The sequence below is a fragment of the Benincasa hispida genome, chromosome 7, assembly GCF_027475165.1.
Source record: "Benincasa hispida cultivar pf3 chromosome 7, pf3_genome.v1.1, whole genome shotgun sequence".
NCBI classification, from domain to species: domain Eukaryota; kingdom Viridiplantae; phylum Streptophyta; class Magnoliopsida; order Cucurbitales; family Cucurbitaceae; genus Benincasa; species Benincasa hispida.
In genome coordinates this window covers 32,485,568-32,557,656 of record NC_143484.1, presented here as the reverse complement: position 1 = coordinate 32,557,656, position 72,089 = coordinate 32,485,568, and the positions used below count along the sequence as shown (strand labels likewise).

The 72,089-nt window shown below is 31.1% G+C and overlaps 3 protein-coding genes, 1 long non-coding RNA gene and 2 other non-coding genes across 7 annotated transcripts; all 6 read right to left on the bottom strand.

Moving 5' to 3' along the window:
• Nucleotides 1-24,011: 24,011 nt before the first annotated feature.
• LOC120082287 (small nucleolar RNA SNORD14) lies at nucleotides 24,012-24,133 on the bottom strand. The gene has a single exon (XR_005483119.1). It is a non-coding gene; the product is annotated as a small nucleolar RNA SNORD14 (small nucleolar RNA).
• Nucleotides 24,134-24,589: 456 nt separating this feature from the next.
• On the bottom strand, nucleotides 24,590-24,712 carry LOC120082286 (small nucleolar RNA SNORD14). Its single transcript, XR_005483118.1, has one exon. It is a non-coding gene; the product is annotated as a small nucleolar RNA SNORD14 (small nucleolar RNA).
• Nucleotides 24,713-45,898: 21,186 nt separating this feature from the next.
• Nucleotides 45,899-47,663, bottom strand: LOC150035108 (uncharacterized). Its single transcript, XR_016530513.1, has 2 exons — nucleotides 47,266-47,663; nucleotides 45,899-47,191 (listed from the first exon to the last, which is right to left on the bottom strand). It is a non-coding gene; the product is annotated as an uncharacterized LOC150035108 (long non-coding RNA).
• Nucleotides 47,664-49,999: 2,336 nt separating this feature from the next.
• LOC150035107 (uncharacterized) lies at nucleotides 50,000-50,580 on the bottom strand. Its single transcript, XM_090315229.1, has 2 exons — nucleotides 50,296-50,580; nucleotides 50,000-50,230 (listed from the first exon to the last, which is right to left on the bottom strand). The coding sequence occupies exons 1-2, from the start codon at nucleotides 50,578-50,580 to the stop codon at nucleotides 50,000-50,002; spliced, it is 516 nt and encodes a 171-aa protein (XP_090171355.1).
• Nucleotides 50,581-56,341: 5,761 nt separating this feature from the next.
• LOC120080931 (Microsomal signal peptidase 25 kDa subunit (SPC25)) lies at nucleotides 56,342-58,840 on the bottom strand. Its single transcript, XM_039035617.2, has 5 exons — nucleotides 58,662-58,840; nucleotides 58,426-58,577; nucleotides 58,117-58,198; nucleotides 56,720-56,862; nucleotides 56,342-56,631 (listed from the first exon to the last, which is right to left on the bottom strand). The coding sequence occupies exons 1-5, from the start codon at nucleotides 58,740-58,742 to the stop codon at nucleotides 56,535-56,537; spliced, it is 555 nt and encodes a 184-aa protein (XP_038891545.1). The 5' UTR covers nucleotides 58,743-58,840; the 3' UTR covers nucleotides 56,342-56,534.
• Nucleotides 58,841-60,893: 2,053 nt separating this feature from the next.
• On the bottom strand, nucleotides 60,894-67,407 carry PXN (Mitochondrial substrate carrier family protein). 2 transcript variants are annotated; one of them, XM_039036820.2, is made up of 11 exons: nucleotides 66,959-67,407; nucleotides 66,795-66,872; nucleotides 66,617-66,691; nucleotides 65,089-65,219; nucleotides 64,585-64,639; nucleotides 63,887-64,003; nucleotides 63,202-63,270; nucleotides 63,025-63,129; nucleotides 62,712-62,780; nucleotides 62,202-62,256; nucleotides 60,894-61,435 (listed from the first exon to the last, which is right to left on the bottom strand). In XM_039036820.2, the coding sequence occupies exons 1-11, from the start codon at nucleotides 67,037-67,039 to the stop codon at nucleotides 61,242-61,244; spliced, it is 1,029 nt and encodes a 342-aa protein (XP_038892748.1). In that variant the 5' UTR covers nucleotides 67,040-67,407; the 3' UTR covers nucleotides 60,894-61,241. The 2 variants fall into 2 exon arrangements, with proteins under 2 accessions (XP_038892748.1, XP_090171442.1); XM_090315316.1 differs by having other exon boundaries at nucleotides 65,089-65,187; nucleotides 66,959-67,305.
• Nucleotides 67,408-72,089: the final 4,682 nt, after the last annotated feature.

Sequence of the window (72,089 nt, the reverse complement as noted above, 5' to 3'; positions counted from 1 at the left end):
AGTCAAAACACTTAGGATTGAGATCATGCTTTAGAATTCGTGCGGTGAAAGCCATGCGTTGAATGATGGAGAGGATTCTCCCGCTGTGACTGCGCATCGGGGAGAATTATTATCGCACCTACAAGAAGCAAACACACACCACATCCAAGAAAGCAGCCGCAAATCCAAATCAACAATAATCAAAATAAATTAAACTAGGAAAGCAAGGTAAAAATAGAGTAGAAGACGTCCCTGGAGAAATTAGAGTGAAGCCATCGCAACAAGTCTTCCATGCAGGAGATTGATCTCAACTACTTAGGTCAAGAGGCTCGTCCTGACCATTGGAACTTTCGGCAATTGTTGAGAGCATGTTGGTCAACGCATGCTTATAACTACTTTCAACTCATGCGACAGATAGCCTTTCTATCTCGGGTTCAATACTGGCTTTCGGCGCATCATCTATACTTCAAATATTGTTTCCAACTTGGTCGTACAAGCTACAATACGCCCAAGGTAAAAAGGAGTGCCTGCGAAAACACAAAACTCAACAAACTATTAGCTACCAAGTCTTTAGCAACAATACCAAAAACTTGGTGCGTGGAAAATGGAGAGTAAATATGCGTGCGTCTTATGATGTGCGTTGATCTCCATGGGTCGATGGTCATGCGTTGGACTAAGAAATATGCAAGATGCATTTAAGAGTGTATGCAATGACCATGTGTTCTTGCCACAAGTTTTCTTGCTTTCTTGCCAAGTATAATGAGAACTCAGGGGTGATCCGAGGTCGAACTCAGGGACTTGTAACTAAATGTTGCGAAGTAATGTGTTTACGGCGAAGAATAAAAGAATAATGAAGTTAAAGGACTATGTGCTACTCCTATTCCTAATTAAACAGATTAAGCAATGAAAGTAGGACTATGAAAGTTGGTAGAGACACAGCAACTGTTAACGCGTAATAAGATGCATGGACAAATAGATAAAATGGTGGAGGAGATGACTTCACCGCATCATCAAGCTTGATCGCAAGGGTAGTCCCAGCCAGCACAAGTTATGCGATCATGCTATACACAAATGCATGCATGCGATGCATATGCGAAAATGTTGATAGAACTTATGTCTAAGTCTCTATTCTTGCTTATGCAATCTAACGCACATAAGACAAGGTGACCGCATACCACCATATCATATTTCTAGGGCGCATGCGATGTGTAAATAGCAGATAGAACTTATTCCTAAGTTTCTACTCTTGCTTATGTGATCCAATCTGACTCTCCCAAGCCTAGATTTGATCTTTAGACTACTCTCCCAAGTATGTCCAAATGATGAATGATGCACTCATAAGACAAGATGAATACATAAAGCATCGTTGACATAAGATTATTCCTATCTCTAGGAACACTGCTTACTTTGCTCAGTGTGTTCCACTACTTACCCTCTCGAGCAGTTAGTCAATGCTGATCAACTCATAGACAAGCGTTGCTTCAGCCTCGCACTAAGCAAAGAGGATTTACTCACTATACTCGCGCAACGCACACCTCTCAATGGTTTGCTACATGCTTCATATGTCTATGCCACATGATTAAGTATGCGATACTCTAGCAATCTTACTTAGTTTGTTGCAATGAAAGTAAGGGATGATAAAGAAGAAGTTAACGAGGATGGAGTTGACATAAGATTATTCCTATCTCTAGGCCCCTGTGTTTTTTGGGCATTAATTCTTGCAATTAAGTATGTATTCATTTTTGTTTTAAATTGTTTGTGAAGCTTCATACTGAAGGTTGCAGTGCGTTTCGATGGAGACGACGAAACGGTGGTCGTATCATGTAGCTAAAGCTAAATGATCATTTAGATTTGGCTATGCATTCGTGTAGAATTTTCTGTAGGATCATGTAGAATGTGCTAAACGATCGTATAGCTAATGCTATGTGATCGTGTTGAGTTGTCTACACGATCGTGTTGCGTTAGTTGCATGATCACATAGGCGCTCGAAGGGTAAACGATTGTGTGGTATTTGATACTCGACGTAAGGCATTCATGTTAAACGATCGTGTGGATTATCATGCTCATTGCATAGTCAGTAGCTACATAATTGCATAGTATACGATACTTGATGCAGGCTACACGATCGTGTAGACTATCATGCTCATCGCATAGTCTTTAACTACACGATCGGATGGTATGCGCTACTCGATGCTCGCTACACGATCCTTTAGTCTTTCATGCTCATCGCATAGTCCAAAGCTACATGATCGTTTATACTCGGCGCTCGTTGCTCGACGATCAGGAGATTTGCTACACGATCAATCTGCAAGGCTTCAAGGTGAGCAGTTCAAGACCCTGTTCACCTGTTCTGAACCGGTAGACTCAAGCTTTTGTAATAGTTTGTTTTTTCGGTTTTGAGATTTACTATCCCAGTCCATCAACTTTATTTAAATATGCATTTGATGTATGTTTATTATATATGTCATAATGTATGTCATAGAGTTTTAAAACCTACCATAGGTTATGCATTTTTTACATATATCATTTTATATTATAAGTGTTATAATATATTAGTATGCATGATTTGAATTATATAAAGCATGCTCATTCATCATAAAATATAAGAGTTATAATATATGCATACATTATAGCATATTTATGCATCATTTATATTATAATATAAGGTTGTATGTATGTATGGAATGTATTCTATAGCTTAGTTCATTACTTATTTGTATAAATGTTCTATATTAGTAATGAATGAACATTGCAAGAAGCATGACACAACCTTAGGTTAATTTATAATTGTTATAAATAACTTATGTATGTCTAGCTTGCAATGTTGTTTGATTTTAATTGTTTCATTTTTTATAAAAAAATTATAACTAATAAAATTAGAGTTAAAATCAATAATAAAGAGTTGCATGCACACCTTAGGCTTTAATCATCTTTTAAAAGTGTTTTAAAATTTTATTGAGATAGACCTAAGATCACGTTTCTACTGAGATTAGAAATCTAAGTTTAATCTTTTAAATCGGTTTAATAGGATTAAATTGATTCCTAATAAAAGATTATATATAAAACAAATATATCTATAAGGGACCTTTTGGCTAAACTGGTTTTAGCTAGGCTGTGGTACTTAAATCGATGAAAACGTTGCACCCCTACCTGGGAACCTACCTGGAAAGGTGAATTAGATAGATTTGTTACATGCATGCAAATTTGATGAAAGTCTGTTAAAGAGTTTAATAAGACTTGAATCAAAGTTGTTTAATCATCAAAAGCAAATGTTGTTTTTTAGCAAATTAAATAAACATCTTAGTTAAAATCAGTAGCCGGATTTTCTAAGTTAATGAATCCTAAGTAGAACATTCAGTGGGAGGTAAATAGGGTATACGATACTTCACTTTAACCTCTACACGTTTCTCCCTAAAAGTTCACACGGTGAGATATATCCTCGGCCTCGAGACACCATGGGAGTGTCCCCCTACGGGTGGCATTTGGGTAGGTTAATACCAAGGTGAATGGAGAGAATGTTCATAGTAAGTGGGAGCGGGACGTATGATAACATATCCCTTGGTCTTTCTCATTAGGTTGGATAAAGTTTTTGTGCATTGCCTCGTGGCATTGTGAGTGTCCTCTTAAAGGATGGCAGTTTTGCACAACTCTTTATTTGGTCTCCAGAAATAGATAGGATTGCTTTAGTCTCTTGTCCTAATCGGCTTTTTCCTAAGGTTGACTCATTAGAGCGGGACTCTAGAAATACTTATCGAAATTGACATTTTATCAATATTTATAATTATGTTTTCGTAAAATTAAAACGTCAACATCAACATCAATATTTTTATCCTTGACTTCTAAGTTTCAAAATATAATGTTACACTCATACACCCGAATTTTAAGTTTAATTTACCATTTGGCCCCTATGTTTCAAAATGTTTAATTTTTATTGTTAAATTTTGAATTTTGTTTCTATTTGGTCCATAAATTTTCAGATTTACACTTCTACCCTATATTATTTTTTTTTTACAAATACTCACTTTTTTTAGAACAAACTAAATACTCACTAAACTCTGGTGTTAATGTCAATTAATTAATTTAAAAGAATTAAATTAATTATAATTAAATTAGTTGATTTTTACTAATTTTCTATCACTATTAAAATTAATTACAAATTCTCACATCATAACTTATTTAAATTAATTAACTGAAAATTAACACTAAAGACCAAAAGTGAGCAAACTCATAAACTAAGGACCAAAATGAAATTAATATAAAGAAAATTGAAAAAGTATCAATGTAAAGTATAGATAAATGGAGGGACTAAAATAAAAATTAAAGTCAAAACTCAAGATTGATAATGTAACCTTTTGAAACAATAAGAACCAAGGATAATAAATTAGAGTCAAAACTTAAGAATAAAAGTATATTTTGAAACTTAAGAACCAAGTGAAATCTACATTCCAAACCTAAGGGGACCACAAAGTTTTTTTTTTTTCCTTGGTTCTTTTATTATATGTAATATTGTTATAATATATGTAATATTTAAGTTCAACTAGTAATTATTCTTTATTTATTTGTTAAAATAAAATATTTTTATTAAATAGCATACACAAATGAAATTGATTCATATTTTTTTAATTAAAAATTTATTTTTATTTTTTTTTTGTTGCTATAGTATTATTTAATTAGTAATCATTTATTGATATTCTTGATGTCAAAATTTGGATTTGAAAAACGCATCTAATCTTCACATGACACCAGTAGTGAATTTGTTTGAAGAGAAAAAGAACATGGCCTGCAAAATAGAAAACCTGCACACTGGTGTGGTACTTATCACACGCACTGCAATGCTTAAGTCAGAAAATAAACGAGTATGAAAGCTAAAGAGTTTGAAAGAATTCAAGTTATCTTAAATGAAACTATAATAATGGATTTATAGAGGTAATTGTCCTAGATTGTTCCATGAGGATTTTGGAGTCACTTTACGATAATTATATAACTTATCGAACCGAGGGGTGTGCCTGATTTCATGTTTGACTAGGGTCGACCATCTCTCCCTAGGCCCATTTTGGTCCTTCGTTGACACTTTGGATCGAGGCATGTGTGAGATATGCCTCATTAGTTATTTTGCTAAGATTAGCGTCAGCCTCTACCTTGACCTTGGTTGAGGCCGAGCACATAAATTTTAGCTTTGGCACAAACTAATCCTCTCCTCTAGCACTACTACAAATTGGACATTACTTAACACTTGAGATTTTAATTACTTGACGTTTCTTTGGAAAAAAATGTCAAGTAATATGATTTTGGGCAAGAAAATGTCAAGTAAAAGGGTTAAACAAGCGGAGATTGACGGAATATTTCGAATATTTTCATGGGAACCTTTACTTGACACGATTTTTGTGTCAAGTAATATAAGGTCTTACTTGACACGTTTCACGTGTCAAGTATACGAAGCTCTTACTTGACATTTTTGTTGTGTCAAGTAAAATTTTTGAAAAAATGTCTAATAATATTTTTCAAATAAAATATCATACATTTTTGAAACCCTAGCCGTTCGTGAAGTAGTCCATTCCACTGTCGAAGTTTTTTTTCGCTCGCCTCGTGTCACTACAAGAATTTTGGGCTTTAATGTCGGTTGGAAAAAGTGAAACCGGATGTATAATGTCGATTTTTTTTAAAAAAGCAGATCTTTAATGTCGATTTTTAACCGACATTGTAGGTATAGATTTAATTTCGGTTTAAAACCGACATTAAAGATCCAGTTTTCTTTTTTTTTCCTTTTAAAAAAAAAAAAACAAAACTCATTTCCCCCTATTTTTTTTCATTTCCCGCTTCTATCTCTATCTATCCTATCTATCCCTTTTCTAAACTCTATTTTCCCCATCAGCCACCTCCTTCCCAGTCCCCCCCATTTTTATTTCTTACGAAAATGATATTAGGTTACATTTTGTTTCTCTCCTTTCTCTCTCAGATTTCAGACAAACCTTCGTAGACGGCGAAGAGAACTGAAACCAAAAGCTATCAAAAATGGCGACCAAAAATGTCAAAAAAGCCAATCTCTTGGATTATCACTCCCTCAAACACCTACTCGATGAATCTATTTCTGAGGTAGAGAAGTAAGACATATGTGGAACCAACGAGAAATGGCAGAACCCGTAGATAGGTCGGCAATGTCGGTCCATGTAGTACCGATTTGAAATCGATTTTGCATCTTTTCGTACTCCCGATGCCATTGATAAACAAGCAGCGAGAGTCATAGTCGATGCTTTGAGAAGATTCCAACGATGATTAAAAAATAAATTGAAGAAACAACAAAGAGATTGGTAGAGATATGAAGGATTTGAATCTGTTTCTGAGGTAATTCAATCTGCAATTTCATTCCCCCTTTTTTAGATCTTTTTCGCGTCAATTTTAATCTAGGTTTGAGCTTTTTCCTTGCAGATTGTAACCAGTCATAATGAAGGATTTGAATCTGTTTTTAAGATAATATGAAGGATTTGAAATTGTTTCTGAGGTAATGCTATTTGGCTACATTTTAGTGTTTCTGAATATAAACCAGCTAAAAAAACCACAAAGTTCTAAGAGTTTTGGTAATGTGATACATTTTTTCTTTTATCATTCATTTGTACTTCTTAGGGGAGAGAGGAATACTAGAGCATTAGAGATTTGTAGAAAGACTTTATTGATGTTTGATTCGTTGTTAGTTCATGTCTCTCTGGAAAGTGTCAAGCTGAAGAAAAAGAAGAAACACAAGAGAACAGAAAGGCCCAAGTTGGTACTTCTTTTGACATTTTTTTCCAACACCATTTGTTACATAAGTATGCCATATTTAGATATTCCAATCCTGCAGATGGTAGCAAAACTGCATGGAATACTGAGACCATTTCTATTTCAGAGAATGAAATCTAATGTCAAGCTAATGCTCCCTCGGAAGAAAGAAATCATAATATATTGGTTATGAAGGTAGCACTGTTTTTAATCTAATTGTTATAGATAGATTCTAAAACCTGTGCATCAACTTCTCTTGTTTTCATAAATATTATTTATATATTTAGATATATATATCTCCGCCTAAATCCCTCCCCTCTCGCCCAAATCCCTCTCACTCTCGCTCATAAAGGCCAAATCCCTCTCCTCTCGGCTTTCGCCCAAATCCCTAGCTCTCTCGCTCATAAAGTTCATCCACTCTCACTCTCGCTCTCGCTCTCACTCATACTGGTTATCTTGATTGTGGTATTGTTACATATGAGTTGGCACTTCTGTTTTCTGTATTCTGATCACATTATAGCACGTTTCAATGTGCGTGACAGATTGAAATTTCATTAACATTTGGCCTTTCATATGATTATATACATGTGGTTATGGTTATGATATTAATTTTTCTCCTTGAATCAAAGTATGCCTGAGGTTAAATTCTTAATCTCAGGCACATTACTTGTTAAGTTGAAGTTAAATTCTAAATCTTTCCAATTCTTCTGTAGTTGCTGGATGAGCTGAAGAAGAAAAATTATGATAATGAAGTCCATCTCAACAACGTATATTACATCTCTTAATCTCTCAAACCTCCCAAATTTGTAGACAAATAAAATTGTGTTGCCCTTACACAGAAGATTCTGTTGCCCTTGTAAAATCATAATCTTTGTATTACTTGTAATTTGTGTTTTCAAGGCTTGAATTATTGTACGCCTTTTAAATTATAATTCAATATCAGAATTTTTGGATTAAATGTAATAGATTTACAATCCATACATGAATAATGTCATAGCCATAGTGTTCGATGATGATGTGTCATGTTATACTTTTTTACTGAAAAAATGGATTTGGCAAGGAAACTTTAAAAACGGACAATAATTGATAAAACGGACAGATTCGTACTTCAATGTCGGTTAAAAATCCAAAAAAAAAAAAGGCTTTAATGTCGGTTGCAATCGACAAGCTTTAATCACTATAGACCTTTAATGTCAGTTACAACCGACATTAAAGACCTTCAATGTCGTTTGCAACTGTGTTATTGGTGTTATTGAAGCCCTTTAATGTCGGTTTAAAACCGACATTAAAGGCAACCGACATTAAAGGGCTTTAATAACACTATCTTTAATGTCGGTTTAAAATCGACATTAAAGCCCGAATTTCTTCTAGTGTGTCTTCTCTTCCATTGCTTTTCATCTAGCCATCACTTTTCATCCGTCGATCAATTTTCTCTCCCATCACTTTTCGTCCGTCGATCAATTTTCATCTAACCATCGCTCTTCTCTCCCATCGATTTTCGTCTAGCCATCGTTTTTCGTCTCGTCCGTCGATCTTTTTGTGCAGCGTTGCTCGTTGATCGATCGATTTGTGAAATGACGCTCAATCATTTCTCATGGTTTGTTTGACCGGTCGACCCACCCTGACAGTTTTTCGATATAGCCATCAACCGTCTGTAGCATCGATCGATCGTTTCTCGTTCTTTGTTCGACCGGTCGACCCACCCTAACGGTTTCTCGGTCTAGCCATCGACCTCTACAGTGTTGCTGGTCCGTCGATCGGTTTAGCCACTCTTTGCTTCGTGCTTCAATCGTTTCTCATGCTCTGTTCGATCCGTCTAGTCATTCTTTGCTTTTCTGCTTCGATCGTGCAGTCTGGTAAGTTTATTTCATTTTGATTGCATCTGCAATTTATTTTCATGTGCCCTGTTTCAAGTTTATCTATTCATTTTTGTAATTATTACCGTTCTTTGATTACAAATTAGACATCATGAAGAATTCAAACACACGCATCCAAGAAGTATCTTATTGTCTTCTGACATGTTTGGCCGTCATATTGAAAACAATGTATAAAGAAAAGTGTCCTTCAACCATAAATTAGCAAATCATTTAGAATTTGAAAGCATTTTATTCAATTTGAAATCGCCAGTCTCTACTTTAGTATAATACAAAAGTGGTTGTAGTTGCTCTTTACACCATTTAATTTTTAAGATTTTGAATTTAGTAAACCATCTATTCATTACAACATTAGCACATATTTGAAGTTTTTGAGAGTTCAAGTTCTTAGGTTCTCTATAAATATCAATTCCATACAAATTTTATAAGTTGTATGAGTTATCTAATTTGAATTATTGTAATATTTTTTTTGTAGTTCCAAGATTAGCTTATTATAAGTATGGATAAATCATGGATAAAAAAGAGTAGATTATCTAAAGAGTTTGAGTTAGGTGTGAAAAAATTCATCAAATTTGAATTTTCCAATACAAATAATACTACTATACGTTGTCCTTGTTTGAAATGTGGAAATTGTCAAAGACATAATAGCAATAATATTAGAGATCATTTATATTTTAATGGGATTGATGAAAGTTATAAGATTTGGTTTTGGCATGGTGAGGGACTTCCTAGTTCATCCTTGCATGGAAAATCCTTTGAGTGTAGGTATGAAGAGAATGATGTTGGAAATATAAAAGAAATGGTTGAAATTGATCATGAGCAATATTCAAAAGATCCCAATGGATTTGAAAAGTTGCTTAATGATGTTGAGAAGCCATTGTATGAAGGATACAAAAAGTTCACCAAGTTGTCTACATTAGTGAAGTTGTATAACTTAAAAGTTGGACATGAATGGAGTGACATTAGTTTCTCAGAACTACTAAAAGCATTAAAGGATATCTTACCTTCTAGTATTGACCTCCCTACATCAATGTATGAAGCAAAGAAAACATTAGGTGCACTAGGAATGGAATATGAAAAGATTCATGCATGCCCTAATGATTGTTGTTTGTATCGAAAGGAATATGCCAATGCAATTGTATGTCCTGAATGCGGTGAGTCAAGGTGTAAATATGGTAAAGACACAAATAGGAAGAAAAAAATCCTTGCCAAAATAATGTGGTATTTTCCTTCTATACCACGTTTTCAACGGATGTTTAGAAGTGTTGAATGTGCTAAAAACCTGACTTGACATGCTAATGAAAGACAAATGGATCATAAATTACGTCACCCTGCAGACTCCCCAGCTTGGAAGTTAGTTGACACCATGTGGCAGAACTTTAGTTCTGAACCTAGGAATCTTTGTTTAGCATTGTCAGCAAATGGAATAAATTCACATAGTGATATGAGCTCTACGTATAGTTGTTGGCCAGTTGTTATGGTCATTTATAATCTTCCTCCATGGTTGTGCATGAAAAGAAAGTTTATGATGCTATCAATATTGATTTCAAGTCCAAAACAACCAAGGGATGACATTGGGATATACTTAGAGGCATGATTGATGATTTAAAACTTCTGTAGGAAAATGGTGTGCAATGTTATGATGCTTATCTAGAGGAACTATTCAACTTAAGAACAGTTCTATTGTGGACGATCAATGATTTTCCAACATATAGAAACCTTAGTGGATGTAGTGTCAAAAGTTATAAGGCATGTCTAATTTGAAGAGATAACACAACTTCATTAAGACTGAAACATGGGGGAAAATGACAAACCTTGGCCATCGAAAATTTCTAGCACAAAATCATCATTTTCGACGTCAAAAGAAATCATTTGATGGTCAGAGAGAACTTGGAAGTATTCCAGAACCTTTTTCTGGAGAGGTTGTATTTGAAAAAAACTAAAGATCTTGATTTTCAAAGAGGAAAAAAAAAAAGAAAAAAAAATGTCACAAAAGGAAGTACCAAAGGTTGTTGGAATAGAATGTCTGCTTTTTTCCATTTCCCTTATTGGAAACATCTCCATGTTAGACATTGCTTAGATGTGATGCATATCGACAAAAATGTTTGCATGAATATCATAGGTACACTTCTTGATTTTCTAGGAAAAGCAAAAGACAAATTGAATGCTAGACTTGATTTAGCTGATTTGAAAATTCAACCAGAGCTTAAACCTATTAATGGGGATAAAAAAATCTTCCTTCCCCTGCTTGTTATACTCTTACTAGAGAAGAAAAACGTTGTGTTTTGAAGAGGATATCAGAAATGAAGATTCCTGAGGGTTACTCCTCCAATGTTAGAAATCTTGTGTCAGTAGAAGATTTAAAACTCAATGGTCTAAAATCTCATGATTGTCATGTGCTCTTACAATAATTGCTCCCCATTGCCATCAGATCTATGCTACCAAAACATGTTCGATATGCGATAACTCGTCTGTGTAGTTTTTTCAATTCTATATGTAACAAAGTCGTAGATGTTATACAATTAGAGAAGCTGCAGGAAGACATTGTGATTACATTATGTTTATTAGAGAAATATTTTCCTCCCCCATTCTTCACAATAATGGTGCATCTCATAGTACACATTGTTAGAGAAGTCAAAGTTTGTGGGCCTATATATTTGCGATGGATGTATCCCTTTGAAAGGTTCATGAAAGTGATTAAACTCTGTGAGTAATAGGCGTCGTCCAAAAGGTTGTATTGTTGAAAGTTATATATTAGAAGAAGCTGTTAAATTTTGTTCGGATTTTTTATGTAGAGTAGATCCTATTAGACTTGGATGTCAAAAGTTAAGAGACGATTCAGGAAATTCAGAAATTAGTAGACCATTGTCAAGTGGAGTTTCTTACATACCTGAATGAGATCTCTTATACCAAGCTCATCGATGTCTTGGAGAATACAATTGATGTGCAACTATATATAGAGTAGATTATTGTGACTTGGATCCATTTATTTCATTAAATACATGAATTTTAAAATAAATATATTTGAACATTTTTCTTTTTCTTCATAAGGAAACATATGATTGACATTGGAATTATAGCTCTCAAGTAGATAAAAAAACCAAAATCAGATTCAAGATGAACATAATCGAAATTTCATATCTTGGTTACAAGAAAAGGTAAAACATTAAATATACTATTTAACATAATCTTTTGTCACTTATATTTTAATTATGTAACCTTTTGGTTCCCAGGTTGGAAATGAACTTGAAATGGGAGATGTGGAGGTAGTAGATAACTTGAGGTGGATTGCCCATGGTCCCAATCCAATTGTGACTACATACAATAGTTATGTTATTAATGGATGTCACTATCACACAAAGTCATATGACAAAAATAAAAATGTACAAAATAGTGGGTTTAGTTTAATTACAGAAACAATGCAAGTATCTAGCTCAAAAAATAAAAATCCTATAATTGGATACATATCCTTTTATGGGGTGATACAAGAGATTTGAGAACTAAATTATAATACATTTAAGGTTGCAATTTTTAAATGTGATTGGGTTGAGAATAGTGGTGGCATAAAAACTGATGAGCTTAGTTTTGTGTTTGTTGACTTGTTGACTTAAATAGAATAGGCCACAAGAATGGTTCTTTCACAGTTGCATCCCAAGCAAGACAAGTATTTTATGTTGAGGATCCAAGTGATGGTCGATGATCTATTATTCTTACTCCACCACAAAGAGATTTTGAGGATCAATGCAATGATGATGAACTTGGAGATACTGCTCTACATTGTCAAAGAATTCCTAAAGTCATGTTAGATATTGAATCTAGAATTGATTTAGATGAGAACACTTCAACATATGTACGAGTTGATTGTGAAGTGGATTCCTAAAGAGTAAATGTACGGGTGGGTTTTCACTTACTAATTAATTTTTATAATTTTGTTGTATCTGACACCTAACTAAACTCTTTTCTATTTTTTAGGATAATTCTTACACCATGGAGATGGCAAGTGATGAGGACTTGCAACTTGGTTTGGATAATGTCAATGAAAATATGTAACCGAAGCAAGATTAAATACCAAACAAAATGAAAAGGCGAAGGCGAGGATTGACTATTATGCATGAAGTAACAAAAATTAGGAGTGTAGGGGAGAAAAAATTCGTTGAATATAATGATGATGGAGTGCCGATTGGAGACAATGGATATAAGTTAAAATCTTTCATTGGATCTACTGTGCATCATCATATCCTGATTACATATATATCTTGGAAGTGTGTACCGACTGACTTAAAGGAAAAACTGTTTAATATTGTTGAGGTATGTATATTTTCCTTTGTTTATGTATTATATTAATAATATACTTGAAAAGTAATAATCAAGTTTTTTTAAATGTTTAGGGTGCTTTCATAATTGATGGTAGAAGTAAGAAGGCTATTCTCAAAACTACGGCCGTTGCATTTCGTCAATTCAAGTCTTGGTTAACAACATAGTATATTGTCCCTTTTAAGGTTGAACCCCAACTTTTATTACACCCACCTTCGATGTACTCCCACATAATTGAAACACATCATTGGCAAGAGTTTATCAAATCAAAATTATCTCTGGAGTTCGAGGTATTAAACTTTTCATTAAGAACATCAATATTTGTCACTTTCTTGTCATTTTTATTTTGAAATATTAAATTTATATAGAAAGTGAGAAATCAATAACAAGCATAAAGAAAGAAAAATAAGTATAATCATCAGATGTACATAAGAGGTTATGCGAATCTGGCCGAGGAAATGGTAAGAATATTCTTAAGTTTAACTATTTTACAAATATTCTTATATCTAACAATATATTTATTATGCAGAAACAATTACCTTCGTCCAGCAAATGTGATTTTGGACGAGTTATATGTGGAAAAAAGCTCAGACAAACAAAAAAGGAGAGTATGACAATGGGGATGTCCAACAAGTCGCCAACCGAATAGTAAGATTACTAATATTACGTTTGCATGAAATCATTATAATATTTTATATATGTTATTGAATATATATAATTTCTATTTAGGATGAGATCATAAAGAATAAAGATCCACTTTCCAAAAAAAAGATTCACCAAATGATGTTTTGACTCAAGCCTTGGATACTCCGAAATATGGTGGACGCGTACGTGGGGTTGGTGATTTTATTACACATACCGTTTACCTCCATACAGCGAAAAGAGAGGATACACAAAAAAAAAAAAAAAAAAAAAGTTGTTGATGAAATGAAGCACTTACTAAGCGCATTAAAGAGTTGGAAGATCAAATTCAAAACAGTCCAAGATCTGAGCATGGTAGTTCCTCCAAGAATAAAATCCGAAAGATTAAGGAAAGGAAGAAGGTGAAGGAGATGCATTAAGGTTACAACTATTAGTTATGATAATTTTTAACTTGTTTAATTTGTAATGTTATATTTATATCGTAGGAGAAGGAAGTTGTTAGTACATCAACCACACATGAGGAAGGGAAGAAGGTGAAGGAGATGGAAGCTATTATTGTACAACCGATCTTGAAGATGAATTGTATTATGAGGTAAATTTACTATTAGTTACTTATAAAATTATAACTTGGTAGTTTTAGGAGAAAGTTTCAGAGAATGCGGGAAAGGATGAGGAAGTGATTGTTATTAGTGTACCACCGATCTTGAAGGTGAATTGTATAAGTCTCATGTTCTTCTATCTTATTTAGGAATGAATATTTTACTCATATCTATCTTCATTGTGCTAGGAAAAAGCTTCAAAGACGATGTCGAAAGAGAATGAAGTTACTAGTGCACCATCTAATTTATCAATATCCTTGAAGTCTATTCTTAGGTACGTTGAAAAGGTAATGGTTGATGGGACTAGTATTTCCTTTTAACTACCTGTTGAGCTCTTTGGTTTTGGCCGAAAGAGTTATGTTCTACAAAAAGATGTGATCGAGTTTTGTAGCATGCAAAAAGTGAAGAAATTATCAATGGTGGCTTATATCGCGTAAGTAAATGTTATTTGTTTATGATATATTATCACTTTATTAATTAGTAGTAAGTTAATGTGTTCGATCTATTATTGTAGGTACCTAGTAAGTTAATGTGTTTGATCTATTATTGTAGGTACCTACACTCGTTCATTGTTGATTCAAATAAAGGGTCGAAGTATATTTTCGTAGATCCATCTCTTATATCCGCAGGCCAAAATACTCGAGAAGTTAAAGCTCGGAACCTTTGTAGTAGATTAATGGCTTCTGAACACGATCAATTAGTTATTGCTCCTTATAATCTAGGGTAAGTATAATTAGTTATACTCATGTGTATGATGACATGGTGTACTATCTTGACTCATTGAGAACAAGTTCACGAGAAGATATCAAATACATAACAAATATGTAAGCTAACTTTGCTTGAGTTTTTTTTTTTTTTTTTTTTTGTAAAGTTTATTTCATTCTGAATATTATACTATACTCTTTGACGAATGTAGGGCAATGACCATTTTTCAGTCTCAAATTTTTTTTTAAAAGACTCAAAAAAACCACATTCTGGAAAACAATAAAGGTAGTATAAGAGCATTGAAACAATTAATAGAATGATGTTTATTTAATGCATCTGTATGATATGTGTATTAATTATTGGTTTTGTAATGTAGTGTCCTTTACAAGTGGGAACTATTGAATGTGGGTATTATGTTATGAGATATATGCGAGAAATCGTGACTAAAGAGAAGAATATTATAACAAATTCGGTATGTCTTTAAACTACTTATATATATTGGAACATTATAGATAGTGTAAATAGTAAATAAATATGTATATTTCACTTTCTATGTTTTATAGATTGATACGAGGAGCTCGTACTCGCAACTTGGATGAAGTACGCGTGGAACGGGCTGAATATTTAAGTCGCTATATTTGATGGACTTCCTATAAATTGTGTATGTGGCTACATGGAATGCCCAAAACTTTTTTTGTGTAAATGTTTTGTTCATCCATTATAGGTTATATACTTCAAAGAAATATGTGGTGGAGGATAGAATTTTAGTCTTGTGATTTTTGGAATACATAGCACATATAGATTGGTCTTACAATTTTGGAATTATCATATATTGGGGTGGGTTGATAGAGTATATACTGTTGTACGATTCGTCTTGTAAATTTTGAAATCGTTCATATAGACATGAGTAATAGAAGAATGGAATTATTTATTTTAGTATTCTCAATTGTTACGTTGGATATATTGGACTGATATGTAGACCTGAAATATGTGCAACTGTTTAGTTGATAAAATTGTCTTATTGGAATAAATTTAATGTAGGAAATGAGAAATGAAAATTAAATTCGAATGTTTAATTTGGAAAAAAAAAAAGCATTAGATGACATTGGAAATGTGCCCAGAATTAGATTATTTGTCCATTATTTCATGTCAAGATAAAAATATATTTGGCAAATAAAAAATGTCAAGAGTAATCACAATAATAATATACTTGATATGCCATCAGTGTCAATTGTATTATATATTTCTTGACATAGAAATTGTATCAAGAATTATTTCTCTCGACGTTTTTACAGTATCAAGTTATGACATTATACTTGACAGTCGAATACACGATGCTTTTATTAGCGTCAAGTATACCCTCTATTTGACATTGGAAAAACGTCAAGTAATCAAATTTTTATAGTAGTGTAGGCCCATATTAGGCCTATGGTGCTATTTTTTTTGTCGTTATTTTCTTGACCTTGTTGCTTTTTTTCTTATTTTATGTCAATTATACTCTCTAGTCTAACCTCATTCCTAACCGATATCAAAGAAACTCAATTGAAAAAATATTTAAAATAATGAAATAAAATTTTTGCTTTTAATTTTGCAATTGTGTTTTATATTTTTGCATACTGTTTCATTTTTCTTTTCTAATTTTTCTAGAAAAGAAAGATAATATTGTTTTTAAGATCGAAATTTGGTGTTTAGATAAATGTATTAATATATTCGAACTTTTTGTCTAAGTACTTCATCGAGATAAACCTTTTTGTATTATATTTTTTTAAATAGCATACACAAATTTAAAAAAGAATAATAATAAAATAAATACAAAAATCCTTGAGTAAATATTTTATTTCGTATGATAAACTCAACACAGGTACATATACATATAGTATACCATCTCATTACATTATATTTTAATAGAATATTAGAATTTTTTTATTTTTTTAAAAACCTAAAAAAAAGTAGGATTCTACCCTCATTTTTTTTCTTTTTTATCTAATGCTGAATGAAAATTAAAATACTAATGTTTCCTAAAACAATAATTATAATGTAATATATTACAAATTATATTATTATTAATATGTTCATAAATTTGATAATAAAGTTGATATTCAACCTAATATTTTAGTACACAATTATGATATTTACAAATATATTATATCAAACATATTTTGAATAATTATTTAAATTGAGATCCAATTCGTGAATCTACTTCCAAAAAAATATGTGGAAACAGAATCTACAACTTTATTTTCATATATGTTTTTAATTACTTACCCAATCCACCTTAATTACTTCTCGATCAATTTTTTAAAAATATTTTTAGGTTGAATTACAAATTTAGTCTTTATGGTTTGAATTAAGAAAATAAAAAAAAATTAGTCGTATCTATAATCTATAATATATTAAAAGGTGAGGAGGTTAGAAAAACATTTTTGGACACTTTTGTCCCTTCTCTAATTTACTAATTTATAAAATATGTCATTAGAGATTAATCATGAATTTCAATATTGTAAATAATTATTAATTATCATTAGAAACTCAAATGTTGGAATATAGAAAGTCTCTCCTATATTAATTTTTCTTTTAATTTAATTCAAAATGAAATTTTAATAATGTATTAGAATTCAAAATGTGTCCTTTACTGCTATAAGAATGAGTTTGCTTGATCACCGTTTTTCACCAACAGCTAAAGCTCCATTCTTTCTTTTTAATTTTTTTCCTTTTTGTTGTCCCTTAATGTACTGTTCTCTAAGTCTCCAAGATGTTAGTGTATTCTAGTTGCAAAGGATGCATGTATTTATATCTTTAATCTTAAGATTGCAATGTTATTACTCAACTTTATGAAGTTCTAAGTTTTTTTTTCTTTTACTATCTATGTATTTTGTGTTTGTTTAAATATTTGTTGAAAAAAAAAATCAATGATCTATCTAATTTTTGTTCTTGGTAATTTTGTTATAAAAATAATAGTAATAGCCATATTTAATTATAAGATATAACCTAAATCATTTAAAACTTAGTTAATTTTAAGTGGCAATACACTAGTAGTTTTAAAAGTCAGAATTTCATCTTTTATGACTTGCTAAAAATCTCATATAATATTTATGAGAGTTTTATCAATTATAAGGGTGTATCTAAGTCTTTTAACTCATAAAGATTAAATTTTAACTTTCTCTAAATTATATCAATATTTTTTATATAATTTTGTCAAATTCAGTTGCATTTTATTGGTTTTTTAATAATTTCTCGATATTTTATAAATTAGTGAAAACACCACTGTTGAAGTTGTAGACAAATATATCCCAAAAAAAAAAGTTGGAAATGGCTTACAACCACTTGGGTCTATGGCTCATAGCAAGTCTTTATATGGGAGAGACTTTAATTGTCTCACCTTGAAAAATTGTGAGTTGGAAAGTGAATGTTGTTGTGAAATTGAGGAGCACAACGGGAATACAGATATGAAAAAAATATAATATAATAATAATAAATGAAATATAATAGAAAATATAAAATAACTAAAAGTATAAAATTGGATAATAGAAAATTTAGTGGAATTTGATGTGGATTACCAGTGGTTGTGTGATTTTAAGATCCACCAAATGCAACTATTTATAGGCAAAGTGGCAAGTAGGATGTGGACTTACATGGACACCAAACATGAATAACTATAAGGCACATAGACAATATGAAGGTTGACACGTGGCTTTTGGGACACTAAGCAATGAGCATCTATTTATTATTATAATATTCATAATACTTCCCCTCTATGAAGCACAGACATAGATACGGCTACACGATACGGATACAATCTGATGCGAAGATTCGTCAATTTTTTAAAAAAACTAAGATATGGATACGTCTACAGATGTGTCATTTTTTTATATATATTTTTAATATATATATATTTGTAGAAAAACCTGATATGTTGAAGATACATTTTCTTTTTCTTTAAAAAATCTAAGATATAGATAAATTATGCATACAAGTTAATAACAATAGCACAAAATACAATATAAACACTAAAATACAATACAAAAAAGCTACATCTAAGATGTTGAAGTACAATAGTTAATAAAATACAATAGAAAAATGACTTATATTGCAAAGAAGAAGAAGATTAGAGGGAGAAGTATGAAGATAAACGAAGAACTTCTTCATTGAATTGTTGAAGATATCCAAACGGTTTATATTTTGGTGGACTTTGTGGGGACTCAAATGTGAAAATGGAGATTAGATGATCCTAGTCTAGGATTTGGTCCGTTATTTTTTTTTTTTTTAATTTTGGACTCGAATAGTGAGATTTTTAAATAGATTGCTTAGTTTTAGATTGAGAAAGATTAGATGAGTTGCTTGTCTTTTTTTCTTTAAAAAAAAGCACGCGTAAAAATAGATACGTCAAATCGCGTATCAGATATATATATAGAAAGTATCTGGAAGTATCGGTATCTGATACGTGTCTGATACGGATTCTTTGCCTCACATGAAGTATCTGTGCTTCATAGCTTCTCCTTAGATGCCCATATATATATGAAATATGTCTCGTTAAAACCCAATGGGAAAAAAACCCTATTGAAGGAAAAAAAAAGTACATATTTCATATAATATATACTCTTAAAAGAATACAATATATTTACTCCCCCTCATGAAAACATCACTTCAGATCTCTGAGTCACCGCATTCCAATATTATATACCAATTTTTCAAAAGTTGCGGTTGGTAATGCTTTTCTAAATAAGTCTACCAGGTTATCCTTCGAATAAATTTGTTGTATAGTGATGTCGCCATTTTCTTCAAGATCATGAGTATAGAAAAACTTCAGTAAAATATTCTTTGTTCTATCTCCTTTAATATATCTTCCTTTGATTTGGGCTATGCAAGTTGTGTTGTCTTCTTATAATAATGTTGGAGGGTTTTTATAAGACAAGCCATATGTTTCACGAATGTGCTGAGTCATTGATTTTAACCATACACATTCTCAACTAGCCTTATGAACTGTAAGAATTTCAGCATGATTTGAGGAAGTGGCCGTTATGATCTATTTCACCAATAGCCATGATATAGCAGTTACTCCACATGTGAACAGATAACCTGTTTAAGATCCAACATTTTGTGAATCAGATAAATATCTAGAATTTGCATAACCAACGAGACCAAAATTTGATTTATTTAAATTAAAAAAACCTATATCGATTGTTCCTCGGAGATAATGGAGTATGTGCTCAATTTCGTACCAATGTCTTTTTATTGGAAAAAAATTATATCTTGTTAATAAATTTACTGAAAATGCAATATTTGGTCTTGTATTATTAGCAAAATACATAAGTGCACTAATTGTACTAAGATATGATATTTCATGACCAAAAAGTTCTTCATTATCTTCTCGAGGTCCATATAAAATCTTTTCAAAATTTTTTTGACTGATGAATAAATATTCCATCTACTAAATGCTCAATTTGCAAACCAAGGAAAAATTTTGTTTTTTCGAGATCTTTCATCTCAAATTCTTTCTTTAAGATATTCTATTGCCTTTGAAACTCTTCAAGAGTTCCAATTATATTCAAGTTATCAACATATATAGTTATAATAGCAAATCCTGATTGTGATTTCTTTATAAAAACACACGGACATATTGCATTATTTTGATATCCTTCTTTCAATAAATATCCATTCAAGCGATTGTACCACATTCGTCTTGATTGTTTCAATCCATATAGTGATCTCTGTAACTTTATTGAATACCATTCCTAGGAATTTGATTTATATGTTTCAGGTACCTTAAATCCTTCTGGGATTCTCATATAAATATCATTTTCAAGAGATCCATATAAATATGTTGTAACTACATTTATAAGATGCATATCAGACTTTTATACACAGTCAAGTCAATTAATTATCTTAATGTAATTGCATCCACCACCGGAGAATACATCTCCTCAAAATCAATACCAGATCTTTGTGAAAAACCTTCTGCAACTAGTCTTACTTTATATCTTGTGACCTCATTATTTTCATTTCTTTTCCTCACAAATACCCATTTGTATCCCGTAGGTTTAACACCTTCTGGTGTTCGAACTATTGGTCCAAAAACATGATGTTTTGAAAGTGAGTTTAATTCTGCTTTAATTGCTTCTTTGTACTTAAACCAATCTTTTCTATGCCGACATTTAATAGATTTTGGTTTAAGATCCTCATTTTCAAATATAAGATCAAGAGCAATATTATACACCAAAGTTTTGTCAATAATTACATTAATTCGATTCCATCTTTTTCCTATCATGACAATCTCATTATTATCTTTAGGTATTTCACCTTCCTCACTAGTCATGTCGAGAATTTCTTTATGGGTATTTATATCCTCAACCAAGTCTTTTTCACTATTAATTATTTTTCATTTTTGAGGATTTTTATCTTTGGAATCCAATGGTCTATCACGCTTCTGACGTGTTCCAGACTCATTAGTGATAACTTGTTGTGTTGGGATATCAATTTTTTATGGAACATTTGTAACTGGTATATGTGACTTAGTTACTTTCTTTGCATCTATAAATGTATCTGGTAATTGATTTGCTATATTTTGCAAATAAATTATTTTCAGAACTTCAAGTTCATATTGATTTGTACAGAGATCTAAATGAGACAATAACGATGCATTCCATGTAATTTCTTTTTCCAATTTCTTAATTCCTCCCCTAATGTTGGAAAATTTGTCTCGTTAAAATGAAAATCAGCAAATTGTGTAGTAAATACATCACCCCTCAGGGGTTCAAGATATTTTATAATTGATGGGGAATCATATCCAAATATTTCTAACCTCCTTTGAGGACCCATCTTAGTGCAGTGTGATGGAGCAATTGGAACATATACTGCACACCCAAAAATTTAATATTTAGCTCATGACCATAAGCTAATTGTAATGGAGAGTACTTATGATAAGTTACTAGTCTAATGCGTACAAGTGACACTACATGTAAAATAGCATGTCCCCATACAGATGAAGAAAGCTTAGCTCTCGTAAGTAATGGTCTTGCAATTAATTGCAAACGTTTTATAAATGATTCTGCTAAACCACATGTGCTACAGGATGTTCAACACTTATCCCAATTGACATATAATAATGATCAAAAGCTTGGGACGTAAATTCACCAGCATTATCAAGATGAATGGTCTTAATTGTATAATCAGGAAATTGTGCTCTTAACTTAATTATTTGAGTAAGTAATCTTGCAAATGCAAGATTTCAACTTGATAATAAACACAATGTGACCATCTATTGGTTGCATCTATTAATACCATAAAATATCTAAATCGCTCACTTGGTGGATTAATGGGTCCACATATATCACCATAAATTGGTTCTAAAAATGCAAATGATTCAGTCCCCACTTTAGCTGGTGATGATCTAATTATTAATTTTCCTTGAGAGCAAGCATCACATGATAATTCATTAGATTGAAGAATTTTCTGGTTCTTCAAGTGGGTATCCATTTGAATTCTCAATAATTCTCCTCATCATTATAGATCCTAGATGACCCAAATGATCATGCCAAATTGTAAATATATCTAAATTCATGAACTTCGCGTTTATTGTTGCATATGTTTCAATTACGACATTAAAGATAGTGTTATTAAAGCCCTTTAATGTCGGTTGCCTTTAATGTCGGTTTTAAACCGACATTAAAGGGCTTCAATAACACCAATAACACAACCTTCAATATCAGTTGCAACCGACATTGAAGGTCTTTAATGTCGGTTGCAACCGACATTGAAGGTCTTTAGTGATTAAAGCCCTTTAATGTCCGTTTTATCAATTATTGTCCTTTTTTTTTTTTAATTTAGTTGTCAAATCCATTTTTTCGGCCAAAAAGTATAACATGACACATCATCATCAAGCGTAGTAGCTATGACATATTATTCATGTATGGATTATAAATCTATTATATTTAATCCGCAAATTCTGGTATAAAATTATAATTTAAAAGGACGTACAATAATTCAGGCCTTGAAAACACAAATTACAAGTAATACAAACATTATGATTTTACAAACATTATGGGTTTACTGTCCCTCTCTACTTGGTAAGTATGTATCCCTTCATAATTCTTCTTGAACAGACCCCCCAGCTTCAGCGGTGTCTAGTTATAGGCATTTTTGTCTAACCACTGTTGTTTAAAAGATCACAAACAATAAAGGTTTAAGACAAAGGATTGAAAGTGAAAATGTGATCAGAATTCATATTCAACTAACCGTATTTATTGGGAATGTGCATAAATGGTACATTAACATTCAAAGTATGCCAAAACATAAGCATAAGAATATGAAAGAGGAAAGGAGGAAATTAGCATTCAAAATCTAAAACTCACATGATCCAATGACGACAAAAATGAAGAATCCAATAAGAATAGTGCCGACAGGGTAGTCCTTTCCCTTCTTTGTAGCAGTCTCAGGCACAACCCCTCTTCAAAATTTTCTTCTTGAACCTTTCCACCTTCATGTGCCCTTGCTCTTGTTCACTGCCTTGCTATGCTTCAGAGACCATGCAAGGTACTGCAAATGCAACTATATTAAGAACTTCTTCAGATGCTTTACGAGCAACTCGAAACTGCATGATTAATGAGAGTTTCATGAACTAGTTGTAGATATGCAGACCTATACACTGGTACATCTAGAAATTACTTGGTCATTTGAAAAGCTGTTTATTAAAGTACCTCGTCTCCAAAAGGACAGTTGACATCTGATGAAATTTTGGATGAAAAAACTGCAAGAAGCAGATGCAAAGCAAGAGCAATTTGGCCTCCTGAAAAATGGGAAAGTTTTAGACAACTTTCATGATTGATGTTCAAGGGAGTATTCGAATTAGTTTTCTGATTAGTTGGTTCATTACTTTATTGTTATTGCCAACCATACTTTGATTGCCTATTTATCGAGCCAACTCCTTGTTGAAATTCAATAAAAGACTATAAAGTTTCTCCATCAAATGTTTTTCATAAGCTTGATAAAAATTCATGAAAATATGAAGATTGAATAATGACAAAGCAAACAGATTCAGATCTGCTTCAGACATTCCAAGATGGCAGCATATATTGGGAAAAGAAACCCTTAGAAAAATGGCATCAACACAAATATACAAAATTTAAAAGTATTTCCGAAAGAGTTAAAGAGACTCAGACATCCAAGGAAGGATAAAGCAGCACTAGCTCTCAAGTCTGGCGAAGGCGAAAGCTCTTAGACGGCCACTGCAAATGTTTTGAGAAACAACTCTTCAAGATATCATCATTGTTATCAAAATATCAAACCTAACATAGAGCATGGAGAATCATTTAGATACCACCAGATGGCACTCGAAAAAGGGAAACAAAAATAGAGGAAATGGGGTATCAAGATAAGTTAAGAACAGAAGGAAAATATTTAATGATTTCCAGTGGCAAACGGAAATGAAGTTACAAACAAGTCCTTAATAGACCTAACAGTTCAAATGAGATTAAAATAAAAGTTAAGAGCAGAACCAACAGTTCAAATGATTCTCCAGTAATAGGTGAAAAACAAATAAATCCAAGAATTCAAATAAAAGCAATAGTACTTGTATATAAGATTTTCCAAGCAGCAATGATCAATAATATATAACTCGTCCAAAGCCCAACAATAGTCGCTGGGGGGTTTTGAAGAGCGAACATGCATTATAAAACAAAAACTTAAAAATCAAATCGTCGAGAAACTAGAAGTAAAACTCTTAAGTAGAGCCTCAGACATCCAAGGAAGGATAAGAACAGCAAAAGCTCTCAAGCCTGGTGAAGGCGAAAGCTCTCAGGCGGCCACTGCGAATGTTTTGAGAAACAAACCTTAAATGTATCATCACAGACTCATTACCAAATCATCATACAAATCAATAAGAAAAATCAAATAAAAAACAATAAAAGAGAATATAGAATGTGGGAAAATATGAATGCATAAGCATCATAAAGGAAGCAAATGCCAGAATCTCATCTCCCAAAGATCATTGTCGGCAACGTACAGCGCTGAAAACGCTACGAAATATTAGAAGCGCATCAGAGACTTTAATTTATTGCCTTCCAATAGAAGAAAATCAAACCAAAAGTAAATCTAAAATGCATTTGGGAAAAAAAATCTAAAAAACCATCCCCACTCAAGGAGAACATGTTGGATTTCAATTTTTGGTCTGGCTCACCGGTATCTAAAGTATACATGATACCAGCTCTAGAACAAATGCCTGCAATAATTTAAGATCATGTTGATTTTTACAAAAAAAAAAAAAAAAAACACACACAAAAAAAAATGATGAAGATAATAATTGATGAAGATAAAATTGTCAATATCACACAAAATGATGGTGTATAAGATGTCAGAGTCCAAAGATCATTTAGCCAGTAACCAAGAACTGAGAAAAATTGTGCCTATCTTATAGGAATTGTTAAAGTAGTTCAACAATGTTTATATCCACTAAAGCATATTAGAGCCGTCAATTCAGTTACAAAGAAAGATGATGAAGATAATAATTGATTGCTATATTTTTCCAATATATCAACTGTCATAGACCGTGCACCATCATGACACACGACTCTCACCTATAATCAACACTGAAAAATACACCATAACACCATTCTCCTATAAACATGGAAAATTGCAAGACCTCTTGAGGAATGCTGTTAATTTTCAACTATGGTGTCCTGTTCTCAGTACTCATTCAGCTCAGCAAGCAAGTGATTATTCCTTAACATTTCATTTTCAAGTTGGTAATAAACTCTCGAGGGTTTAGTTTGGTTACTTTAACAGAGCAAGTCATAAACAAATTTGATAGAAATAGAGAAATAAATAAAGAGTTACTAATGTATAAAATGTCCAATCAGCAAGTTCAAAAAGTACTCACATCCTGTCTAGGGGCCACCAAACCTTTAATTCTCCTACCAACCAATTCCTCTCCAGCACTTGATATGTCCATTACTTGAAACGAACTTAAACAATACAAGTTAGCAAAAGCCACAAAAATATATCTTTAAAAAAAAAAGATATGCATCTGAGTGGGGAATCAGGATTTTCTTTCTATGTGTTAAATGTTAACATACTACGAAGTATAATCCACTTATCTATGTGATATAATAGCAACACCCAAATAATAGCCTACAACTTAAGCTTCCAAGACTGATACTTCAATCAAATTCTCACATGTACCTCAGAGACGATGTCATATGAAAATAAACAGAGACAGAAATTTCTCAAGAAAGTACCCTCAAAGCATATGAGTGTCACAGTTATGGAAGCAGACAAAGGAAGATTATAAAACTCTTACCTCTTTTTCCATAATGGCATTACTGATTAATAATGCATTATCAATAAGTAAGATGGAAGTTTTAGAGAATCTAACGATAGGCAAACAAATTTAATTTTGTATACAAGCACTAGGGAATGAACTTGTTTATATCCAACGACACTTCCATCCTATGTTTAATCAACACAGTAAAATAATACCTCCAACCACTATAACACCCTCCCTGATTAACAATCATTGCATTGATTATAGTCTTCTGTAGAGATCTAACCACCAAAAGAGACACAATAAGAGAGAAATATGTTAAAAAGATGAAATTGTATGTAGCAACTCATTACATTGTTGCATTGAATTAAAACGGTTTTGAATAGGAGTTTCTCAGTTTATACTCTAAATAAAACTCCTCTTTTGCCCTTTTTTTCCCTTTTTCATCTTGGACTTTCTTTATCTATCAAAATATATACCCTGCCTCAACAAGAATTGTGGTGTGGAGTACCTGAAGCAATGGCTTAGAGATGTCAACATCCATGAAATTCTTGATGACTTTACATTGGAATCTCTCTCTACTTCCTCAATCTCCCTATCTTCCTATGTTGATTGTTAACTTTTTCTTCAATGACTTCCAGATGGTGAAAATGAAAAAAATATTAATGTAGATAATGAAAATAAACTAAAATATGTTGAAGTTATGTAGAAAATAAAAAAATGATAAAATTCTCGTTGTTCATAACTTCATCTTTTTGTTCTTGACCAAGTTAGTTTCTAGTTTTATCCTTCTAACTTTAGCATTGTCACCTTCTTCATAATTTAAATAAATAAAGAAAGAAAGAAAAAAGAAAAGAAAAATTTTCCTGTGACAAGACTATGCAATGCCTAATGAAAATGAAACTGAATAAAAAAAACCTTAGTTTATGGTTCAACTCTTCATGAAGAAAAAAAGTTTTCCAATTTATAATTTCACAAAAAAGAAACATAATCATTGAAATAAAAATTGAAAGATTGAAATAAATTCAAATTACTAAAAAGAATATTTCACCTTTTGAACAACAAATGACTTGGATTGAAAACGAGAGTAAACCTAAGAGGCTTCCACTCAGATCTAAATAATATAGCTAAACTCCTTACGATCTAAACAACCCATTAAAAATAGCTGCTTTGACAGACCTAAAACAAACTTTGAACGGACCTCAGCTACAACGACACTGGAACGAACAAAAAAAATAGCTAGAATGAAGCTTGAACAATGAACAAATCAGACAAACCAGACAAACCTGACCTAGAAAACATGTTAAAATGTATTGGCACGGAGCTTGAGCAGATTTCATGGACAGATCTAAGAGAGAAATGAAAAACATGAACGAATTAGACAAACATTGGCTTCGACGGTGCTGAAAATAGAGCTTGAACGGTTCTTCTGATCCTTGACCTCAGCTGCAACTCCATCTCTTTCTTTCTTCCGATCACCTCTTCAATCTGCTCGCCTCCTCCGGACATGTAAATCCTCTCTGGCCACATTCGCACTCTCCCAAGAACGGGGAGGGACATTTACCCGAATTCTACGACGGACGACGGAGCGGAAAATGGACTCCTGCTGTATCAGTCAATGGTAGTGATTGTAAATATTTTGTATTTTCAACCTCGTTTCTTCCACGGAGTCGGATCAGAGCTGTCGTTTCATTCTGACCACTCTTCTTCCACCGAGAGACTCACCGGAGCGGTTAATTTCCCGATGAAATTCCTTTTCGAGTTTGTTTCTCGTTGCATGTTGGTACACATGTCACGCATAGAGAATCTGGAGGAAACGAAGGCACCAGGCATCAAGGAGGTGAGATCTCTAGCTCCGATTACCACCAGAAAACACCGGCGGAGAAAACGAAGCGTGTTATTGCCTTCAGCTGCGAAACTAGCCACCGATTGGAAGCCATCACTGGGAGTGATCTCGGAGGATAAGGTAGTCCTGGTAGTGATGGGTGAAGCTATTGCCGAAATAGGTCTCACAAGAACAGGAAGGGATAGAGGAGTGAGACCAAGGGAGATAAGAAGGCAAGATGGGCTAGGGCTTGGAAGAATGTGGATTTTCCGGGAAGGGGAAGCGTTTTTCGGAAGTGGGATTCCAATGAGGGGAAGTGGGAGGGTAGGTTTTGGAGTGAGAAGTTAAGTAAATACAGAGAGTGAGAATATTGAAAGCGAAGAGAAGGAAGAAGATCTTGAGAAAGAAAGAGGGAAATGAAAAAAATGGGGGGGAAATAGAAAGTTAAAGGAAAAAGTGAAGCAGGTCTTTAATGTCAGTTTAAAACCGACATTAAAGGTACCCCTACAATGTCGGTTTAAAACCAACATAAAAGATCCTCTTTTTTAAAAAAAAAAAAAATCGACATTATACATCCGATTTCACTTTTTCCAACCGACTTAAAGCCCAAAATTCTTGTAGTGAACTCTTCTAGTATATGTTTTTCATTTGAGACAGTGGATATTATATATAGTTATTCCACATTATTCTTTTTATCAGTCTCAATATGATAACCATTGCAATGTATATCTTTAAAACTTAGAAAATTTCTCTTTGATTGACTTGAAAACAATGCATTCTCAATTGTAAATTTTGTTCCTCTAGGAAAAATAATATTTGTTTTTCCAAAACCTTCGGTCAAGTTTGCAAAACCTAATATTGTATTTACTTTTGCTTTTAGCATTGTTAATTTGGAAAAGTATTATTTATTTGTAAGTATTGTGTGTGTAGTTGCACTGTCTGCCAGATATAAATCTTCTTTGCTCATTATTTAAACACCCAACATATGAAAATGATCCATGTTTCTTCATTAAAAGAAAATAATTACAATAAGAAAAACTACACTTAAAATATACAAAAGTTACTAAAAAAACATAAAGATAAATAAAAGAAAACAATAACATTAAGTCTAGATATTCTCAAAATCAAAAGAAACACTTGATGTTCCATCAACTACGCCAATCTTCTCTTTAGGAGATTCAAAGAAGTCCGCCAATATCCAAATTTGTCATATGGGATGGGTCAAATATATCATTATCCTGGTATGCAAAATTTACTTCCACATTTTTTCCTTTTTTCTTCAGGGAGGCTTGATAGAGGTCAACTAAGTGTTTTGACGTACAATAGGTATGACTAATGTCCAGTCATTCCGCATCGGGAGCATTTATTTTCAACATTTTTTGAACTCTTATTTTGTAGAGTTTTTACTTTATGATCATCATTTTGTGTGGTTCTTTTGAAATTTGAATGATTAAAACAACCACCACGAAAATAAATAATTATTTCTTCCTCTGCCTCGGTTACGACCGTGACCATTACCTCAACCACGATTATTATTAAAATTCACAGCATTCACTTCAGGGAATGGTATCGTTCTGGTTGATCGAGATTCATGATTTTTCATCAATAACTCATTATTTTTTTTGCCACAAGAAGACATAAAAATAATTCAGAATACTATTTAAAACCTTTCTCTCAATATTACTATTACAGGAGCATATTCGAGACATGAAGTGTAGAAAATATCTTTTCTAATATATCAACGTTAGTAATTTTTTCTCTACATAACAAAAATTTTGAAATTATTTTAAATAATGTGAAATTGTAGTCACTTACTGATTTAAAATCTTGTAGCCTCAAATGCATCCACTCATAACGGATTTTAGGAAGAATAACTGTCCTTTGATGATCATACTTTTCTTTCAAATTATTCCACAAGATACGGGTATTTTTTATTGTATGATACTCCATTTTTAATCCTTCGTGGAGATGATAATGAAGGAAAATCATAGCTTTTGCTTTATCTTGACTGGATGTCGTAGTTCCTTCTTTAATTATTTCTCCCAAGTTCATAGCATCCAGGTGAATTTCGGCATCGAGCACCCATGACAAATAATTATTGTCATTAATGTCAAGGGCTGCGAATTCTAATTTTGTAAACTCTGTCATGGCAACACTATCACAAAATATTGTATTTATATTAGAAATTTAATAGATATTGAATATGAAAAATAACATTAAATTTATTAATTATAACAAAGAGGAAAAAACCGAGATACCTTTAAGACCTACCTTTAGCGAAACTGACAAGAGTTCGTGCTGATAACGTGTTGTGAAATTGATAAGCACAACAAAAACATGGATATGGAGAAAATATAATATAATAATAATAATATAATATAATATAATATAACATATAAAAAAACTAAAATTATAAAATTGGATGATATAAAATTTAGTGGAATTTGATGTGGATTTCTTACCAATGGGTGTGTGATTTAAGATTCACCAAATGTCACTATTTATAGGCAAAGTGACAAGTAGGATGTAGACTTACATGGATACCAAACATGAATAACTACAAGACACATGAATAATATGAAGGGTGACACATAGTTTTTGGGACACTAAGCAATGAACATCTATTTATTATCATAATATTCATAATATATATATATATTTGATTTATTAAAATGGATAGAGTGGTAGTTACGTTTCTCCCCCATATGTGTTGATGTTGTTGGATGGACTTGAGTAATTGCACTTTTATTTATTTTCCTTTCAATTTTTATTATGGTTATTGCTTTAATTTCATAACTGAAACTGTTGTTTTAACGAACTATTCCATAACTTAGGATTCATTTGGATTGATTTAAAAACGTGTTTTTTAAAAACTCATTTTTATTTAAACACTTTTGATTAAAATTGTTTAAAATACACTTCAAAAGCTATTATGAGTGATTGTCAAACACTTCAATTTTTTTCTAAAATGATTTATTTTTAAATTAAATACTTGAAAATGTATTTGAAACATACTTTAATTTCATATCAATTTTCTAGATTTGAAACGTTTTGTTTTTGCTCTTCTTCTCTCTTCCAAAAAAAGAGTAGAATCTTTTTTTAGATTTGTATGAACTTTTGATCATCTTCTTCTTCAATTTTCACTTTGATTCTAGGCATCATCAATACTCTCTCAATTCCAACTCAGCGCTAACGAGTGCATATTCGAGGTGGACGTTGTGTTAACTTTGAGGAGCAACTAGTTTATACCACTCACACCAAGATCTTGCCAAATTTGTTATCAAAGCATTGGCATTTCATGGTCGAACGATTCAATTTCAATATTGTCAACAAATAACAAAATATCGCCATAATAAAAAATGCTTTTATTCCTTTTTCTTTCAATTTTCTGAACGTTGTAGCTTTAATTTGGATCTGAAACTGATGTTTTAATTTCAAATTTTAAAAACGATTGGTGTCCTTGTTCCAAATTTGAAAAACTTAATTTCTTATCAATTTTCCAGGTATAAAACATTATGGTATTGCTCTCTTCTCTTCTTAAAAAATAGAGTTTCTTAGATTTGTAAGAACTAAAATCATCTTCTTCCTCAATTTTCACTTTAATTTTGAGCATTGTCCATTCTCTCTCGATTCCTATTGGGATAAACACTACATTCTTTGGATCAATTATCCACTCTTGTATGAATCTAATAGAATACTATTCAACTAGCAATAACAATAATAATCAAGTAAGGACACAAGTAATTTTAATGTGAAAAAACCCCTTCAATGTGAGTAAAAAACCATGGACCGAAGTCAAAATCTCCACTATAATCAATAATGGGTTACAATAAGTTCCCCCTAGTCACAACTAGAGGCATACACATTAAATATCTCAAGATAACAATCTTGGCAACAAAACGGCAACAAATTGAGAAGAATAAAATTGAAAACGTCTCACTTGAAGTGACAACCAATTAACCACGATATCTAACTGTAGGTAGCTCCAAACAAAATCTTCATCCAGATTGAAGACCCTCATGTCAAGAACATGCTGTCAAAATTTCAGCTCGATCAGACCACGGATTGATCCTCAAATGACTGAAGAACTTTATTGGTCGGATTGCAAAGAAACTCCAATTTTCTACTGTTTTCTTAACTCTCGATTTGCGTGCATACATATGCTGACCGACGGCTACGGAATCATTTTAAAACAAAACCTCAAAGACCTTGGGCCTTTATTCGGCTTTCACTAAAGGTAAAATAACCCAACAATTCCAACTCGTCATTAACGAGTGCACATTCGATGTGTCTGTTGTGTTAATCTTGGAGAACAACCAACTTATATCATTCACACCAACGTCGTGTCAAATTTATTTTCAAGACAATGGCATTTCATGGTCCAATGATTCAGTTCCAATATTGTCGACAAATAACAAAAATATTGCCATGAGAAAAGTTTAATATTTTTTTTTTTTTTTTTTTTTTTGGTCAATGAATCCATACATAATTTTTTATTATTTCAATAATGGATGGTTGGATTCTTTAATAACTGAAGTGCTAAAAATTACTGTTTTTCTGGTTTTTTGAATTATGCCCTTTTTGTGTGGAGAACCATGTTTATGATTGCAGCCACTAATTATGCCAAAAATTATTCAGAATCTCTCAGTGTGAGTAATGCCCACCAAATTCACTTTTCCTTCTTTCTTTTTTTTAAAAATAAAGAAATTAAAGAAATTAAAAAATAAAAATAAAAATCCACTTTTCTTGTTTGCTACAGCCTTTATAATTGGAATAACTTCCTCCATGATGGGATAGTGCCCACTTCATTTTCATCTAATAACTATTCAAAATTATCCATTTCTATAAATACAAATTTATAATTGTTCATCTCATTTTTAATATTTCATATGATTTGAACTACTATTTTGGCTAATTCTTGTTGTTTCTTTTTGCATAGCTTTCAGATGATGATATATAATTTTGTTTGGTATTGGTTTTGTTTCTCTTCTTTTCTTCAGTATTTTGAAATGTTAAATCTACAAATTCTTTCCTTGAATATGTTTGTGTTAAAAGATAGTTTTATGTCCAAAATGTTCCATATTAAAATTTGAAAAGTGTCTAATACCTAAAGCCGTGTTTGGTAATTATTTGCTTTTTTTTTGTTTTTGGCTTTTTGACAATTAAGCCTACTAATCCTAGTTCTATCCGTTGTTTCTAAGTTTTGTTAGCTACATTTTAAAAGTATTTTTAAAACCAGGTTAAATTTTGAAAACTAAAAAAATTAATTTTTTTAAAAAAATTGTTTTTGAAATTTGGCTAAGAACTTAACTCTTTTACTTACAAAAGATGCAAATCATGGGAATAAATTGAGAAAAATAGGCTTAATTTTCAAAAACCTAAAAACAAAAAATGAAATGATTACCAAACGAGCCTAAGTCTATGATCTTTCAATTTTTTGTCCAACTGATCCTTGAAATTTTAAATTTGTGTTTAATAGGTTCTTAACGTAAAATTGAAAATTTAGGATCCTATTAGGCATAACAATCCAAAATCAAAAATTAAATCGAGACTGCAACAAGATTTTTAACTTCAAATTCTTGTGGGACTAAATGAGAACACAAAGAAAAGCAAAGAAGATTACAAGAGGCAAAATATAGAAATTATAACAATGTGATTATTATAAATATTATGATAATAGATGCCCATTAGATACTCATCTTTAGTGTCCATTAACCATGTGTCGTGCTCTCATTTCTTAAAGTATTGTCCATGTGTCTAAACATTGCACATTACTAGTATCCATATAATACACTTCTTGTTTGTCAAATTGTCTAACACAAGATTAGGCAAAATCCATGAAAATTGGAGAAAGTGGAGAATTTAGAGAAATTTCCCGTTTTATATTTTGCTAATTTAGTTTGTTTTGTTTATTTATTTATCATTTTTAATTTATTTTATTATTATATTATATTATATTTATTTTATTATATTTTATTGGTATCCATGTTCCCGTTGTGCTCCTCAAGTTCACAACATGTTATCAACACGAGCTTATTTCATTTCCCCGGCTGAAGGTAGGTCCTAAAAGTATGTCAGTTTTTCCTTCTTCGTTATAATTAATAAATCAAATGTTGTTTTACATATTTGATATATATATATATTAAATTTCTAATATAAATATAATATTTTGTAATAGTGTTACTATGAAATATATTATAAAATTAGAATTTGTAGCATTTAATATTAATGGTAATAATTATTTGTCATTAGTGCTTGATGCCAAAATACACATCAAAAGTGTTGGTTTTAGAAGATGAAATGTTTAATGTTTTTTCACCTGGAGAACTAATTGGATTGTTGCGAGCGGAACGAGGGGTGCTTTAGAAGAAGCAGATGCCATAAAAATTTGATCATCAGAAAACAAATTTTCTTCCTAAAGCTTGTTGTAAATAGATGCACTTGAGGCTCCAAAATTTTAAATCAATGTGTTAGAGAAGACATTTTTCTATATTTCGGACATGCTCCGGCAGTAGCAATATCAAGATAAAATTTTTAAAAGTACTCTACACTCATCTGATGTCTTCTCGTGGCTAAATGAAATAACGAGTTATTGATTAAAAAAAATATGAATCTCAGCCAACTAAAGCAATAACATTCCTTGAAGTGAATGTTGTAAATTTTAATAATTATCGATGAAAAATCAAGAATCTCAATTAATTGGAACAACATCTCCTGAAGTGAATGCTGTGAATTTTAATAATAATCATGGTCGAGCTTATGGTCGTGGTCGTGGTTGAAGTCGTGATCGTGGCAGAGGAAGAAATAATTATTATTTTCGTGGTAGTCGTTTTAATCATCCAAATTTCAAAAGAACCACACAAAATAATAATCACAAAGGAAAAGTTCCACAAGATAAGAGTTTAAAAGGTATTAAAAATAAATGCTTCTGATGCGGAATGATTGAGCATTGGTCAAGTACCTGTCATACGTTAAAACACTTAGTTGATCTCTATTAAGTATCCCTGAAAGAAAAAGAGAAAAATATGGAAGCAAATTTTGCATACTAGGATAATGACATATTTGACCCATCCCATACGACAATTTTGGATGTGGCAAAGTTCTTTAAATCTCCTGAAGAGAAAATTGGCAGAATTGATGGAACATCAAATGTTTCCTTTGACTCTGAAAATATCTTTTCTTTTTTTTTTTTTTTATTATCTCCATGTTTTTTTTTTCCTCTTAGTAGATGTTAACCTTTGTAAATTTCAAATGTTTTTTTCTTATTTTAATTATTTTCTTTTAATGAAGAAACTGGATCATTTTCATATGTTGGGTGACTCAAAATTGAGTAAAGAAAATCTATATCTGACAAACAGTGCAACTACACATACAATACTTTTAAATAGAGAATATTTTTCTAAACTGACTATGATGGAAGCAAAAGTTAATATAATATCAGGTTCTACAAACTTGATTGAAGGATTTGGAAAAGCAAATATTATTATATCTAGAGGAACAAAATTTACAATTGACAATACATTATTCTCTAGTCAATCAAAGAGAAATTTACTTAGTTTTAAAGATATACATTGCAATAGTTTTCATATTGGGACTGATAGAAAGAATAATATGGAGTATCTTTATATTGTATCTACTATCTCATTTGAAAAACGTATATTGGAAGAGTTGCCTACTTTATCTTCTAGATTATATTATATTCATATACGAATAATTGAAACATATGCAACAATGAACCTAAAGTTCATGAATCCATACATATATAGAATTTGACATGACTGATTGACTGATTGGGTCATCCAGGATTTATAATGACGAGAAGAATTATTGAAAATTCAAATGGACATCCATTGAAGAGCCAAAAGATTCTTCAATCTAATGAATTATCGTATGATGTTTGCTCTCAAGGAAAATTGATAATTAGACCATTACCAGTCAAAGTGAGAACTGAAACACCTACATTTTTAGAACAAATTCATGATGATATATATGGACTTATTAATCCACCAAGTGGACCATTTGGATATTTTATGATATTAATAGACACATCCAGTAGATGGTCACACGTGTACTTATTATCAAGTTGAAATCTTGCATTTGCAAGATTACTTACTCAAATAATCAAGTTAAGAGCATAAGTTCCTTATTATACAATTAAAACCATTCGTCTTGATAATGTTGGTGAAGTTACATCCCAAGCTTTTGATAATTATTGTATGTCAATTGGGATAAGTGTTGAACATATTGTAGCTCATGTTCATACCCAAAATGGTTTAACATAATCATTCACAAAATGGTTTAATAGAATCATTCATAAAACGCTTGCAGTTAATTACTAGACCACTGTTTATGAGAGCTAAGCTTCCTATATGAGTATAAGGACATGTTATTTTGTATGAAGTATCACTTGTACGCATTAGGCCAGTATTTTACCATAAGGATTTGTCATTACAATTAGTTTATGACCATGAGCCAAATATTTCTCATCTAAGAATTTTTGAATGTACAGTAAATATTCCATTGCTCCACCATAATGTACTAAGATGGGTCCTCAAAGGAGGCTAGGAATATATATTGGATATGATTCTCCATCAATTATCAAATATCTTGAACCCCTGACGGGCTACACGATTTTTTGATTGTCATTTTAATGAGACAAATTTTCTAACATTAGAGGGAGGAATTAAGAAGTTGGAAAAATAAATTTCATGGAATGCATAGTTATTGTCTCATTTAGATCCCTGTACGAATCAATATGAAGTTGAAGTTCGGAAGATAACTCATTTGGAAAATACAACAAATCAGTTATCAAATGCATTTACAGATGCAAAGAAAGTAACTAAGTCATATATACCATCTGCAAATATTCCATCGAAAATTGATATCTCAACACAGCAAGTTGTCACAAATGAGACTGGAACACGCAAGAAGTATGGTATACCAATGGCCTCTAAAGATAAAAATCCTCGAAAAAGGAAAATAATTAATAGTTAAGAAAACTTGGTTGAGGATGTAAATACCCATGAAAAATTCATGACATGTCTAGTGAGGAAAGTGAAATATCTAAATATAATGATCAAATTTCAATAAACTATGTCATGACAGGAAAAAGATAAAACCAAACTCATGTAGTTATTGACAACATTTTTGCATATAATGTTGCTTTTGATATTATATCTGAAAATGGGTCTAAACCAAAATCTGTTGAAGAATGTTGGAATAGATAAGATTGGCTTCAATGGAAAGAAGCAATCGAGGCAGAATAAACTCACTTCCAAAACGTCAGATTTTTGGACCAGTAGTTCGAACACCAGAAAGTGTCAAACCTGTAGGATATAAATGATATTTGTGAGGAAAAGAAATGAAAATAATGAAATCACAAGATATAAAGCAAGACTAGTTGCACAAAGTTTTTCATAAAGACCTAGTATTAATTATGAGGAGACATATTCTCCGATAGTGGATGCAATTACACTAAAATATTTAATTGGTCTGACTGTATAGAAAATCTGGACATACATCTGTAATCACAGCATATTTATATGGATCTCTTGATAATGATATTTATATGAGAATCCTAAAAGAATTTAAGATACCTAAAACATATAAATCAAATTCTTGGGAATTGTATTCAATAAAGTTACAGATATCATTATATAGATTGACGAATATGGTACAATCGTCTAAGTGGATATTTGCTAAAAGAAGGATATCAAAATAATCTAATATGTCCATGTATTTTTATAAAGAAATCACAGTCAGGATTTGTTATTTTAACTGTATATGTTAATGATTCAAATATAATTGGAACTCTTGAAGAGCTTTCAAAGATAATAGAATATCTTAAGAAAAAAATTTGAGATGAAATATCTCGGAAGAACAAAATTTTGTGATTTACAAATTGAATATTTAGCAAATGGGATATTTGTTCATCAACCAACTTAAATAGAAAAAGAAAATGAAAAGATCTTATATGGACAAAGCACATCCATTGAACATTCCAATGGAAGTTCCATTCATTATATGTGAGGAAAGATATATTTCAATCTCGAGATGATAATGAAGAACTTCTTGGTCCTTAAGTTCCATATCTTAGTGTAATTGGTACATTTATGTATTTTGCTAATAATACAAGACCAGATATTGCATTTTCAGTAAATTTATTAGCAAGATATAGTTATTCTCCAACAAAAAGATATTGGAATGGAGTTAAGTATATACTCTGTTATCTTCGAGGAACGATTGATATGGGTTTGTTTTATTCAAATAAATCAACTTTTGATATGTTTATGCAGATTCTGTGTCTTAATATTACACATTATTAGTGTCCATGTAATTCACTTCTTACTTGCCAAATTTTCTATAAATAATGGCATTTGGTGAGTTTTTGAAGACACATATTGGGCAAATTCCATGAAGATTGGAGAAAGTGGAGAATTAGAGAAATTTCTTATTTTATATTTTGTTAATTTAATTCATTTTGTTTATTTGTATATTATGTTTAATTTATTTTATTATTATATTATATTATATTTATTTTAATATTATATTTTATTAGTATCCGTGTTCCTATTGTGTTTCTCAAGTTCACAGGATGTCATTTTCTATACTTCACTTTTTAGAAATATTTTAGAATTAATTCCTAATCAAATTTTAATTATATGAAATAGTTTTCATAATAATTTTCGCTATTGACTTTGAAAAGTTTCGCTTTTATTGAAATTTACTCCCAAGAGATTATCTTTTTCATTAACATAAAGATGAAAATTGGCTTTGATGTGTAAAAATTAGAAGCAGTTTATTATTTACCACTATATATAGAAGACTATCATTGTTATCATCTATTTCATCTAGAAATATAATATAAACTATTTATATAATCAATTTTTACATCTCAATATATTGTTATGTCAATTTTAGAGGCAATTTATTTTTTGGGAGATAGATATATAATAAGATTTTTTGGATGCCCAAAATTATAGATGTCCACAATTACAAGATAATCATATTTATTTTGTATGGATTTTTTCAAATTTTTTGGTATACTTAGATAATTTTGTTTGTTCTGTAGGATTTTTACCTATGAGTGTCTTCAATTTGTATACTATTCTAAGAATATCTTTACAACCATTCATTTACATAATATAAGTTATGTTATTCATTATACTACAAGAAAAAGAAGTTCTCCCGACGCCTAAATAGAGCGTCGGGAGAGACGATGCCGTAAAGGTGCGTCGAGAGTTCCCTGGGGAACTCCCGACGATTACGCCGGGTGTTGACTGTCGGGTGGCGTCGGGAGAGGGGTCTGGTTTAAACAAAACCCTTCTTCTTCCCCACTCTTCCTTTTTTTTCCCCATAAAACCATAAAACCCTTTTTTTTTCTTCCATTCTTTTACACTTTCCAGTTTTTCCACCAACTCATTTCCCTCCCTCTCCCATTTTTCTCTCATTTTCCCTCAATTTTAATCTTTTTTTCGTCCGCCGCCGCCGCCGCTCCTCCCTTCGGTCAGGAGCTGCAATCAACTGCCCGCTGCTACCGTCGTCTCCTCGCCGGTAATTTTCTCATTTTATTTTATTTTGTATATTTATTTAAATCATATGTGAAATGCCCATTAAAATGTGTTTCAATATTGTATTCGCTTTTGTTAATTCTTTGAAATTGTTGTACAAATCATGCCCATTAATATTATGCCCATTAAAATGTTCTCTGAAATTGTTTTTGTACAAATCATGCCCATTAAAATCATGTCCATTAATATCTCGTCAATTTTGCAGAATATATTTGTTTTACAATTCTCTAAAATTGTTGAGAGTAATTTTATGACTAACATGTCATATGATGTTGGTTATTTGGAGCCTAAGCATGCATGATTTAACATTTTGAAGATGTTGAATAAATGAAATGCCTATATTAATCTAAAAAATATAAAATAAATCTTTAAACCTCCAATTTGGTACTTAAGACATTTAATATTATAAAAAAGTTTAAAGAATCTACTAGACATAAAACTAAATTTTGTGTCTAATAGAAAATTGAACTTTAAATTTTGTGTCCAATAGGCATGTAAATTTTAGAAGATGTTGAATAGATGAAAGGCCTATATTAGACACAAAATCGAAAGCTTGGAGACGTACTAAATAAAACAATTGAAAGTTGTTAAGACAATTTAAGCGGTTTAGGGACCTATGTGTTTATTTTGCCTTAAAAAATGAAAATTATGGAACTCAATGCTTAATAATACTGTGTACTTTGTCCTCTAATCCAGGATATTGTTTTGGATTACAAGTTGGTCAGAAAATATTTATTTTTAAGGATCAATAAAGAATGGATTAAACTAAGGAATAAGTTATCAGTGAAGTATCGAGAAGAAGTATCACAGTTGTATATTTATGAATGTTTACGAAGTTTAATGGATATTTGGGAGGTTCCATGTTTGTCGTGTGGGGTGTGTAGAGTTTCATTACACCTGTCTTATCCTTTAACTTGGCTATCTTGTGTATTTATGAATGTTTACAAAGTTTAATGTATTGTGGGGGGATTGAGATAAACCATTTTGGGAACAAATTTGAGTTTTATGTGTTAGTATTCTTGAGGGCGTTTTGTGTGTTTTTGATGTTCGGGAGATTACATGTTTTTCGTGGGGGGTGGGTAGAGTTTCATTACCACCCGTATTGAAGTTTGAACGTGTTGTGGATGTTTATCGATGTAACATTTCAATGTTTTTGTTTTATTATAAAATGCTGTTCGGAGATGAACTGGGACAATTGTTGAAGATGTTGTGTTCGAGAAGTGTTCTAGATGTTGTTTTGATTTTACTTCTTTTATGTATTTGTGATATGAATGTTTATCGACTTCGTTTGGATATTGTAATTTCTAGTATTGACTTCGTTTGGATATTGTAATTTTTTATTTACTTGTTATAATATGGACTTCATTTTCATTTTTTAGTTATGTGAATCTTTATTTGGTTTAATATGTTTTATAGGTTTTCATCAAATTTTAAAAAATTACAAACGATATATTAAATTTCAATACTCCCCATGCATATAGGATCTCCCGACGCACTTTAAAACGGTGAGAGTTATGGGGAACTCTCGACGCCTACGTGGCGTCGGGAGTTATGAGGGCACTCCCGACGCATATGGGTACGTCGGGAGTCCCCGAAACTCCCAACGCTGTAATATACGGCGTCGGCAGTTCCGGGGACTCCCGACGCACTAACGCACTACATATGCGTCGACAGTTCCAGGAACTCCTGACGCACTACATATGCATCGGGAGTTTCCCCATAACTTTCGACGCCGTTTAAAAGTACGTCGAGAGATCCTCTCTCGATGGGTTTCTCCCGACCAAACTCCCGACGACCGTTTATGTGTCGGGAACGTTTTTTTCCACACTTTCCCGACGAAATGTGACGTCAGGAGAAGTCAAATTTCTTGTAGTGTTAACATATAACTAATTTAATATAATCTAAATTTATATATCATATTTGTATTTATTAATTTTTTATTTATAAAAATATTAATATAGCTTATATTATTTTATATGTATTTTTAACCAATAATATATTAATTTAAGAATTTTATATAACAAATATTAATTTAAATTTAAATATATCTTTCTACAAAAAAAAAATAAAAACATCTACAATATAACTTAGAAGAGTGATAAATGGTTGACAATATTTATTTTCATTATAAAATGTAAATAAATAATGGTGAATGATATATGGTTGATAATATATATATATTTATTATAAACTACAAATAAAGAAGAGTGATATATGAGAATCTCGAAAACTCATGTTATAAGAAGACATTTAAAACTCTTAAGATCTCCCTAGTGTAAGAGCACCCTACATTACTGCAAAACAAATATGGTAATCCAAACTTCGATGCTCATTATTTTTTGAAAATAATGAAATAAACAACCCATTCGTAAAGGTGATGTCACAATATTAATTATACCTTTTGATTTCTATGCAGTAGTCGTTGCATCAATTTTCATCTTATTTTAATTATAAAAAGAAGCAAAAGAGTTTTTTTTCTTTATACAAATTTTCAAACTGAAGAATAAGAATGAAGTTCCTTGGTGTCTAGATACATAATTGAAACTTATTCTAAATTTCAAGACTTTGTATAATTGAATTCATTTAAAAAGAAAAACAGCTTGGAAAGAGAGAGACCCATCACCATCAATATCATTTATGAGTAATGACAATAGGATTGTCTTCATGTGAGTGATTCTATGGATGAACACAATTTCACATGGCTCTGGTGGTTGTAATAGGTTTCTGATTAAATTTAAATAATAACAATAATAATAAATATTTAAAAAAAACTTTTTTAAAAAAATTAGCAAACCAAACAAGTTATGAATGAATTTAGATTCTTTACTTTTAGGGTAGGGACCTCTAACCATTAGGACTATTTCAAAATATTTAATATATTATAAAGTTTGTCGATACTAAATATTATCGAATCATTTAGGCTATGACTATTATATCTGGGACCATTGTCGCTTTTTCAATATCCAATCTAATTTTTATTTTTTAGAAGAAAAAAAAAAAAAAGAAAAAAAAAAGAAAGAAATAGGATTGTACGTTAATATTTTCGATTTTTAGTTTTTGAATTTTGATTTTTTTTTTTTTTTTATTTTGTTGGTGCAGTTGTAACTTGTGAGAGAAAATTTTCGAAAAAAAATAAAAGCATATTTCTATGTTCCAAAATATTTTTATATACTAAACATTCTTTTGCTTCAATGTCATAAAATGGGCCATGGCCTAACACAGACCCCATTTGGTCAACTCAATAATGAGTCAGGTGGGTCAATTTGTTAGATCCAAAAGGTCTTGTTCATAATCCAATTGAAGAGCCCTTTTTATTTTTATTTTTATTTTTATTTTTTTCTCTTGGTTTTAAAAAGGAAACCAAATAAGTAATTGAAATAATAAAAAAGTTAGTAGAAAATATTAATTTGTAATGGTAATGTAAAAAACTAATAAAATATTTTCTTATAAGTTAAAAGTATATATAATTTAGCTTTCTTATTCCTAAAACTTGTATTGAGATTAAAAGAAAATAACAAATTTTATTGAATTTTTTAAAATAATATTTTATTTAAAGTTCTAATTAAGAAAAATAAAATTATTCAACAAGCTTCGATAGAGACTTAAGTGGCAAAGATTGAGTCATGTTTTTGCTTTGTGAAATTTCAACCTTTATCTTGTTAGTCGAAATTATAATGTCCGATCCTATTATTTTAATTTTTTTCAGACTTAACTTGATGATAAAAATAACTTTTATTTTACTCTTAATAAAAATAAAGCTTTTTTTGACATCCCAGATCTTTTTTTAATGTAAATCTCAAATCCTTTTGTAAACAAATTTAAATCAATTATCTATGAGATTATTTAAATTAATTTTTTTTCTCCAAATTATAATCAACGTTGTATATCTTCCAAATTTAATTTAATTTTAATAAATTGAATTAAAAACTGAATTAAATCCAACTCTCTTTAAATTTTATTTCAATTTCCAAATCCTTCCTCCAATAAAATTTTAAAATTGAATTAAGATAATTCAATTTAATCTTAAAATTCAAAATAATCCTCAAATATTTTAAGATACATAAATTTAAATTATCTATAAATTTGGTATGCCACACTTTTTATTACATTAAAGGTACATTATCCATGAAATATGTATTATTCCATATGTATTTATAAAAGGTAATATTTATCCTTTGAAAAAAACAAAAAAAAAAGTAATATTTAAAGTACAAGTTTTATTTTTATTTTTATTTTTATTATTGTTATTATTGAAATAAGTACAAGTTTGATTTGAACAAATGAGCAAACAGAGCAGGGTAGGATTCAAATGGGAAAAGTTTCTAGTAACTTCTTGTGTTTCACACAAATTGTTTTTTTTAACAAATTATTCACTTTTTCTTTGGTTTTTTTAGAAAACAAATTATTCCTTTATGTATGTAGATCAAAGTAACCCGGGATCGATTCCAAATCCCAATTTTTATAAAACACACAATTTTACAGAATTAAACAGAACATTATGCGTTTAAAATAAATTATAACATGATAAATGTAAAATTAAAAGTTAATTAGGATTTCAAGAAACTCTTACCTTTAAAGAATTTTTTTTTCACGTTTTTTCCTCTCCAAGAATTGTCACGAACAAAACGATATCTAAATGGCCACCACCACCAATGAATCCTCTTCTCTGGGATGAGAATCTAAAAAACCAAAAAACATACAAAGAGTACTTTTTTTTTTTTTATCTTTCGTTACAAAGAAGATAATAATAAAAGACTAGATAACCATCACCCCCACTTATCTCTAGAATGTAAAAGCAAGAGAGAATTAAGGGGATGGAAGTTATTTCCCTCTCACCTAAATTCAAAATTAATTAATTTTAATTATATATATATATAATAACTAACTTATTAAATATAAATATAAAATTATATATAATATCATATATAACATATAACTTATGGTTTAATATTGTATCATATAAAATATAACCTATAATTTTAATTCTTTCATCAATGACATTTAATATAAATCTCATTTATATTAAATTTAATTATATGAATCCAATTCATATAATTGATATTTGAATCATATTCAAATGTTTATTTCCTCTCAAATAAACTTTATATTATATTGTATCAAATACATTAAAGTAATTATATCATATATAATTAAATAAAATTAATTATATCACATATAATTAATTCCTTAATTTAGTTTAAAGCATTCAAATTTATCCAAAATTGATTCTCATTTAATCATGTTGAGCTATAGAAGGGACCTCATGAATCTGTAGATTGGAGCTGGTACTTGAATAATTAGTTAAACTTTTTTAATTATATTATTCAACATCTATTAATTATCGGGCACTCCACCAAAGACCGACAACTACACTCTTCGCGCTACAGACATATTTCTATATCCATCGAATATAACCAGTGAACAGTACAATGATCATTCACAAATTGTACAGCTAGGCCAAAATTACAGTTTTGTCTCTGTAGTTACATCTAATTTCTTAAGTACCACGGGTCCCTCTAATGAACAATAAATCATAGTCCAACAATGACTAAACCGGCCAAGAAAGGATGTGGTACCACATTGTTCAAGCCCCGGAATCAGCCCTTAAAGGAGCAATTTATCCACTTACCCAATGTTGGGAGATGAGTGAATTCTGTCTTGTGTAGCTATGTTCCCAGCTTCCCAATCAGACGAATCCCAAAAATAATAGGCTTGTAGAGTCGACAATCTGGTCACTCTCACCCATATAAATCAAATGACTGCCTTCATAGACAGGAGTTCACAACTCACTCAGGATTTAGATCATGTCGCCTATGATCATCCTGGTGGAATGTAAGTCTTTATGATGAACGGTGTTATATAATGAGACTAATCATTTTGTGGTCTGGTCTTATACAAACTCCTTTGTATAAAATACCCTGCTCACATGTCTCCACATGAATTATCAGGATCAGATCATTTGTAGCACTTTATAACAATTGTAACATCTACAAAGCAGGTCGTACTCATAATGTCACCAGGATAAGGTATCTAGCCTTATCAATCTACTACAAACCATTTAGATTATCACTTAAACATGATTCACCGTCTCTACATATATGTTTAAGCTACAGAATATTTAGTTTATTGGTTTGTGGGTTTAATGCTACTAAATGTCAAATAAAACATCTCATATTTTATTAAATAAATAAAATATTTGTATAATATAATTACAAACTATAGGACCCTACAAGATTTAAGGCACCAATCCAATAGACTCAACATCAAACTTTAATGCAAAAATATTTATACTCTCAAAGTACTGAAAAATGATAATGACATATATCTTCTTTTTTTTTTTTTTTTTTTTTTTTGAGAAAAACACCATCAAAGGCAAGATATAGTAATTAAGAAGACCCTCTTTATCAACCTCGACAACACGAAAAAGCCAATTAGAAAAATTACAAGTCCAACTCCATGTAATACAAGACGACATAGCATGGTTGGCCAAAGATTGGGACACCTTATTACAGTATCTAGGCATGTATCTCAGCCCCTCTAACATTTAATTGACTAATTAAAGAAGCCACTTCAGCAAAATTACCCCAAAGGGGAAGAAAGAAAAAGAGAGAGATGAGAGACTTCACCACACCTTCAACATCGGATTCCATCCAAAAGTCACCAAGGCCAATATCCTCAGCAGACTGCAACCTCTCCAGCATCGCATAAATTTCGCTGGCCTCAACCTTGAACAACCCTTGCTGGAAGACCGCCATAGTTTCAACAACATCCTCACCCTCATTTCGGACAATTACACCCATACCCAATCCAAGCTTGGACAGAGAACAACCGACATCTATGTTCATTTTTAGGGAACCAATTGCCAGCGACCTCCATTTGGGTATAGACAGTGCAGACAAAACCCACCCCTAGCCCGATCCATTCTCCCCCCTCATATTATGCATCAGCCTTCCATTCTCCACACTGACATCAGCACAACCCATCATCCTCTCCCCTTGCCCAGAAAATTCATCCCAGTAATGAAGAATCCAAGTAATTTTACAGTCAATAGGAGCAATCGGTCGAGAATTATTCATTTTATTTCCATCTTCCCAAATTGCTCCGCTAGCAACCACCAAACAGAGAAAATTGTTGAGTCTTTAGACACTTTGCCGCACACAAACAAATCACAGCAGGAATTCAACTCCACCAAACGACGACCAAACATCGATAAAATTCTCTTCCAAATCTTATAAGCACGTTGACATTTAAAAAGAACATGGAACTCAAACTCATAATCTCTACCACAGCACACACCACCCATCAATAGAGATTTTCCTTTATGCAATATTAAAATTGGTGCGAAGAATGCCATGGAACGATTTCCACAAAAAAAAATTATTTTTTTAGGGAAGGATCGATCCCCACACCTATTTTCACCAGTTTTCATAAGGATCTGTGGTAGATGAGGTAGTATAACCTTTGAGTTTGACAAAAACTTTAGAATCACTGCTTGTGGAAAAAGGCCCATGCTTTGTGTAGTGCCAACACCAACCACCAGGGATTAAAGTTCTGCAAATAGGGATAGAAAGGATCTTTTCAATATCCCTCCTTCCAAAACCACCGACAGATTTATTTTCATCCCACATACATTCTTCATTCATCAACTCACAAACGTGTAGACCGGTCATATTCTCCTGCATGGGTGTAATAGGTTTAAAAGATGTTTCTAAAGGTATCCAAGGATGAGCGAAAACAAAAGTATATTCACCCGTCATAGTTCTCCTTCAAATGTCCTGGTTCAACAACTCACGACCCCAAATCACACTACGCCAAACATACAAAGGACGGTGAACCAATCCAGACTAACCTTTACACAAGCGAGCAACAAGCGAATCAGCACTCTTAAAGGATCCTCCAAACCTGCTTAGCAAGTAAAGCTTGATTGAACCCTTCCACATTCCACCTAGATCTTTAGGTAAACACATAACCTTCCAACTCATCCATTGTATTTTCTTTCTAGCAGCCGAAGACCCCCACCAAAATTGAGCCATTGATCTGGCCACATCTTCCCAGGCAAATTTAAGAAATTTAAGACATGACATGGCATAAGTGGGTAAAGCCTGCGCCACCACTTTAAGCTATACCTCTTTACCTCCAATAAAGAAAAGATTTCTCTTCCATTGAGCAATGGACTTATGAATTTTTTGTAACTTAAGCATCTATGTGGAGCCATACAAGTGATTCATATCTTAAGTAATAACCTAAATGGTTTGAGTATAAGGATAAAGGAACCTGGTAACACTATGGATACGGTCCGCTTTGTACATGTTACAAGTGCTGTAAAGTGCTACAAATGGTCTAGTCCTGACCATGCATGTGGTGACATGCGAGTGGGGTATCCTATACAAAAACTCTATATAAGACCAGACCACGAAATGATTAGTCTCTTTATATAACACCGTTGATAATTGAGACATACATTTCACTAGAATGACCATAGGTAACATGACCTTAATTCTGAGTGAGTTGGGAACTCCTGCTCATAAGGGCGGTCCTTTGATTTGTATGGGTGAGAGTGGCCACAACTCAACAAGCCTACCATTTAAGGGATTTGTCTGATTGGGGAGCTGGGAACTCAACTACACAATATATAATTCACTCTTTCCCCGAAGCTGGGGTAAGTAGATAAATCGGTCCCTTAACGACTGATTCCGAGTCTTGAACATAGTGACCACACCCTCTCTTGGGAAGAGAGGACTCAATCATAGTAGGACTATGACTTATTGTTCATTAGAGGAATCAGTTATACTTAAGGAGTTAGATGTAACTACAGGGGTAAAACGGTAAATTGACTCAGTTGTACTTACGAGTGATTTGTGAAGGGTCATCGCACTGTTGTAATGTGAAGAGTGCAGCTGTCAGTCTTTAGTGGAGTGACCAACAGTTAATGGATGGTGGATCTCGTGATTAAAGAGTTTAGTCAATTTTTCACATATCGTTAGAGCTTCAAGCTACAGGTCCATAAAATCCGTTTGGTAGCTCAATGGATTTAAGTTGAGAATAAGATTTTGGGTCAGTTTGAAGTGTTCAAATTAATAAGGGAAAATTTGATTATATATGATATAATTAAATTGATTCAATTATATGTGATATAATTGATATGATGTATTTGATACATTATTAATTGGAGGAATTAATATAAATATGATTTATATTAAATACTATAAAATAGAAAAAGAACTATGGCTTATATATTTCATATGACGAAATATTGAAACTATAGGTTATAAATATAATATGATAAGTTAATTATTATATTTATTTATAATATATTAATTATATGATAATTAATTAATATTTTTCTTTAATAACCGACTTGATTGGGAGGTTATGCATGGTTATGGTAATTGTGAGATAAAAAGGAAAATGATTTTCCAAAATCAGAAGATGATTCATTGAATTGGTCTCGCAAAAAGAAAGACTATCGAGTAAAAGAGTTTTACTAAATGATAGCATCTCACAGACTAAACGATTGAGTACCAAGTTTTCTATACGATATTTACTCGTTATTACACGATCAAGTAGCAAGTCTATGCGATAGGCTTCTTCTTCTACACGATCTAGTATCAAGTTTATACGATAGACTTCCTTCCTCTGTCTCATACTCGATCGTTTACCTCCTTCATTCCTCTATCCAAAGTCACACAGAGCCCACAACTCCTAGATTCCCACACCGAGAATACCAAGGTAACTCTCATAGTGGTGTTCTTGTTCCGTTTGAGGGTTGAGGATCGAGTTGCACTCGATAGTGATCAAGGATTCTTCAGTTCGTGCTCTTGGTTGTTCTGATCGTTACGTTCGAGTTCGTGTTGTTGAACGAGTTGCTGAATGATCGAGGTGAAGAAAGAGTTCTTCAAAGGTTTGCATACTCTATTTCTTGTTTAATTAAAGAAGCATGCTTGTAATTTATTGTTTATGCATAATCTATTCTTTTGGACTGTAATTGTTTGTAATCTTTCTCAATGAAATTTGAAACAATCCACTTCCACTCACTGGTTCTCTATTTAGAATTCCTTCACTTTTTCAATCACAAATCTAAAGTCTCATCGTTTGTTTTTAGATAAGTGAGATGGAATGCCTAAGTATTTACCTAAATCCGAGGCCACCTTAATTTTCAAAATATTTTCCAATTGTAGTTTACATAGATGGGAGGTACTAGGGCTGCACACCATCGCAGATTTTGAAAAATTTACACACTGACCAGATGTCATCTCATAAGTACATAAAATATTTTGAACCTCGAGACAAGCCCTAGAAGTAGCTTTACAGAATAAGAAGCTATCATCAGTAAAAAATAAGTGAGAAACTCGAGGGCGTGTCCTAGCAATTTTATAATCAAGCAAATTCCTATTCTGAGCCACAGCATGTAGAAGAGAAGATAAACTTTCAACATAAAGAAGGAAAAGATAAGGAGAAAGAGAATCACCTTGTCTTAACCCCCTTTAAGCAGAAGAACCATGAGAAGGTTTACCATTGATTAGCACAAAGAATCTCACTATAGATACATAGTCCATAATACGATTCACCCACTGTTCACGAAAGCCCATTTTACTCGATAGATCTTGCAAGAAGCACCATTCAACTTTGTCATAGGCTTTACTCATGTCAAGTTTAACAGCTGCTACCCCCTCCTTCCCCACTCTTTGTTCATAATGTGATGCAGACATTCCTGACTAATAAGTACATTATCTGAAGTTAACCGACCTGGGAAAAAAGCACTGTGAGCCTCCAAGATTACCTTGGGTAACACCATCTTCAATCTGTTTGCAATGGCTTTAACAACAGAAGAAAAGTCAGTGGTGCCATAAGGCATGTTGTTTTTGGGAATCAAGGTAATATATGTGTTATTAAATCGTCCCACAGAAGAATGGCCATTTAAAATCGCCAAACAAGCAGGCACCAATTTATCCTTGATAACGTCACAATGCTTTTGATATAAAATAGCAACAAAACCATCCAGCCCAAGAGCCTTTATAGACCCCATATGAAAAAGAGCATATCTAATTTCCTCCTCTGTATACATCTACTTAATAAAAGCATTTACCTCATTGGTTATACAATTATGAATAACCCTCAATGCCACATTTCTCTTATCAATAAATGGCCCAGCAATCTGAAAAAGATGTTCAAAATAATTAACAAAAGCCTTCCCCATCTTCATCTCCTGTGTCACTTACCTCCCATTCTCATCATGGATCATAGATATATAGTTTTTCTCTTAACTATAAGGAATATGTACTACTGTGGTTATTAAAATTTTTCTTTCCTTTTTTAATCGATTGGCCATAAAATCCGACATTAGAAGATGAGTGCCTACACGGAAATAAGGATTAAAATATTTATCGATCTCTCAAAATATTTTTCGATATGTCTCTAAATCAAAGAGTACGACATCGATGAAGTTTAATTATAGTCGTCTTTTATATCTTTAATAGTTACTCATAAAATTAAAACAAAACAAAATTTATTATCTATTAATCACAATATGATTATAAATACAAATGACAAGATCTATAAACTAGTTTGGAATTAAAAGCAACTAACAATTAATTTGGACAAGTTTTATGTCAATTGAATTATACTTATATTAGCTCAAAAATATATATATTTTTAAGTATTTTAAAAGTTATTTTAGAAAAATCTTAAAAAGTCAATTTAAACCTAGTTTAGAAAAATATATTAAAAAAAAATGTTAGCCCCTATATGACAAGGTGGGTTTTGAAATTAGTGGATTGGATAAGAAGATTGTGTTTTGTTTGACAAATGGGCCTTAGAAATAATGTTATTTGAGCGAGAATTTCTAGCTCTACTAGTATGGAAATTTTTTTATACTATTGCTTACCACAATAATAGCATTTAAGAATTACGTGGAGTCTACAAAATAAATAAATAATAAGATTTTTTTTCCTATAAATTTATAGTCATAAATATTAGTCAATTTCACTTTTTTTTTACAACACGTGGGGTGGGTGGATCGAAACTTTGACCTCAAGGTTATCGTTCATACTTGATGTCAGTTGAGCTACGTTCGTATTAGCGTGAATTTCACATTAATGTTAGTCAACCTCACCTTATTTTTAAAAATATTGTTGATGTGATACACAGCTAATGGAGCGAATATGGAAAACTCTTAGTATTGGAAATTCTCCCATTACAACCAAAATCTTATGATGAATTTCAATATCATATTGGGACTCTTTATTGAATTTGTAAATCCCCATTTGATAAATATTTGATTTGTGATTTTTGAAAATTAAGCTATAAACATCACTTCTATCTATTTATTGGTTTGTATGTCTTGTTGTCTAGATTCTAAGAGTATTTTTAAGTTAAAGTCAAATTTTAAAAGCTAAAAAAAATAGTTTTCAAAAAAGTAAAAGTAGTTTTTGTTTTTAGAAATTAGTTGAAAATTCAAATGTTTATTTAGGTAATATGAAATAGAAAACAAGTGCATTCTTAAAAAGAAAAAAAAAATGATTCCTAAAGGTAACCTATTTGATTAGTGATTCTTTATCTAATGAATGAATAAATAAATTACAAGTTTAGTGCCTATTATAATTGTGTTTAATATATTTCTGAAATTTAAAAGATATCGAATAGGTCTATAAACTTTAATCTTGTACTAATGTTTCATTAGAAAATGTCTAATAAGTTTCTAAAGTTTTAGTTTTATATTCAATTTTCCTTTTAGTTTTTAATGTGTGTCCAATAGGTTCTTAAGGTATTCAACGTTTTTTAAAATTTACAAATATATTGAACACAAAATTAATTTTATGTCTAATAGATTCATAAATTTTGGAAAAAATTGAACATGTAGGAGGCTTAGGCACAAAATTAAAAGTTCACAAAAACCAATTTGACAGTTTTGAACTTTAAAGATCTATTCGATACAAAGTTGAACTTTCATAAATCTTTTTTATACAAATATGAAAGTCCATGAACTAAATTTGTAATTCATAATTTTTTTATTATTGAACTAAAATGTGACAAATGAAAAATATATATCCATTTATTATAGTGTGAAGGAATGTGAACCTCATTATTGTTTAGGTCTAGAAATTTTAGATGCTTAAATTTTCATAAATGAAAAAATTATGTCTTTATCTTGATTTAAAATTTCCATTGAAATCTCGAAATTTCGAGATTTCGAAGGGCTCGAAATTTTGGTTGGAAAAAATTTGTTTTTCCCCCAACTTCAATGAAATTTCGAGATTTCAAGAAAATTTCGAGAAAATTTCTATTTTTTTAATTAACTACGTTAGCCCAATTCAAATTTTTTAAATTTTATGATTCTGATTATGCACAATTCTATGGTTTCATATACCAATGTCATTTTAAACAAATGATTAAACCTTTGTACTACTTTTTCTAATTTCCAACTTTCCCAAAGTTTAGCTTTATTTTCGATCCAAACCTTTCATTTCTAAGAAAATTGAATTTAAAAAGACTACAAAAAAATAACCTATAACTATTTTTTACCTCATTCAAAGTTTTTTCGTTAAATTTTCACATCATTTTACCTTAAAATTGAATTGATGTGAGTTTTTTTTTTCTTTTATCATCCAAAACTTTTATAATTTTCACATCATTTCACCTTAAACCATTCTTAAATTTTATATTATAGTCAATTATAGTCTAATTAAGCTACAATAAGAGTTTTATTAACTAATTATAACAATTTCCATCAATTTTCATAAATTTTCCTGAAGTTTCCATCAACATCGATATTTCCATAAATTCAGGACCTCAATATTTCCATCGACATCGACATTTCTAACCTTGATCTTTACTATGTTTCTCACATTTTCTCCCTCTTTGTTTCTCTCTCCCCACTCATAGAAGCGGGGTGTTCAAATAACTCAATAACCCGAACAATTCGGACTACCCAACCAAAATATAAGTGTTGGATTGGGTTAGTTTTGTTTTTGGGTTGGGTTAAACTTTTTCTATTTTTGTTGGGTTGGGTTGGATCTTGGGTTGACTAAAAAAATTTGGGTTGACCCAACCCAACCGAATTTTATATATATAAATAAAATATACCATACATATTTCTCTTTGTTTAAAATTTGATTACTTTGTATTGTTTAATTTGTAAATTTTAAATATTTTTCTTTTAAAATTGTTATAATTTTTATTTGAAGTTTGCAATAAATATCTTAGATATTTGGTATTTAGCATTTGAATTTTATGAGATTTTAGTTATTAGTCATGTGTTGTATATAAATTTACATATTTTTAATTAAAAAGGAAAAAAAAGTTATAACTCGACAACTCAACCTAATCCAACCCGAATTTTAAGGGTTGGGTTGGGTTGGGTTAGAAACTTTATTTGGGTTATTTAGGTTGTCAATCCAATCAATCCAAATTTTCGGGTTAGTCCAAAAAATACTCTCAACCCAACCCAATCCATATCCACCCATAATATAGAAGTTTGAAATACTGTGCCTGACAATTTCTTTTTAAATTTCCCCACCAATAACATTGCAACAATACTAATTCCTACAACCATCTCTCTATCCCTTCATTTGTAATTCTTAGTAACATACGGTGGAACTCAAATAATTATTCCAAAATGACATACCAACAAGAAAGAGAAAAATCAATTCAAGTATAGTTCAATGAATAAGATATTAATTATTGTTTTAAAATTCAACAGTTCAATTCACCCTACTATCCGATAAAATTTTCAAAACAATTTAATTTGTTGAATGAACTTTTAAATTTGTATGGATTTCGATATGGTATAATGAGTATAATCTCTAATAAATGATTCTCTTATGCTTTCTCTCCAACATTGGAGAAAGTTTAGATCTTTCAAGTTTTCTTGCAATTTCAACTTCGAAGTCTTCAAGAACTTAAAAGGAGTTTTTGTCTGCTAAGTCTTCTATCTTTAGATCTTTAGGATTAAGAGGAGTTTTTGTCTTCTAAGTCTTTAACCTCTAGATCTTCAGGATAGTTACACTCTTTAGAATTTTAGTCTTTTGATCTTCAGATCTTCTAGAGCTTCGGATTTCAGTTCTCTCAATACCAAGAGTTTCGGTCCTCAATTCTTCTCTCTATCTTTAGAATGAAAAGTAAAGGATCTATTTATAGAGTTTTCCAAGGGCTTTAGGTGGCTTCAGCCTGATTAGCCCAATTCTCTACCATGAGCTTGAACTAAAGATTGGACCTTGAGCCCAAGTAATTTAATCTGTTTGGATTGACTCAAAAAAAAATATTTTTCAAAAAATTCATTTTTATTGAAACACTTTTGATCTAGTTTATATGCATGAAAAGCTATTTTGGATGGTTGTCAAACATTCCAATTTCTTCCGAAACTTATTTTTTAAATTAAATGCTTGAAAATGTATTTCAAACACACATGGTCCAAGTTTAATTTCTGTTGAATTTGACCAAACTTATCGTTGTAATCAGATAATCAGATGGCCAGGAAAAAGACATGTGAATTTTTTTAATTTACCATTTGTTTGCCTCCAAATTTTAATTTAGGGGCAAGCATTAATTCTTAATTGACCCAAAATTTAATATATTGACATTTCTTTGTGAATACATGATAAAAACTGATTAGCCAAAATTTCTCATCCAACACCTATAACTTAAAAAACCATTGAAAGGAAATGTGTGTGAGATTTTTCACCATATGACCAATTTCTATTTCCGAAAACAAAATTTCTAATATGGCAACAATGTACGCAAGCATACTTGGTATTTAGTTTCAATTTTTGTGTAGTTCATAATAAAGAAAATGTGTAACCGAAACTACACCAATATTTTATGCATCTCAAACTACACCAAGTAAAAATGTGTCATATGACAAAAAAAAATGTTTTTTTACAATATTAAAAAAATGAAGCATTGGATTAGGTATAGCCTAAGCCTAATCATTCCTGACAAAATTACAGAAATAAATTTTGACAAAGATGAGTGGACGCTTGAAAGTGATGGAGAAGGGGAGCCACAAAAGAAGAAAGGGGTGAGAACTTAGAATAGAGTAAAAAGGACCTAACTATTTCATTTTCCAAAACGTTTCAGAATATTCATTCTCTAAAACGCTCGACACTTTGAATTTTACAATCAACATGCGCCCAATTTTTTCAATGATCATAGTTTGATTACTTAATTGTTAAGTGCATATGGGAATAGGTCAAGGATGGTTTGTGCAAATAACCCCATAAGTTATCTTTTAGAATAAGTCCATTCCTTAAACTATGAAAATCTTGTAAAAGAGAAGAAACCCAACTTTTCATGATTCATCAAACATACCGGGGTACGTATAACACACGTTGAGGGCAAAGAACACCCATTTCTCAACTCAACTTGAATGAGATATGGTATGCCCCATTTTGTTCTAAAACTACAAAAGAAAAAGTCTTGTCATTTTTTTTGAAAGGAAAAGAACGATTTTCATTTAAGAAAAAATGAAAGAAACAAAAAGTCTGTCATGAAAGAAATCGAGAGGTGAAAAATTAAAAGCTTCAATGGAATTTGTTGAAAGGACGAGAAGAAACTAGAAGTCTTATAGGATGGATTAGAGCCAGTATTAAATGAGTTTCTAAGTGCTTAAATATACCGTCCTTTTTCACTTAGAAAGTTGTTTCAAACAGATTCTCAATAAATTTTAAATGAGCTAACAGCAAATCCATCTCTACCAAGGGTTCGTGCTCACCATTAGAATGAAAAAGAAACAAGTTCAATCAAACATTATGCTATAGGAGCATATATTCGGCTAAGATCTGAAGGAAAAACAGCTACGTCGCTTGTGGTTTTCATATGAGCTAAGAGACTTCAAGAGACAGTATATTCCCATTAGCAAAAACAATATTGAAAATTTAGGCTCGTCCTGTTTTGCTTCTAGAGTCTATTAATCAAGGAAAATATATTTCAGTCTGCTAGTAATAAAAAAGGAAGCAATCAAAATTGAAAGCAGTTACTTTACTTGAAAGTTAGATCCCTATTAAAGCAGGCTTGTGTAAGAAATCACTTGCTCTTCTTTGGTTCTCTAGTATAATCATCGATCAGTGCTTCGACATCTTTCCAGAAGAGCCCCTCAACTAAAACTCCATCCTTAGTAAACCTGCAAGATAGTATATCTTTGGTTCGTAACTGTACAGAAACATATTTGAGAAACTAGATTCCATAATGTAATGGAGAGAGAAAGAGACCAGCGAGTGACACTCTTGGTAAATTGAACTGGTTCATTAGCAGATATTGATTTGGGATCTGAACTAGATATGGTCAGTGTATACAGATCTGAGAATCTGGGCAACTTTGAAGAGACTACTAACCCAGTGCTCGTGAAGGATCCCTGTGCAAAGAAAATTGCAACAAGATTACCAGTGACCTCAAAAAGTTTAGCATGTATGCAGTTTCAGAGATCATTGGAAAAGTTATAAAGTCCAAACAAATTGCCCAGAGAATCGTAGAGAATATTTATACATGGTGTCATTCTATCATTCTTGAAAAAGAAATGTAAACGAAAGCCTCTTCTTCCTAACTCCAGAAGTATCCTAATAACAAACTACTGCTTCAAAAATGGAGGGGTAACTCACTGATAAAAGACTTAAAAAAAAATGGCAAAGAAATCTCGAATAAAATTATAAATTAAAAAAAATAATAAAAAAAATAAAAACCTTAAACTTATAAGAAAAGCTTCCAAATTTCTAGTCACGAAGAAGCACAGAAGTTGATTCTTCTAAAACGTGCCAGTATATTCAGAGAAACTTTAGATAAGAGCCCATTTGAGAAGGGGCAGTCACAGATTGAAATGTAAGATAAAATGGAAGAACTCAAGAGCTGTTCTATGACTGTTTCGTTTCCAAAATTCTCTAAAAGCAACTTTCAGCCAGGAAGAGAAGGTCAAATTTACAATTATTGTTCACAAGCTGATGGAAAATGGAAGTAAGAACTTCAGTTATTCGAGAAACATGTCATCTACGTAAACAAACTAAAAGAGAGAGAACAATGTTTTGAAACCATTACCCAAACGTGATTCCCTTCATCTTTATCTAAAAAGAAAAAGGACATTTTTCAGAACACACCCAAACAACTCAGCTCTACATTAATTTGAAACTGCAAAGCCAACAATATTACAAAAAACTATCGGTGAAGTTTTGTTAAGCTTTTTCTAAAGTCAAACTCTATATGCAAGTTAAGAAGGCTTTTTAGTTTTTTGGGGGGATTAAAAACAGCAACTCTCACTGATAAAAAATAAAGAATACAGGGGCTCCCTTTGTGCAAAATAATACCTTTAGAATGTTTACAAAAGATATTCGATATCAAAACTCAAAAAGAAACATGAACTAACAAGGAACCAAAAATCAATAGAGTCTTTTTCCAAATCTCTAATGCTCTAGTATTCCTCTCTCCCCTAAGAAGTATAGATGACTGACGAATCGCATTACCAAACTCTTAGAACTTTGTGGTTTCTTTAGCTGGTTTATATTCAGAAACCTTAAAATGTAGCCAAATAGCATTACAACTCGAGAGGGAAAAAAAACTAATGCATGAACATACAAATGGGCTAGAAAACAGGATTGTTCCAAAAGTTAAAGAAACTTACTGCAGGAGGATATGTGAACAAAATTGCGTTCTTCTCCTTGGTGTAAACAATAAACTGCAAGATCCCATTAAAAACTACATACTTGCCAGAGTTAAAGATCACATGAGAGGCACCATCCAATGATTTTCATTTCATTAAACGAAATCAAAACCTAATAATCTAAGAAAATGGCGTAAGATTCAGAGTACAACGCGATTCTGCATTCGAAAACATCCACCATTTAATCCAATATCAATCAAGAAATGAAATTCAATCTATTAACGGAAGCTCTAAACGGGAAAAAGAACACGCAATTCAGAAAAAGGATATAATATAATGCAGCCGATCAAGAAATCGCGATTTTCAGGGAATTTCTTCTTGTAAAACTGAGCCACCAAAGCTATGATGATGATGAAAGTGCCCATAATCAATTTGACATTACTCAACCTCACGTCTTCAACATAGCCACGGCTGGTGACAATCTGCAAGCAAAAAGCTCAAACCTAGATTAAAATTGACGCGAAAAAGATCTAAAAAAAGGGGAATGAAATTGCAGATTGAATTACCTCAGAAACAGATTCATCGAGTAGGTGTTTGAGGGAGTGATGATCCAAGAGATTGGCTTTTTTGGTATTTTTGGTCGCCATTTTTGATAGCTTTCGGTTTCAGTTCTCTTCGCCGTCTACGAAGGTTTGTCTAAAATCTGAGAGAGAGAAGAGACCCAGTCTTCTTCGACCTCTTTTTTTCTTTTTTTTTTTTTCTTTTTCTTTTTTTTTCTTTTTTTTTTTTTTCTTTTTTCCTTTAATTATATTTCTCTTTGTTTCAATTTTTAATAATTAATAATTTATTTATTTTCCTCTACCGAGTAATAATGTTTTTGCTTAATTTGCTAATAAGATTCATTCCCCTCACCCCAAAGAGTTGAGACATTTTAGAAATTTTGTTATGTCAATGAAAGAGTACATTTACGTTTGGAAGTTTTTTCAAAATATAATTTCCTAAAAATAAAGGTTATAAGTTTTAAAAAAAATAAAAATAAAAGGAAAAAATTCTTTTTTGATTATTAGGTTTTAGATTTAATTTTTATTTGGTCCGTTATAATATTTCCCTTGAGGTTTTGAGTTTTGTTTCAATTTAATTTTTAGATTTCATGATTTATACTTTTAACTTCGATTTTTCATTAACTACTCAATTTCAGTCTTTAGTATTAATGTCTATTAACTAGTTTAAAAGAATTAAAAGGATTATAATTAATCAAGTTTCATTATTTTATTTCATCACTATTAAAATTAATTTTAAAATTTCATTTCATAATTACTTTAATTAATTAATCGACATTATTGTTAAAGACTAAAAATGAGTATTTTTTGAGAATCGAGGTAAAAAGTGTTCATCTTGAAACCTATGACTGAATTGAAATGAAACTCAAATCTCAATGATAAAACCATAATATTTTGGAACATGTGGACTGGAATAAAATTAAACTCAAAATTTAAAAACTAAGGCCCGGTTTGGTAAGCATTTTGTTTTTTGTTTTTGTTTTTGAAAATCAAGCCTATGAACATTACTTCCACATCCAAATTTCTTTCTTTGTTATCTATTTTTCACCAATAATTTAAAAAATTAAATCAGATTTTGAGAACTAAAAAAAAGCTTTCAAAAAGCTATTTTATTTTTAGAATTTGACTAAGAATTCAACCATTGCACTTTAAAAAGATGCAAAACATGGTAAGAAATGTAGATAATATAGATTTAATTTTAAAAAACAAAATGTTACCAAACAGGATCTAAAAGTATATTATTTTAAAACCAAAGGACCAAATAGAAACTAAAACTAAAACCCATGAATCAAAAAAGTATTTTTGCCAAAATAAAATTAGGTTGTAAGTAAGGATCAAATATTGATATCGAGATTTCGATTTTACAAATATATCAATAAAATGCTAATATTCATGAATATTTTGATAATAAAGAAGTTTATATATGTATATATATTAAAAAAAACCATATAAATTATTAATTGAGTTGCTTTTACTCTCAAAATAAGTTATTGACTTTAGAGTAAAATACACTTTTGGTTTCAGAAATTTGAATTTAATGTCTATTTAGTCCCTAAAATTTTAAAATAGACATTCTCAGTCCTTGAAGTTTGAAAAAAGATTTGAAATTTAGCTAACTTGGCATATTATATTGATTTTATATTAGTTATTGATGATGGGATATGTGACTTGACCATTTTTTTTTTTCCTTGTTCTCTTCCTCTCAATCTCATCCTACCTTCCTCCGGAGAGCTTTGGCGACAACAACACAAGCATTCACGATCTCTCAACTCTCTTTCTCCTTCCCTCGTCGGCGACTGGTGTTCACTAGCTACTTCATCAATTTGATGTTTATACTACAAAACAATTGTAGTACCTAAATTATCTTACCATGTAAGTATTAAATAATACAGTTAATTCAAAATTTCATAAGTTAAACTACTAAAAACGAGACTGAAAATTTAAGGATATATTATAAGTTGTTTGAAGTTTAGGCATAAATAAACATAAATTAAAAACAAGATGGAAAGTTTTAAGAATATACTTATAATTTACCTAAATATAATTATGAATACGACATTTAAGGCGAAAAAAATATGGAAAATAAAGTTTTCTTATAACAAAAATAATTCATTTAATTGAATTTTACCAAACCAAACTTCCTTGATTCAAAGGAACCAATACATGACTTCTTAAATTTAAAGATGAAATTAAAATAAAAATGATGAATAAGGATCAAAACTATATTTAAAATTAAACTTGAGAAAATTTGAAATTTTGGGATATATAAGGAGGGTAATTGTCAGTCTCATAAATTTTGTAATATGGATGTAACTATAATAATCTCTAAATACAATAACATATTACATATGCCATTCCAGGTTATCACTATCAATCAAATATTCCTGCTATAACATGTTGAAACAATTTCCAGCCCAAATCTTATGCCTATTTCTTTTTCTTGGACACAAACTTCCTAATAATTTCAAATAAGGGTTTGGTCAAGAATACTACACTAGATGAATAAGAATAGATTATTGAGATAAATTGCAGGCTTGGATTTCTTCTTAAGAACCTGTAATGGGGTCATATAAGCATTTTATCAGATCATTGAGACTTTGATTTTATTCTGCCAACGGGACCCTTGGTGAGAAGGAATCGAGCACTTCGGACGAGTTCTTCCTTAACCATGAACAAGACAGCAGCAGCCAGAACACTCTGGACAATTTTTGTGCCCATCCCTTTGTAAAATCCACATAGTCCTTCGTATCGGATCATTTTGATGATGGCGTCAAATGTGCCTGGATAAAAAGTCAAAGAACATATTGAAGAACCAGAACATTGGTGACTTGGACAAGAGAACAATGTGGACAGATACAAGTAACATAAGAACTTGCATCGACCAATGCTAGAATCTGTAATGTGGTAAAAACAGCTAACTTAGCCAACAGATTCGTCCATTGAAACCTTCCTTACTTGCAATAAATCAAAAGGTCAATTTTCCCATTTTGCTTTCTTAAAGCTTGTTTGATAACTATTTGGCTTTTGGTTTTTTGTTTTTGAAATTTCTGCTCGTTTTCGCACAATTTCTTCACTGTGGATTTCTTCTATCCGAAGGAAAGATATGGTAGACTAGAATTCTACTTTTTTAGTTTTTAAAACTTGGTTTGGATTTTGAAAAATCAAATAACAAAACAAAGAACCCATAGGTGGAACTTGGAACTTGGAAGTAGAGTTTCTAAGCCTAAGTTTCAAAAACCAAAAGATTATCAAAAGGGCCTTGCCAATCCATCTTCAATTATCTCTCGCCATTGAATGATCAGGGGCACAATGGCCATGGCTGCATTTTCATATAATAATCATGTTTTGCAGCTTTTGGCCATCTATTGGAATGGAGCAATTGTTAACCTAAGAGAATTTAAGCTCTAAAGGTAAACCAATCAACCCTTTAAAAAAACATGCTGCAGTGATCAAGACTGGAGTATAACACAGCTGTTTTCCACTACTTTTTAATGGTGGAAGATGCTATGTTCAGAATAACTTGGGATTTAAACTATGAATCCAAACCTTTATACTGATGTCTTTTGTCTCCAGCTACAATTTGTTTTGCTTGAAGCCTAGCCTGCAAAGAAAATAACTTGAATGAGATAATTTACTCTAATGCATGCTAGACAAATAAAACTCGAACTTCAGCATACATCAACATGATAGGAATGGTATTAGAGGGATATTAGGGGTATATTAGTAATTAGATATTAAGTTTATTGGGGAAGTTTGGTTATAAATACAGTGGGTAGAGGAGGGGGAAGACAGACAATATTTAGTGAGTGAATTAGAGCTTGAGAGTGATCTCAAGATTGGAAGGGTCAAAGTACTTTGAACACTTGGTTTATCTTGTACTTCCGTTATCTTTTATATTTCAATATAAAATATGAAAAAGTAGAAAAAGTAGAAGTATTAACCAAAACACGATATTTGTAAGAATGAAGCAAATGTATTTAAACTAATTTTTTTCAGGAAAATAAAGAAATCCTATTTCTTCACAATATATTGTTTCCACGAGATTATAGAATTTACCTTCACAACTAAAAGAGGATAGGTTACTACAGTCGCTCCAAGTTTTGCCAAGGCACCAAGAAAAAAAATCTGCATAAGTAGCCAAATATGTTAGCCTTTTTTTTTTTTTTTTTTTTTTTTGTGGGAAGAAAAGAAAAACATCAAAAAGCCAAACCACAAGCAGAAGCACAAGAGCTAAAGTCCTCATTAACAGCCAAGGCTAACCAACTAGGAAATCTATCAACCCAAAAAGACTCCCCATCCTCCCTATGAGTGGACAAATAAATCTGGACATTGCAGAGTCGAGAATTTTAGAGGTCAGGGAAAAGGTTACCTCTAATGCAGTAACTCCACTCCCATCCTTCCGTAAAGCACGTCGTTTCTTCAATTTGTTCAAGAAAGTTTCATACAGCATGTACTGTATAGAAGGGTTGCTGACCTGTGATCAAGAAAGGAATATTTAGCAGCGTTTCCTTGTGTATCAACTACAGAGTTTCTTTCCCACACGTACCATGATCAATGTTGGGATTACCCCTTTCCAGAAACCCTTGATTCCCGCTTCCTCATAAAGTTCTTGAATCTGAAGATTGAATCATGTTTTCCAAAACAAAAAACTTGTAAGATATCCAGAGTGAAGCCTGTTTATCATGATAAAAAGGAAAATAGACAATTTCCATGGGAGAAAAAACACACTTTAACTAATAAGATACAGCTGAAAGATATAAAAGGTGAAAAATGGGCTGACTATAGTTCTTATAATCCACATATTTATGAGACATTCTTTCCCAACTCAGACCAAACAAAGAAAAAAAATGGGTACTACCTTATTATTATTATTATTATGATTATTAGGTTAAATTATAAAAAATGCCCCTAAACTTTGGTGTCAAAAATACCCTTGAACTTTCAAAAGTTTCAAAAATATCCTTAAACTTTCAAAAAGAGTTCAAAAATATCCTTAACGTTAGTTTTGGATGGAAGTCTTTAAAGTTTTATTTAAAAAATCCTCCACTTTAAAAAATTTCAAAAATACCCTTAAACTTAAAAAAAAAAAAAAAAAAGTTCAAATAGCCCCTAAGAGATCATGGTAGAAGAATATTGCTTAAGCAGTTAAGTCCAGAAAAAGGCAGGTCTGCTTTCTTTCACAAGAGTTCATAGCTACTATGGAAACTAGTAAACGAATATTTGTTACTTACAGCATGAGTGGTTCTGTAGGAAGGGGGATCTACAACTGCTGTTGGCGGAATGGTTTCATCTAGTGGAGTCAATGGAGCTCCCCCAGGTAGAGATGGCTTTGAGACTTTTTTATGTGTCTGAAGAATGATATAACAAATCTTGTCATCTAAAAACTTTTAAATTCCGTGAAATCATTTGAAACAAGAAACTGCTTCATATTGCAGTTTAGTTAACAAAGCTCTTGAGGAAAGTCAACATCAATAACTGCAATTAAATAAAGTAAATGGAGCCAAAATCTGTGGTTTGGGTCAAAAAAAACACACTTTAAGACTTTTGGGAAGAAAAACTTTAGACTCTCAAGAGAGAGATAAAATCCTCTCCCCCCGTCTTTTTCTTTAAACCAAATTTCATTAAGATATATCATAGAATCCAAATGACTAAAAGATCAAAAAGACCAAGCCAAAAACAGGGGTTACAAGAAGAAGAAAAACCAAACTTTGTTAATAAAAATAATAAAGGCAAGGCTATCATCACAAATCATGTGAACCTGGTGGTTTGAATTCAAGTCACTGAGTTGAATCCAAAAAGTACTAAATACTATGCTCAACCCATAAGGGTGACTCATAAAATAATTTCCTTGTCCACTGGTTTAATAAAACTCAATTGATTTTTGTTATGAAGCATAAATAAACAACAGAAGTACCAAATATATTATTACCTGCATCCGAGTAACAACCACCCATATAGGATTTGTCAACAGTACATTAACACACCTAAAGAATGAAATTATTTTTTAGACAAGTGGAAATAATAAATAACTAAATAATGCAGATGGTTTGGTAGTAGCTCTGACAAGTAACCTATTTTAGTGGCATTTGAAAAAGTTTAAACTGTCTGAAGAACGTATTTAAATATAATGGAAATAATGCATTGAAAGTTAAACCTGAAAGCACAAGATGCAACTCGAAATGTCCATCTTTAATCTCAAGAAAAGAAAATAATCAAAATAATAATAAGAACTCTTTCTTATTTTTATTTTTGTTCTTGAAGATTAAGAACTCACTCTGAGCAAATCCTTCTGGAGAAAAAATGATAGGCTTAGGGCCTTTCCTCAACTTTCTTGTATCCTTTATCCCTTTTCTTTAGTTTGAAATGAAGGTGTTTCTTATGAAATTTTTTTAAATAATAAGAAACTCAAATAAAAAACACTCTATAAACAAACCCAGATACAGCAGCCACCAGAAGTGAGGAAAGCATGCCAACAGATCCGTCTCCAATCCCTGCCTTCATTCGTTCAAGAGAAGCAACTTCAGCCTTGTTCCTGAATATTTGGTAGAAATAATAGTAAACGCCCTGTACCAGGAACAAAAGTTTGTTCAAACGTAAGATGCCAAGAATGTAAATAAAAAATAAAACTTGTTCAGAAGTTCAAATAATAATCTTTTTACTGGCCCAAACTACCTCCAGAGGAAAATGGTTTTTTTTTTTTTCTTTTTTAAAAAAATAAAGTGGACCCATTAGAAAAGTAAAAAAAAATATATCACTGTTGTTTTTCCTTGCTAGATTCAGTAACAAGCTCAAGAAAGTTGACATTCTGCCATTTCTATGCATTCATTACTGACATGAACGACCTGGATCTGTAAAAACACCAGTTGTTGCCTTTTACATTTACAAGCCAGATTGTATGTGCTCTTTCTCTCATTCTTATCCTTGAGCTCGGATACATTCTCATTTTTCTATATACATATTTAGTGAAAGAGAGAATGTTAAGCATAGATGATAATGAAGTAGTAGATATCAAATCTTACTAACTAAATCATACCACAAAAGTTAGAGTAAATTATTGCCACCTTGTTCCAAAAAGAAGTTCAAAGTTTATTACTTTATTTTGGAGGAAAATTTAGTGCAGAGAACAGGGAATTCACCATGACAGCATGCCTATTATTCATTTACTAGCTGCTGGCATGAATATAATTAAAATATTTAGTTGGCTTGGATGACAATCTTGGCCTTTTCTTGTCGAGAACAATGCCTGAACAGAACTAGAGAACTGAAACAACCTCCACAACATCAATTGTCGATGCTATCTAAGGATGTTGAGTAATAACATGGTAGGGTCAGAGTCAAAAAGCTTGGCAATAAAAATGGAAGATTTCCCACTTTCATGGTACCGTTTTATGTTTGAATTGGATGTCAAAGGCAACTCAGTAACAAGTCTACACTCTAATACCCTCCTTTACCTGTCCAACTATGCGTGCATTACAGTAACACAGGGCAGACCACAGACAACCCATTGTTGCCATACTTAAAAGAAGTGACAATGCCACTTTTCACTATGCTTTCATGTAACCAAGAAAAACCCAAATTTTCTTCGACTGCATCATCAATCAGATATCAAGTATTCTACCGATCCCCTTTACACACAATAGACAGGTGAAGCCAGAAATTTCTGTAGTAGTAGGCAAAATTTACATTCTAACTTTGTATCTATATAATCTTCCAATTCCCAAAATATAGGAGGACAAATTACAGAGAAAATTTACAATCTACAATGAATCATGAGGTTTCCCTTCCTTCCTTCTTAACTCCACCCAACAGAAAGTTAAATGCATTTTCTGATTCTAACAGATATCATATACCAACAAGCTCCGTTCCCGCAGCAACACTGTGGCTAAGACAAATTTGATATTGCAATTTGGAAATGTGTGATATAATAGTATCAACTAGACCGACTTCAAATGGGGTCTCACCTGAGATGCAGCCGTACCCACCAGAGACGGCCCCAAGCCACCGTAAAGCCGGTCCCATCCTTCATGTTTTACAACCTGTTCACAAAAACAACCAAATAGGTCATTTATCAGACCCGCATAGTTTTCGTATCTCAAAAACTGTAGGAAAAGAAGTTCTGAAGAACAGAATTAAGAGCACCTGGCACATCTGTTGAAACGTTCCTAGTTTCCTCTTCTCCTTCTTCACATCGCGCTCTGTCTGCTGACGAGTATTCACCTACAGAACAAACCAAACGCCTCTGGAATTGAACAAACGAAGCAAAATTCAGCACTATAAACTGGAAATTTAGTAAAAGAATTTACAGTCTGAAGAGGGTATGTGATGAGCTGAGCAATGATCCCTCCTCCAGCTCCAGCCAATCCATTGATCAACGCATCCGACATACTTTCCCGCTAAAACCCAACAAGAGAAAGCAAAGAAGAAGGAAGAAAAAAGTGTATGTGGGAAGATAGAAATTGAAGCAAAGACGGTGTTAGTTCGCCGGGAAAGTGCACCGGAACCGGAGCATTGACGGGAAAGAAAGAGATCTAACTCAAATTCATTCGGAGGAGAAAACCCATGTACGACTTTGCCTCTCTTCTACCCGAATGACATCGACATTTTTTATGGCGTTTGCTATCTGGGAAAATTCTGACGACTTGAAGATGGGAAATTACGCATCATTTTCTATGAAATTAATGGGAAAATATTGAGAGTAAGAAATGGGTTTTTTCATTCAATATCAATTTTTAAAAATAAAATTAGGGTGGGTGGAGGATCCAATCTCTAACCATTTAATATCAATTTTTAGTTGAGTTATTAGGAGGTGTATATGGGTTGAATTTGATTGGATTGGAAGAATTTTATTGGATCGACCCAAAAATTTGAGTTGGTCGAATTGTCTATGCAAATGATTCGGATAGGATCTCCAATAATACCTTTGAAATTTGGGTTGGGATGGATTATTGGACTATTTTTTTTTTCTACTTAAATTTGTGGATAACATATGCTAATAACTAAAATTTAAATATAAAAAATTCAAGACATCTATTACAAATTTCAAACAAACATCATAAAAATATATATGAGTTATAATTTTTATGTTTTTAAAAGTGTACCTAGACTCAATCTAATCCGAAAAAGACATAAAAATTTAATTCAATCCATCTCGAAATTAAAACTAACTCAACCCAATCTTTATAATTTAAGTTGGGTAGTCCTAGTTATTCGAATGAGTTAGGTTCGACTTAATTATTAATTATATATTTATTTTACTTTTATCTTCAAATATTTTATTTTACTGATTATAATAGATAAGCAAGGACCGTGTATACTTTTTTTTTTTTAACAAGTCACATTTACTTCAAAATAGTGAAAGCAAAAATCATTTGTGGTGTTTTTTGAAAATGTAGGAATTGATGTATACGATTTTATTAATTATTTTATCTCTCTCTTGTTTTTACTAATAATATTTTGATCTAAATCCTGAATCCTATCTTAGTCCCTATATATTGAATTTCATTCTATTTTTGTTTCCAAATTTTAAAAAACATTCGTTTTAGTATCTAAACTTAAAATTTAAAAAAAAAAAATGTTTATTTTAATCTATACTATTAAAATTATGTTAACTCTTAAAAAAAAAATGTGAAGGATCTAGTATTTTTGTATTTTTTGAGTAAAATGGCAACAACTAACAACTCAAAATATTACCACCTTATTCAAAATTGAAATTATAGATTTTTAGTGTAGTTAACTTATTTGATAGTCCAATCATTAAAAAAAAAAGTATCTCGTCATTTTGTTAAAAAGTTAACAAAATCTTAATATAGTATGGACCAAAATAAGCATTTTTTAAAGTTTAGAGACTAAAATGAATATTTTTAAAAGTTTGGGAACCAAAATAAAATAGTCTTCAAAATTCAAGGACTAAAAAACATACATTCTTAAAAATTTATGGACCAAAATAGAATATTATTCAAAGTCACGAATTTTGGGTTGGTAACATATTTTTAGGTTAAAAGGTTAGGCTTATTTTAGTAGTAATAATTTTCTTTCTCAATAAATAGAAAAATATCTTTCTATTTTTACTACTTTAATCCTTTTATGATATCAAATTAAATTAAACTTTTTAAATATTCAATTAGCTTATATTATTTTTTAGCAAAATTATTTAATATTTTTAATTATTGCAAATTTATTTTAATTAGTTGGTGCTTTTCAATATTAAAAATCTGTTAAAATAAAAATAATTAAATAAATTTAACGTATTATTGAGTATCTTTACTTTAAGTAAGATTTATATTGGCATATTTGATATTACTTAGTAAAACATTTTAATTAGTTAGAAATGCGACCTCCTCAAAATGAACTGACACGTTGAACAAGAGATATGTAAATTGAATCTTTCACTTTCTATACTAAAAAATTAGTTTGAATGTTATTTTTCCTCTCTCTCTTTTAGAGTGAATGTTATACCCTGGGTCCTTACCACATTTAATGCATATTTGAATACATTTTCTCTAAATTTTTTTCTTTAAAATATGTTTAAAAAATCTTTCAGTAATTTTTTATTCTATGCCATTATAATTTTTAAAGCATAATTATAAAAATTATATTTTTTCTCTCTCCTTCTTCCACCCCCCTCTCTTTCTCTCTCTTTTTTCTAATTATTATTTTTAATTCAAAATGTAATGTCAACGTTTAGTATAAAAATTAATGTCTATTTGTATAGGTAGTTCAATTCATCCCCTTTGAAGTTTGAGTTCGTGCTTGTACGACGAGTTTGATCATTCTTTAGAACTCGTGGAATCTCGAAAACGAAATGTTAACCACTTAAAGAGAGTGGGTTGGTTCAAATTCGTCACTCGAGGTGGAATCGAATGTGCTTGTAGTGATTAATTTTAGTCGTAGAAAGAAATTTCTCTCGCAAAGATTAAAATCCTCATTTGTCGCATTCCTACCGAGAAATACAAAACTATCAATGCTTTATTAGTTTTGACATCCTCTTAATATTGTTCTTTGATTTGAGAAGATATATTTTTTATATAGTATTCTCCCCAAGAAATTAGTTGGTTATAACGGTTGTTTTTTTTTCTTTTTTTTTTTACCTAATAAAAACTACTCGAAGACTTTAAAACATATTAAGGCATATATTTTAAAATTTTAAGATAATTCCAGTGAGTAGCATTTTTAAGGCTTATAATTAGAAGAATTGCAAATATAGCAACATCTATCAGTAATATAACTTTATCGATTAAACTTCTATTACTGATAACTCTTATTAGCGATATGGTCTATCACCAATAAATTATGAGAATTAAATTTAAATTTAAATTTTTTTCACATTTTATTATATCTATAAATATTATGAATCTGATTGTTATATTTGCGATGATACCTAAATTTTAATAGCAACAATTCGTTGAATTTTCATTAGGTGTGTTTTTATTATTAATTCATTAGAAATAATAAAATCAACATCTGATCTGACGGGACGGGATGCATTTGATGAACTTCTTGAGACGTGTGCCATTGCTTGGCGCAATTTGTCACTTGTTCCCCAAACGCAAAGAATTCTGAGATTTTCAATCAGATAAAAATCCCTCAAAATATATTATTTTAAAAAAAAAAAAAAAAAAAAAAGGAATACTTAATTTTAATTTTCTCCATATATATATATTGGGGGGAAAAAAAGATAACAAATTCCTATTGAGTCCAAACCAAAATAAGAAAAATGGTTCAATTTTATATTTTAAATGTACTTCCACTCAAAAACGATAATTGTATTGCATGTATATATACGTACATTCATTTTTGTCCCTATTTTTAAAATTTATTTTATCTTAAATTTATTTAATTTTAGTTTATACGGTTAGTTTACTGAGGTTTTCATAAACTTCTTCTATCTATGGGATTTCCGTTAATAAATATTAAAAATACATTCACATATTATATTTACTTCCATGAAAATTATGATTATTGTTTAACCAATTTCTATAAAAATTAATTTGGTGAAATTAAGGTTTCATTTGATAATCATTTATTTTTTTATTTTTGTTTTCGAAAATTAAGCTTATAGATATTGTTTCTACTTCCAAATTTCTTCTATTATTATTTACTTTTTACCAATGATTTAAAAAATCAACCTAAATTTTGAAAACTAAGAAAGTAACTTTTAAAAACTTATTTTTGTTTTCGAAATTTGACTAAGAATTCAACCATTATACTTAAAAAAATATGCAAATCATTATAAGAAATTTGAAGAAAATAAAGTTAACTTTAAAAAAAACAAAAATAAAAAATAAAATGGCTACCAAATGTGGCCTAAATTATTTATTTAATGTATAGGGATTAAAACTAGAGATTTGAGAGTACAATGATTAAAATTAAACAAAGTCCAAAATACAAAACAAAAAGAGCTTTTAACCTATTATATTATTTTCTTTTTCTTAAATTTAAAGGATTTTTAATCCACGTAATAGATTTGTATTATTCAAATTTAAAAGTAGACTAAACTAAAAGATTCTCGAACTTTTTTTCATTTTCGATTGAATTTTGTATCTAAAATCTCGTTTGAACTACAAATTTTATATCTAATAAATTATTAACTTATTCAATATTTTTTCAAAATTGAAAGTTTAAAGTTGAACTAATCATATATTCAATGGGTAATATATCTTTTAATTTAAAATAAATGGTCAAATTGTCCATTACCTATTGAACGCAAAATTGAAAATATAAAAATTTACGAGACAACTTTAGATTTTAAAATTTTATTAGATAAAAATAAAAGTTGTATAACTAAGTTTATTAATTCGCCTACTTGCTTAAACCTGGTAGGTAAGTTTGTTTTACTATATAATTTGTTAATGGCATGAGTTACATATATTCATATTTATAATACAATAATAAACCAATGTCCAATGACACTCATCTTCAATGCTACCTACTAAACTCCCTTAAAGATTTATTAAAGGAGTAGAATGAGATACAGAGTTGCACTTTATCCTTTTGGCCAAGAGAAAGAAGCCAAGGAGGAAAACAGTCGAGCTATAAAAATGAAAGAGACTAGGCAAATTTTGCCAAAGAGTGTGAATGTGTTACAATTGAGTTTTAATGCCATGGAGAATTGAGTTTCCATCATTCTATAAGGCCCAACATATTGTACATGCCAGAGAGAGTTCAACAGTTCTGAGATTAGAACACCATAAATCCCAAATGTATATATGAAAATGAGATTAGACCAAACTTCCTTTGCTTGATGGTAAAATATAAGTACATGTTCAATTGTTTCAATCTTTTTATTGCAGAAAAGGCAAGTAATTGGGTAGTTGATGTTGGGGTTGATGTCCTAAATCTCGTAGGGTCCTATTATTTGTAAACATTATTGAACAAACTCATTATGTATTTAATAAAATATATGATATTTTATTCATTGTCTATAAAATATATGAT

What these genes read in the sequence shown, in the direction of transcription:
- LOC150035107 (XM_090315229.1), bottom strand. Translation starts at nt 50,580, where the DNA reads ATGTATACAGAGGAGGAAATTAGATATGCTCTTTTTCATATGGGGTCT. An exon ending in TGAAGATGGTGTTACCCAAG is followed by an intron (nt 50,231 to 50,295) that starts GTAATCTTGGAG and finishes TGTACTTATTAG; the next exon opens with TCAGGAATGTCTGCATCACA.
- LOC120080931 (XM_039035617.2), bottom strand. Translation starts at nt 58,742, where the DNA reads ATGGCGACCAAAAATACCAAAAAAGCCAATCTCTTGGATCATCACTCC. An exon ending in TTGATCGGCTGCATTATATT is followed by an intron (nt 58,199 to 58,425) that starts ATATCCTTTTTC and finishes TAACTCTGGCAA; the next exon opens with GTATGTAGTTTTTAATGGGA. An exon ending in TGTTCACATATCCTCCTGCA is followed by an intron (nt 56,863 to 58,116) that starts GTAAGTTTCTTT and finishes TTCTTTGCACAG; the next exon opens with GGATCCTTCACGAGCACTGG.
- PXN (XM_039036820.2), bottom strand. Translation starts at nt 67,039, where the DNA reads ATGTCGGATGCGTTGATCAATGGATTGGCTGGAGCTGGAGGAGGGATC. An exon ending in CTGGTGGCTGCTGTATCTGG is followed by an intron (nt 64,640 to 65,088) that starts GTTTGTTTATAG and finishes TTCATTCTTTAG; the next exon opens with GTGTGTTAATGTACTGTTGA. An exon ending in TGGTTGTTACTCGGATGCAG is followed by an intron (nt 64,004 to 64,584) that starts GTAATAATATAT and finishes ATCATTCTTCAG; the next exon opens with ACACATAAAAAAGTCTCAAA.